Source organism: Spinacia oleracea, chromosome 3, assembly GCF_020520425.1.
Source record: "Spinacia oleracea cultivar Varoflay chromosome 3, BTI_SOV_V1, whole genome shotgun sequence".
NCBI lineage: Eukaryota > Viridiplantae > Streptophyta > Magnoliopsida > Caryophyllales > Amaranthaceae > Spinacia > Spinacia oleracea.
Genome location: NC_079489.1, coordinates 132,966,169 through 133,038,257, shown reverse-complemented (window position 1 = coordinate 133,038,257; position 72,089 = coordinate 132,966,169). Strand labels below are relative to the sequence as shown.

At 38.4% G+C, this 72,089-nt stretch overlaps 1 protein-coding gene across 1 annotated transcript; it reads left to right on the top strand.

The window, feature by feature from the left end:
• Positions 1-46,881: 46,881 nt before the first annotated feature.
• On the top strand, positions 46,882-54,760 carry LOC130470086 (uncharacterized). Its single transcript, XM_056839665.1, has 11 exons — positions 46,882-47,068; positions 47,486-47,612; positions 47,721-47,912; positions 53,149-53,317; positions 53,416-53,484; positions 53,581-53,759; positions 53,835-53,967; positions 54,147-54,208; positions 54,301-54,370; positions 54,471-54,569; positions 54,656-54,760. The coding sequence occupies exons 1-11, from the start codon at positions 46,882-46,884 to the stop codon at positions 54,758-54,760; spliced, it is 1,392 nt and encodes a 463-aa protein (XP_056695643.1).
• The last annotated feature ends 17,329 nt before the right edge of the window (positions 54,761-72,089 follow it).

Sequence of the window (72,089 nt, the reverse complement as noted above, 5' to 3'; positions counted from 1 at the left end):
TAAACAAGAGATACTAATTGTGCTTAAAATCCCAAGAAATTCCTCAAGGCCAACTTGTTACTTGAATTAACGTTAGGATAGCAGCAACATCATATATGGGACTCCATTGGTTTTATAGAATGTCAAGACAGATCTTCCATCTGCATAAACTAATAAATTCCCACCCAAAAAAAACACACATATAGATAAGGTTAGAACAGGAAATTGGCAGGTTGATTCACTTATTTAAACCACAGGTAAAGACAACCAAGTACATGCAGAACAAAGTCAAAAGCAGCTAAAGAACCAAGTTACAGATGGATTTACTCCTTTCGGATCAAGAAATCAGCTTCTGTATCATGGTGATTTTTTAAGACACGTGAGCATCAGCAAGTTGTTTATTTGGATAAGAAGAATAGGAAAATTGCAGCAAAAACCTTAAAATACATAAATTTTAGTAAGCTGAAGCCAACAAACTAAAATAAGAAATAAGTATGAAGTTCTCAATCATCACATACTCCATGCAAGATCATCTTGAAACAATCATCATAAAACAAGCTAGTCGAAGTACAATGAAGCAACACAATGCAGGTATTTTTATAGGTATTAGGTTACTTCCATGAATTATGATATAATCACATAAGGGGGTCAATTGCTAGCTAATACACAACGGGAATGCACCAATATCTCACAGATCCACTAGTAGAAAAAACTATTGATTTGCACTTACTGTACTATTGATTTCAACTTTCAAAAGAGGAAAAGAGAAATTTTATGAAGATAATTAGATATATCAATACCTTATGCAATTGTTGAAATTCGAACAAGCACGATGATAGATTATGCTGGCAGTACGATCATCGCCCCTCTCTTCAACCATATGCGTATCTACCCATCTTCACAATTAACTGCAAATTAAAGAAATAATTGAAAAACAGCCAAAAAAATCAAAATAAAAACGAAAATCAAAACGAAAATCAAAACGAAAATCAAAAACGAAAATCAAAACGAAAATCAAAAACGAAAATCAAAAACAATAATCAAAACGAAAATCAAAAACTAAAATTGAACCCTAATCTGAAAACGAAAATAAAAAACGAAAATAAAAATTGAACACACCATACCGAAACCACCGGAACCACGACGCCGAGCAACCACCGGAACCACGACGCGACGGGGAGATGCTGAACCCCCGGCCGACCAAGAATATATCTTTCAGTGACAGGCCGCGCGAGAATTGAACGGGATGGGGGAGATGAGGCGAGAACACCACACACCGGCGAAGACAGCGACGCAGGGCTGAGCAACGTTTGGGTTCGACGGCGACGCAGGGATGAGTTCGACGGCGACGCAGGGCTGAGTTCGACGGCTGAGTTCGACGGCTTGCTTGGATATTTGTTTAAGGGAAAAAGCTTGGAGCTAGCAGAGAAGGAACAACGTACGTTTGAGCCCGCTCGTTTGAGCACGGTTTGTTGCAACCTAGGAAAGTAAAAAATTTTGAAACGCGGACTTGTTGCAGCGGGCAATAACATGTACGCTGCAATAAAGTCGGGTTGTTGCTGCGGGCTTTTATTTTGTACGCTGCAACAAACACATTTGCTGCGAACAACTAAAATGTACGCTGCGATAACCCTTTAAAGGTTTTGACCCGCGTTGACCGACTGGTTGTTGAAGCGTATTTATACATGTACGCTGCAACAAGGGGGCTGCAACAGGGGTTTTTTCTACTAGTGTAATGACGTAAAAAGAGCGCTTCTCGGGAGGCAACCCGTGGGTTTTAGCCATTTGGCCCATGTATACTAATATTTCTTGATTTTTGAGTTTTTGTGCCTCAAGCTTTCTTGATGTGGAAATCTTTGCATCCATATTTTCCATGCCCGGCTATTCTTATTGGTGAGTTTGTTCGTTATTACGATTCTTTGCGGGACTTGATCCTACGACATTTCCGGTAATATCCTTCTAACTAACATGCATTCTTTGGGGTCGGGCATTATTCTTGTGGGGCATTGGTTGGATGGGTAGCTGTGCCCCTCCTAGTTTCTTTTTAGGCCTTGAGGACATGGCCTAATTCAAGATTGGAGGGAGATTATATTGTTTGGTTGCCACTTTGATCTCCATGTGATGGATTGCTTGATTTTGTGAATATTTTGCGATTTTGTGCATATTTCTTGATTAGTTTCATTGATTTACTTTATTTTCTTTATTTTATTTTTATTTCCTTTTCTTTTCCTTATTTTCTTTTTCTTTCCCTTTTCTTTGTTTTCCTTTCCTTTTACCAAGCCAAGTTTTTCTAGCTTTTTAGGCATTATTCTTGATTTGGGCATAATAAAAATGGAACTTGTAGGTTAGAATGCTTTTATTCCTAATTGGTATATGTGTGCACGGTTTTCAATGTCTTGGTTCGAGTCTAGGATTTAGGTGTTAAGAAAGTCTGTTAGAACTTTGGGTAGCATGAGTCTTGAACCCTTGGTTTGTGGTAAGACGGTGTCGATCTCTCTAGTGACTTGAAACCGGAGAGGGTAGTATTTGCTCCCATTTGTGAGGATCATGTTCATTTTAGCCCAAACACATGTATACATATATTGAGTGGCATGGATCCTTGGCTTGACTTTCTTACATCCCGAATTTGACTTTTTCCTTCCCTAGACCACGATCGAACTACTTTAGGGAACGATAGAGGCATTTATTTCGGTGACTATTTTTCTTTTTAGTTTAGGACATTATTTTCTATTTTTCTCATATATTTTTGTTTGCATTTGCCCCCTTTCTAGCTATTTGAGCCTTGCCCCTTCATTTCTTATGAGCTCATTACAAGCCTATTAGGCTTTGTTTTATTTTCACCCTTAGAAGTGATAGTGAAGCTTTGTGTTATTATGCTTGATGGTTTTGAATGATTATGCAATGATGAGGAATGATTGATGTTGGTTAGAATGACAAGTTTGTGGAAATATGTTGTATATAGTGAATAAATAAGCAAAGGCAAAAAGAGAAAGGAAAGTTTTGAAAAAGCCAAAAATAGAGAAAAACAAGGCAATGAGAAAAGTTTCAATTGAAACACAAAAAAAAAGAGAAAATCAAATCAAGAAAAGTTCAAAAAAAGAGTTTTGGTTTAGTTTTGTTGTTGAATAAGCTTGGTGGTGCCCCAAATAAGTGGTATGAGTTTGTTTTGGTTCTATTTGCTTGAGTAAAGTTAATTTTGCGCTTCACTTTAGGATTGAGCACCAATTTCCAAATTTGTTCCACGCCCTTACCCCTAGCCTATGCATTACACCATAAAAGCCCTCTTGACCCTTTTGAGTTGAGTCATTGTCGGTGGAGGGAGGATTTGGTCAAATTTATGGAATGGGATTGTCATGCTAAGATGTCGAGTAACCTTCTCTCCTCTCTTGCAATTCTTGTTTTTTCTGGCGCCTTCGCGGCGTCACGAGAAGCTATCCTTGAGGGTGGATGGGATCTAGAGAGTTGACACGGTAAGATCGGTTGAAGGGGGATAGATAAGTGCAAATCCTTAGTTCTCTTTGCTTCACACTTGAATCCTTCACTCGACTTAGGACATTGGTTAGCGTGCATTCGTTTATTGGTTAGTAATATTAGCATTCTTTTGTGCTCGTTCCATAATAAATGCCATTTTCTTGAATTTTGTAGTTTTATTTTACTTTCTTTTCCTTTCTTTTCTTTCCTTTTCTTTTATTTTTCTTTTCTTCCCTTTTTCTTGGTTTTTTTTCCTTTTGGGTCTTGCCTTGATTGTGTTTTTGGAAGAGTTATGGGTGGTTCTCTTAGGAAACCCTTGCGAGATCCCACTCGCCCTCATGAGCGATTGTGGGGTTTAAAGAGCTTGTTGCATGCGCTTAAATGCTACCGTGATTCCTACGAAAGTGAGTTAGTGTGCATTCTTGTAGCTCTTATTTTCGTAATTTTGTTTTTGAATAATTAAGCTCATTCTCCTCCCCGTTTCTCATTCTAGCTTTGCTTGAGGACAAGGAAAGGTTTATCTTGGGGGACATTTATGTCGCTCTTAGCTTAGGATTTTAGTTTATTTTATTAGCATTTTATTATTATTTTTGCTTAGTTTTGTCGTTTTTAGTTCGTTTATCGCATTTTTGCATTAATCGTAATATTTTCTCGTCTTGCGTAGATTTTAGTCATTTTTGCTTTAAATGTGCATTTTGTGCGCATTCTCATTGCGTAAGGGTCGTTTTGAGTATTAACGTTTTAAATATTGTGTCATCATGCTTGACGATGTTTTATATGATTTTACGATTTGCAAAAGTGCGATACGAATTAATAATATGCTATGCGATTTAATAAGTGTGCTAGGAGATTTCGATAACATTGGCTATTCGTTATTTGTTGAATGCATCAATGATGTTTCTTTGTGCAGCGACGAAGCGAGCCATGAGCATTTGAGTGGCCAGCAGCGCGCAAACAGCCCAGCTAAGCAACTCAACTACAGCAGCTCAGAACAACAGTAACAAGGCATCACATCAGCCTTGTACACGAACCTTTGCAGCACCCTCGTGGAATCATTTTCACGAGCTTTGAAGTATCTTGACAGCAACAACAAAGGCAGCTAGCAAGGTAGAACAGCAGCACTTGAGCAACCAAACACGAGAAGAACAACAACATCACAGAACAACTAAAACACGAACAGAACAGCAGCAAAGCAAGCAGATGCACCGCTGTTCGGTCGCATAGGCAGACTGTGCGGTCGAACAGTCCCTGCTGTGCGATCGTGGTACACAACACGTGCGCACAAGTCAGCCATTTGAGATCAATAGCCATTGTTTATGTTTGTGCGACCGAACAGAAGTTGGGCAACCGAACAAGAAGTTGTGCGACAGAACGTACCCTCTATTCGATCGCACGGCTACGTGGGATTGCTAATATAAAAGTGAATCGCAACATTGTTCGAGTACGTAATTTTCAGATTTAGAATATCATAATTAGAATTAGCTTAGATTCTAGAGAGAGAATTAGATTAGGGCTTAGATTAGAGGTTAGGATAAGGATTCTTAGCTTCAAATTCTTCAATTCTTAGTTGATTCAAACTCTAAAATTTCAGATTTCCTTTTCTCTTTCATTTGAGTTTTGTTCTTCAATTTTGTTCTTCAATTTTGATGCAATTTCAACAATTCAAGGTATAATTCTTACTTTTCTCTTTAATTTGTTCTTTCATTCTTTAAATGCTTCATTAATTTTGTTTAAGCTTTGATTTCATTGTTGAATTCTAGAATTAGTTTCATATTTTGAGTTTTCTTGATTTTCCCCCCAATTTTGATATTTGAATTTTCTGATTTTTGTTGATTCAATTAGTTTCATTAATTCAATTAGTTTCATGATTAGGGTTAATTTTAGTTTAATCTTGATATTAATCATGCTTATTGAGTAGTCATAGTTTTGAGATTTGGGTTGAAGCCTTGGGAATGAATTTGGGGAAATTGTTGGGAAATTCATGTTGATGTTGGGATTAAATTTGATTTGATGCTAGGAATTCCATGACTAGTGAATTAGTAGTTGCAAATGCTAGTTCAATTAGGATAGATTGGAGTGCTTCATTTTGATTTGGCAAGAGATTGTCAATATCTATGTTGCATGTGAAAAGTTGGTTTCAATTGCTAGTTGTTTAGTCTTAGGATTATGCGAGAGCTCTTCCTAGATTAGAGAGCTAGCGCGTTCTATCCGAGAGGTGGTGAGTGCGTCATTCGTTGCTTTTCCCCTATGTGTAAAGTCGTTGCATAATCAATGTGTGTTGACCTTGGTCCTTCTCCTAATTCAACTTCCATTGTCGATTCCTGAAACCTCTAGAATTTATTTACTTGTTCATATTTGATATTTTTCTTGCTTGCATTAGATTCTTACACAAACTCATTTTCCATTCGAATTAGCTTTTGAACACATTAGATTGAAAAGTCAAACATATTCATTCTCTTGGGACGATCCCTATGCTTGCCGCTATAGCTCATATAGCCGGTTAGTTAGGAGTTTATAAATTTTGTTTGATAAAGGTGTATTCGTCAACGACCGAAAATACCTATGTCATGAGTGCGGTCCTTCTTCGGGAAGAAGAGGAAAAGCAACATCCGATCTACTTCACCAGGAAAACTTTAACGGTGGCCGAGACTCGGTACCCCCTCATCGAGAAAGTAGCTTATGTAGTGGTGGTAGCCGCAAGGAAGCTAAGACCCTATTTCGACTCTCATCAGATCGTGGTGCTAACCGACCAGCCACTGGAAAAGATGCTGGATAAAATCGAGAAGTCGGGGAGATTGGTCATTTGAGACTTTGAATTTTTAGAGTTCGACATCAAGTATCAGCTGAGGACAACCATCAAGGCATAGGCACTTGCTGATTTCATGGCCGAATGCTCATACCAGGAGGTGTTGGATGACACAAAAAGAGCTTGGGAAGTCTACACTGATGGATCTTCCACAATCAACGGCTCGGTAGCCGGGTTCGTCTTAATACCTCCAGCAGGAAAAAGCATCAAGTATGCCTTGAAGTTCAGATTCAAGGAAACCAACAATAAGGCCAAGTATGAGGATGCAATCGTAGGGATAGAACTGTGCCTATCTCTGGAAGCCGAACATGTTTACCTCAAAACCGATTCACAGTTTGTGGCCAAACAGATCCGAGGGGAATATGAGGCCAATGGCCAAGTATGACAACTTACCTAGCAAAAATCAAATCCCTAACATCAAAGTTTAGATCCTTCAAAGTCATCCTCATTCCTCGAGGACAGAACACACAGGCCGATGCCTTGTCCAAACTAGCACGTTCAACATCCATCGATTTGAATAGGTCCGTACATGTGGAAGTTTACCAAGAGAGAAGCATTGACCTGCTACCCCCTATAGTGTGCAACCTACGTCCCGAGCCAAGTTGGATGGACGCAGTCATAGCATACAAGGAGAGGGGAGAACTTCCCGAAGACAAGCTACTAGCCAGAAAGTTGAGAAGGTTCATCATATGGTTCATCATCGACGCCAACGGAGAGCTCATGAGGAAGTCATTCACAACCCCGCTGCTGAAATGCGTCGGGCCAATCGACGCAGACTATATCCTGAGAGAGATCCACTTGGGGATCTGCGGAAACCACAACGGAGGAAGATCCTTAGCACACAAGGCACTCCGGGCCAGATACTCATGGCCCACCATGGTTTCCGAGGCAAAAGCGATGACAAGGAAATGTGAGAAGTTCCAGAAGTTCGCCTCGGCTATCCAATAACCAGCGCAAACCCTACAATCAACACTTTACCCCTTACCATTTACACAATGGGGGTTGGACATCATTGGTCCATTTCCCTCAGCGGTGAACCAGAAAAAGTAGCTGATTGTAGGAGTCGATTACTTTAGTAAGTGGATAGAAGCGGAGGCATTTCCGCAATCACGGAAGCTCAAGTCTGAAAATTTATCTGGAAAAACATAATTACGAGGTTCGGCAATCCGAGGCTGATGGTCTTCGACCACGGGAAATAGTTTGAAAACACCCCGCTGCAAAGCTGATGCAAACAATCCTGCATACACCTAGTTTATTCAGCAGTATGTCACCCTCAAAGTAACGGGCAAGCCGAAGCAGAAAACAAGCTAATCCTCAACGCACTCAAGAAAATAGTGGAGGATGAGAAGAGCAACTGGCTGGAGGATTTACCAGGAACACTTTGGTCCCTTCAGACCACCGAGAAAGAAGCCATCGGGCATACACCCTTCCACTTGGTGTACGTATCCGAGGCTATCATCTCTGTAGAGATCGGCACAGAAAGCTTAAGAATCCAGTCATACAACAATTATGATGGACTTCACGGGGGAAGCAATAATTTACTTCTGTCTGAATCCTTAGATTTGCTGGATGAAGCTCGGGACAACGCTAGAACCTTGAATGCAACATACCAAAAAAGAGTTAGCAAGCACTACAATCAAAGGGCCAACGCCAGACCTCTAAAGGTCGGTGACCTAGTGCTCAGAAATGCCGCAACGGTTCAGAAGGGAAGGATCCATGGAAAGCTCTCGGTAACTTGGGAAGGACTTTATGTCATCCACGCTGAAAAAAAACCTGGCACCGATATGTTCAGGCAACTAGATGGACAAGTCTTGAAGAACCATCGGAATGCCGATGTTCTCAAGAAATACTTTGTGTAAACACCACTCTTTGTAATACAAGTAAGTTGTTTAATAAGAAGAAAAAGGTCGTTGGCCCCGCGTGTTTCATTAAACCTATCTTTTGCAATTTCATTTTATCACACTTTAACTTATATGCATGTTATCTCGGAAATGACCTTCGGATCACCGAGTACAAAATAAATATGGGATAACTTTATCTTGGACGAAACTCCAAAAAATAGTTCACCCCCAAAATCAAGCCGAATCCCGTCCAAAATCCTCGGATTTGCGGTATTCTTAGCAAACGGTGTTCGAAACCAAAGGCGCTCAAAATAAAGTTAACAAGTTATGGACAGATCTTCGGATCACAGAAATTAGACTAAAATCGGAGGTCACCTCCGGGTAGCCAAAGTCAACTAACTAAAAGAATGACTAGCAGTTTCTTTCCCAGATATGCGGATCACAAGAAACTAGAAGAACGAGCAAGTTCTAGGACAGATCTTCGGATCACTCGAACTTGGAGCAAGTTTTGGAAAGATCTTTGGATCACCAGAATTTGGATTAAACAAGCAAGTTCTAGGACAGATCCTCAGATCAATGGAACCTGAAGAAAGTTTTGGAAAGATCTTCAGATCACCAGAACTTGGATTAGCAAGCAAGTTCTAGGACAGATCTTCGGATCACTGGAACTTGGAGCAAGTTGTGGGAAGATCTTCGGATCCCCAGAATTTGGATTAACAAGCAAGTTCTAGGACAGATCTTCGGATCACTAGAACTAAGAGCAAGTTCGCATACTCTGTTGTAAATTTCCAAGACGCAAAAAGAAAAAAGCAGGAAATCCCGCAATAGTTGTAAATTTCCAAGATGCAAAAAGAAAAACAAGCACTTAGCAGAATAAAGCCATTTTATATTCAATATCTGGGGGGCATACATGGATACAACAACAAGCTCGGAACCTACCGAGGAGTCCTAAAAAATTGAAAAGAAAATAGAATAAAGATAAAATCGGCAGCCATCAACAGATGATATCAGCCTACCGAAGTACAAGAAAGCAAAAATAAGTTAAATTATTGAAGTGCATCGTAGAGCTGAAGCCAAAAAAGAAGAAGTGTAAGCACAAGTTCGGAAGTACTCAACTGGAACCAACCGACTCTAAATAAGATGATTGCCTGAATCCCTAAGCATTGGGAACATCAGGTTCAGGGCCAAGAAGTGTGGGCTTCGAGGAATTTCCCTTGTTGAAATCACCTTCAGTGGAAATCTTCCTCACCCGAGCCTCCTCGGCAGCCTCCTCCTCAACGCTCTTAGCATCATCTCGGTCCACCTAACACTCGACTTCATGGTCCTTGGAAGCAAGCCAAGCACTTTCATTTGTTTCCCAGTCGAACTCGGGCATGTTCTTCGCGAAGATACGACGAGCATCGCAGATACCAGCCCAATACTGATCCTGACATTGTCCAGGAGTAATAAACCCAACTTTCTCCTTAAGCAGCCCGTCGCATTCCTCCGACTTCTTCTTCAGCTCCGCTTTCAAAACGGGCACCTTCTTAGCCTCGGCCTCGATCTTCAGCTTAATGTCGTAAAGCTTAGATTAGCGAAGAGACTGATCTTCCGACTTCTTCTGAAGGGCCTCCAAGTCCTTTAGAAGGACACAAACCTCTTCAGCTTCAGTCACACGCTAAGCCAGAACAAGTCCAACGCCAGCCTCAGCTTCCGCCTTCATCTCCGTGGAAGAAGTCTCTAACTCAACCATCTTCGATCGAACATCCCGCATCTTGGAACTGAGGAAAGCAATGTCGGGAAAGAAAAATACCTCGTTGTACTTCCTGATGTATTCCTCTCCCAGTAGCTACACTTAAAAGCGATGGAAGACCAGATGTTGGCCTAGAAGAAGGAAAACACTTAGAAAAGCGGAGTGAAAATAAAGGCCAAGGCAAGGAGAAACAATAACCAAATCCAACCTAATTCTGATGGAACTGAGCCATCATAGCACGGTGAGGCTCCGTTGGACCCAGTGCCCTGAAGCCAGGAACACCGCAAAGTATGTGCTCCCGGACAACCCTTGGATACATCACTGAGTCCAAGTCAGTCACAGGAACCTTCCTGTTCCCCTCCGAGGCAAACCTAGCCACTTTCTCCAGAACACCGCGAGGAATTCTCATAAGAGGAACATGATCAAGCGGGTCATAATTAATCAACCTCTCCAGAGCGGAGGTCGAAGTCGACCCCAAGGACAACCGAGGTCTATTGAAGGTGCGCCGTTCAGATTGAGTTGGCAGAACAGTAGAAGCAACTCCGACACCAACCTCTCCAATCGGCGTATCCTTCTCAGTATTCGGCTCAGTCATAGGTTGCTCCAAATCAGGAGTAGGCTGCTCAGCAGAGACTGGAGGCGGGAGATCGCCCAAAGGAGGAGAAGGAGGATCCTTAGGAGGCGCATCTTCAACGACCACCTTAGGTTCAGCATCGGTGGATTGCAAAGGCACACGAACGATAATCTCGTCCCCCTAAGGCTGATCAACCGACTCCCGAGGCGCAATCTCCACAACACTTTGGAGCGGGGATCCAGGCAAAGGAATCAAACCCTGAAGGTTCAAAATCATTAGGTGATAAGGCTATTTTCCGTCGTTGAAAAGAAAACCACCCGACAAAACAAAATTTATAAACCCCATAACTAACCGGCTATATTGCTATAGGGGCAAGTATAGGGATCGTTCCATAGAAACGGTGTGCATTGAGTCAAGACGTTAGGCTAGTTTGGACAAGAGTTTGTTTGAATTAGATTCTAGGAAAACTATGCTAACAATTAAACGAATTAACCAATATAGGGGAATGCTAGGGAGTCGGGGATAGGCTAGGGAAATCGGGGGAAACGATCTAAACAATCAAGCAATCATGATTATGTAACAACTTAGTGCATAGGGGAATAGAATCGAATGACATGCCCGCCACCTCTCAGATGGGGCACGCGAAGCGTCTAATCTATGGAAGAGCTTTCGCCTAATCCTAGACTAAACAACTTGCATATAATAGGAACCACTATTCACTTGCACAAATTAGGCTCACAATGTCTTGCCAAACCTAGCCTATGCAATCCAATCAAATCCAATCAAATAGTATTTGCAACTACCACTCAATTAGGCATGGATATCCTATCACCAAATCAAATTTAATTACATCAATCAATCAACATTCAACCATCAATTTCCCCTAATTAAGCCCCTAGATTCTCCCCTTTCCCTAACCTAAGTCTACTCACTACACATGTTAGAAATTAGGAAATTCATGAATTCTAGGCAAGTGATCATGTAATTGAAGGAGTAGAAAGAAGGAATCAAAGAGTAGAACATTCAATTGCAAAATCAATTAAAGAATTGAGAATCAATGAAACTAAAATCAAAGCAAAGAGGAATTCAAGAATCAAAGAAGAATTAAAGAACAATAGAAAAATAGCAAGAACAAGGGACTAAGGAATTGAATTAAAATTGCAAGAAATTGAAAGAGAGTTGAAGAAATTACAACTTGAAGCTTCAAAGCAAGGAGTTTCTCTCTCTAGAAAATGCTGAAAATGTATTTTGGAATTCTAAAAATTTAAATTTAAAATTGAATATTCTAAAATTAAAATGAAAATTCTATTTATAAGTTTCCCCAAATAGAAGCTTAAATTCGAAATTCTGCAGCCCGCGCAACGGTTCGGTCGCACATACCCTCTGTGCGATGGAACATAGAAAGCTTATTCGAGCAACCTTTAAATCCTGTGCGAGCAAACGAAGAGAAGACGAACTCCTTCGTCATGTACGACCGAACAGGAAATCTTGTTCGGTCGAATGAGCTTTTCTTGGCCCATGTCTTCTTCGAAGTTTAGTTGGTCGAACAACTAATCATGTGTGGGCGCACAAATTCTTGTGCGATCGAACAGAATCATGTGCGGTCGTTTACCAAAATTGAGGCATTCTGTCTCCAAAATCCAATTTGTGCGACCGAACAAAAAGGGTTGCTCGGTCGCACAAAACTGCATCTTCCTTAGTGCCAACAGCTCCCCTGTGTTCGGGCGCATGAACTTCTGTTCGGTCGCACAAACCCTATTTTGGCTCAATTTTACTTGTTTTCCATCATATTTCACCATAATCACCTATAAAGCACAAGATGGAAAGAAACTTATAAAAATCATACGAAAAGCTATAAAAACTATGAAAAAGCATAATAAACTAACATGAAATCCTAAGCTAAGAGCGACATCAATGTAGCTCATCAAACTCCCCCAAGCTAGGCGTTTGCTAGTCTCTAGCAAACCAAGCACGAAATAGGGAAGAATGAGCAATTATTCAAATTCTAAAACCTACAAAAACAAGAACTACAAGAATATACATCCTAACTCACTTTCGTAGGAATCACGGTTGCATTTAAGCGCATGCAACAAGCTCTTTAAACCCCACAATCGCTCATGAGGGCGAGTGGGATCTCGCAAGGGTTTCCAAAGAGAATCACCCATAACTCTTCCAAAATTCGAATCAAGGCAAGACCTAAAATGAAAAACAAACCAAGACAAACAAAGAAAGAAAAGAAAAAGAAAAGAAAATGAAATAAAGAAAGGAAAAGAAAATAGAAAAGAAAGAAAAATGAAAAATGAAACTACATTCAAGAAAAGGGCCTTTATTATGGAACGAGCACAAAAGAATGCTAATATTACTAACTAAATAAACGAATGCACGCTAACCAATGTCCTAAGTCGAGTGAAAGATTCAAATGCCAAGCAAAGAGAACTAAGGGAAAGCACTTATCAATTCCCCTTCAACCGAGCATACCACGTCAAATCTCTAGATCCCATCCACCTTGAAGAATAGTTTCTCAAGACGCCGCGAAGGCGTCGGAAAACAAGAATTGCAAGGGAGAAGATAAGGTTACTCGACATCTTAGCACGACAATCCCATTCCATAAACTTGACCAAATCCTCCCTCCACCGACAATGACTCAACTCAAAAGGGTCAAGAGGACTTTTTAGGGTGTAACGTAGGCTAGGGGTAAGGTGTGGAACAAATTTGGTAATTGGTGCTCATACCTAAAGTGAATAGTAATGAATGAAATCAACTCAAGCAAATCGAACCAAAACAAACTCATACCACTTATTTGGGGTACCCCCAAGCTTATTCAACAACAAAACTAAACTAAAACTCTTTTTGAACTTTTCTTGATTTGATTTCCTCTTTTTTTGTGTTTCAATTGAAACTTTTCTCATTGCCTTGTGTTTTCTCTATTTTTGGCTTTTTCACAACTTTCCTTTCTCTTTTTGCATATGCATCATTTATTCACTATATACAACATAATTCCCAAACTTTGCCATTCAATACCACTATCAATCATTCCTCAACTTTGCATAATCATTCAAAACCATCAAGCATCATAACTCAAAGCTTCACTATCACTTCTAAGGGTGAAAATAAAATAAAGGCTATTAGGCTTGTAATGTGCTTATAAGAAATGAAGGGGAAAGGCTCAAATGGCTAGCAAGGGGACAAATACAAACAAAAATATATGAGAAAAATAGAAAATAAAGTCCTAAACTAAAAAGAAAAATAGTCACCGAAAGAAATGCCTCTATCGTCCCCTAAAGTAGTTCGGTCGCGGTCTCGGGAAGGAAATAGTCAAATTCGGGATATAAGAAAGTCAATGGTAAGGATCCATGCCACTCAATATATGTATATGTATTTGGGCTAATTTGAACATGAACCTCACATGGGAGCAAATACCACTCTCTCCGGTTTCAAGTCACTAGAGAGATCGACACCATCTTACCACAAGCCAAGGGTTCAAGACGCATGCTACCCAAAGTTCAACCAACTTTCTTGACACCTAAATCCTAGATTCCACCCAAGACATTGAAAACCGTGCGACCATCTACCAATTAGGAATAAAAGCATTCTAACCTACAAGTTCCAATTTTATTTGCCCAAATCAAGAATAATGCCTTAAAATCTAGAAAAGCTTGGCTTGGCAAAAGGAAAGGAAAACAAAGAAAAAGGAAAGAAAAGAAGAAATCACACAAAAGGAAAACAAAAAGAAACAAAAGAAAACAAACGAAACTAAAAGAAACTAAAATCAAACTAAAATAAAACTAAAAACAAAGAAACTAATATATACAAGTGCACACAAGGTATGATTTCAAAGACATGAGCATCACAAATAGGCAACAACACAACAAAACTCCCCGCAAGCTTGAATTAGGCCATGTCCTCAAGGCCTAAAACAAAACTAGAAGGGGCACAGCTACCCATCCAACCAAATGCCCCATATGAAATATGCCTATCCCAAAGAATGCATGTGAGATAGAAGGATAGTACCGGATATGTCATGGGAGCAAGTCCCGCAAAAAAACGGTAAAAACCGAACAAACTCACCGAAAAATCTACGAACAAGGAAATGGTGGAAAGCGTGAACCCACCTCAAAGAAACCATACCAAAAGTAACACTAAAAAACAACCAAGAAAAGATGTTAGTAGACAAGGCCAAATGGCCAAAACAAACTCAAAACCATTATAAACTCATCATATATATACAACCACACAAAGTGGCAAGAAGATCAACAACACCAACAATCATCAAAAACTCCCCTTAGAAAACCCCACGTCACACTTCTCCCCCCAAGCTAAATATAAGCATATCATCACAATATAAGATGGGGGAGAAGTGGAGGGAACCCTAAGAGGTGCTTGGGCCCTTCCCTTGACGCTCTAGATCATAAAGCCTCCAATATTCATCCTTTTAAGACGATGAGCATGAGCCTCTTCGTCCGTAAAAGGGGTGAAATTGAAGGTGGGGTCCACATCGGGACCCGAAGCATCGGTATAGGGAGGCAAAGCATACTCGGGATTAAGGGGGTAGTTTCAATGGAGAGGCTTGATATGTTCATATTTTATAGTGTTTTTACCCCAGTCCCTTAGTACGTTTTGATCTCAAATGAGCTATTCGGAGCGATTTTTAGTACTAATGTGCTTGTTGTAGTGTGTTTGTAGTTTCAGGTTCATCATTATAGGAATTAGCCTATTTTTGTGCATTTCTTACTCATTTGAATCAATGCAAGATATTATGTACTTTCGAGAGCACACACACTGAGTTGGAAGAGTTTTCGAGCCGTGCGAACGGGCATACCCAACTGCGATCGCATCAGTGCGAGCGGGCTATGATTCCATGTGAGCGTGCTCAGCGACGAATTTCTCTCTTTGATCCGTGCGATCGAGCTGCAAATCCGTGCGTTCGCACCAAACTGCTGGCAGTTCCTGGTCCAATTTCGGCAATTCGTGTGCTCGCACGGAACTACTGCTGCGCTCGCACAGAGATGATGCTGCGCTCGCACTGCTGGGCTGTGCGCTCGTACTGGGATGATGCTGCGCTCGCACTGCTGGGCTGTGCGCTCGCACAGGGTGCCTTGGCTGTGCTCGAGTGCTGCGCGCTGCTTGATGCTTGCTGTGCTGCGATTGTTGCTGCGTGTGTTGTTGTTCCATGCTTCGTCGCTGCACATTGAGCACAATCGTATAGCATATCAATAAAATCGTAAAACATATTCCAAAATCGTCTACCACGCTAGAAAATCGTATAGCACATTATTAAAATCGGAAAACGCATTATTGAATCGGAAAATCACATATTTAATTCGTTTAACATTTTCGCAAATCGTAAAGCCATTTAAATCATCGTCTAAGCCAAAAGTCGTATTATTTAGCACGTTAACACTCCAAATGACCCCCACGCTACAAGATTGAGCATAAAAGACATATTTAGAGCGAAAACGGCTAGAATACACGCAAGACGAGAGAATGATACGATTAATGCAAAAATGTAACAAACGAACTAAAAACGATAAAACTAAGAGAAAATAAGAATAAAAGGCTAATAAAATGAACTAAAAACCTAAGCTAAGAGCGACATAAATGTCGCTCATCAAACTCCCCCAAGCTAACCCTTTGCTTGTCCTCAAGCAAAGCTAGAATGAGAAACGGGGAGGAGAATGAGCTTATTTATTAAAAATCAGAATTACGAAAATAAGATCTACAAGAATGCATACTAACTCACTTTCGTAGAAATCACGGTTGCATTTAAGCACATGCAACAAGCTCTTTGAACCCCACAATCGCTCATGAGGGCGAGTGGGATCTCGCAAGGGTTTCCAAAGAGAGACACCCATAACTCTTCCAAAAATTTGAATCAAGGCAAGAACTAAAAATGAAAAACAAACAAGAAAAAGAAAGAAATGAAAAGAAAAAGAAAGGAAAAGAAAAGAAAAGAAAGAAAAAGAAAAAAGAAAAATGAAACTACAAAACTCAAGATAAGGGCCTTTATTATGGAACGAGCACAAAAAGAATGCTAATATTACTAACTAAATAGACGCAAGCACGCTAAACAATGTCCTAGATCGAGTGAAAGATTCAAATGCCAAGCAAAGTGAACTAAGGGTAAGCAATTATCAATTCCCCTACAACCGAGCATACCACGTCAAATCTCTAGATCCAATCCCCCATTGAGAATAGCGTCTCGAGACACCGCGAAGGCGACGGAAAACAAGATTAGGCTACCCGACATCTTAGCATGACAATTCCATTCCATAAACTTGACCAAATCCTCCCTCCACCGACAATGACTCAACTCAAAAGGGTCAAGAGGACTTTTTTTTAGGGTGAAACGTAGGCTAGGGGTAAGGTGTGGAACAAATTTGGGATGAGGTGCTCATACCTAAAGTGAAGCGCAATGAATGAACTCAACTCAAGCAATCGAACCATAACAAACTCATACCACTTATTTGGGGTACCCCCAAGCTTATTTAACGATTACACTAAACTAAAAACTCTTTTTGCACTTTTCTTGATTTGATTTTCTCTCTTTTTTTGTGTTTCAAATGAAACTTTTCTTATTGCCTTGTTTTTCTCTATTTTTGGCTTTTTCAAAACTTTTTCTTTTGCTTATTTATTCACTATATACAACATTCTTCCAAAACTTTGCCATTCATAACAAACAACATTCATTCCTCAACTTTGCATAATCAATCCAAACAACAAGCATCATAACTCTAAGCTTCACTATCACTTCTAAGGGTGAAAACAAAACAAAGGCTATTAGGCTTGTAATGTGCTCATAAGAAATGAAGGGTCAAGGCTCAAATTGCTAGCAAAGGGGGCAAATGCAAACAAAAGCATATGAGAAAAATAGAAAATAAAGTCCTAAACTAAAAAGAAAAATAGTCACCGAAAGAAATGCCTCTATCGTCCCCTAAAGTAGTTCGGTCGCGGTCTCGGGAAGGAAATAGTCAAATTCGGGAGATAAGAAAGTCAATGCTAAGGATCCATGCCACTCAATATATGTATATAATGTGTTTTGGCTAATATGAACATGAACCTCATAAGGGAGCAAATACCACTCTCTCCGGTTTCAAGTCACTAGAGAGATCGACACCATCTAACCACAAGACAAGGGTTCATGACGCATGCTACCCAAAGTCCAACCAACTTTCTTAACACCTAAATCCTAGATTCGACCCAAGACATTGAAGACCGTGCAAACATCTACCAATTAGGAATAAAAGCATTCTAGTCTACAAGTTCCAATTTTATTTGCCCAAATCAAGAATGATGCCTAAAAATCTAGAAAAGCTTGCCTTGACAAATATCGAAAAGGAAAAAGAAAGAAAAATAATGAAAAAGGAAAAAAAGAAAAAGAAAGAAAGAAAAATAAAGAAAATATTCACAAAATCAATGAAACTAATCAAGAAATATGCACAAAATCCAAAATATTCACAAAATCAAGCAATCCATCACATGAAGATCAAAGTAGCAACAATAGAATCTCCCCCCAAGCTCGAATTAGGCCATGTCCTCAAGGCCTAAAACGAAACTAGGAGGGGCGCAGCTACCCATCCAACCAATGCCCCGCAATAAAGATGCCCAACCCTAAGAATGCATGTGAGTTAGAAGGATATTACCGGTGATGACGTGGGAGCAAGTCCCGCAAAGAACCGTAATAACGAACGAACTCACAAAGAAGAATAGCCGAACATGGAAAAGATGGATGCAAAGATTTCCTCATCAAGAAAGCTTGAGCCACAAAAAACTTCAAAAATCAAGAAAAAATTAGTATACAAGGGCCAAATGGCCAACACCCACGGGTTGCCTCCCGAGAAGCGCTCTTTTTACGTCATTAGCTTGACGCCTCTTACCTCTAGTAAATACCCCAACAACGATCGCAATAGTTTGTCATATGCAATGGCAAACATATCCAAGTGTAACAAGTAGGCAAGAGTCAAATGAGATGCAAGCACAAATTAAAGCGCAACTCTATGACTACAAGGGGTAGGGAACCAAAAATAAGAAAAATCAAAATGAAAAATAAAAGAAATACTCCCTTCTTCATGCTCCTTTGAGTAAGGAGAATCATTAGGATCAATAGAGGAAAAAGAATCCTCAAGCGGTGGGAGTCTTGACAAAAAGGGAAAAGAAATGGGAAATGAAGGATAAATGTTGAGTTTTCTCTTTCGGAATGGGGAATGAGGGAAGGGAGTGGGAACAAGAGATTCACAAACAACTTCACTCACATCACATAAAGCACAAGAAATCTCAACATAAGATCCTTCATTAACTTTTAAAAGTTTTTGGTTAGCACATTCACTCTTTTCCTCAATTTGAATCGACTTAAGCACTTCAAGGCAAAATGGAGTAAATAGATTTTCATCACCATCATCGATGCACTCACTCAAAAAGGAACGAGTAGGAACAAACTCTCCAATACTCAAATCCTCAATGTCATGCATCATAGGTGGCAATGTAGCCTCAAACTCATCTCTTCTCCATGAAACTTCCTTAATAGACTCTTGCAATAGGTAAGAAATGCCCAAAAAACCTTTGACAATTTGTTGGGACATGCCTTCAAATGAATGCAAACAAGAGTCTATTCTTTGCTCTTCTTGAATTTAAAGATATTTTATGAAAAGGAGCCTCTCAAACAATGATTTTGGAGACTCAAAATTCAAAGAGCTTAGGAAATTATCATGGAGAAAAAGAAGATCATCAAGCGTAATCGATTCATCATCTTGAGAAACAAAGGAATTTGCCATTTTTTTTGGTTTTCAAAGAAAAAGAAAATGAAAAATGAACTAGACTAGCGAACTACAATGAATAATCAAACAATGATGCCATTCCCCGGCAATGGCGCCATTTTGATAAGCGTGTTTTTCCGTCGTTGAATAGAAATACACCTCACCAAACAAAATTTATAAAACACCTAAACTACCGGCTATATTGACTATAGCGGCAAGCATAGGGATCGTCCCATAGGAATGGATATGTTTGACTATTCAATCTATGCGTTCACAAGCTAGTTCGGATGGAATTTGAGTTTTTTTTTTAATTCTAATCTAATGAAAGCTAGAAGTGCAAACAAATAAAGAAACTCTAGAGGATTCGGGAATCGGCTATGGACATCGAATCAAAGGAAACACAAGGTCCAAAAAATCATGAATATGCAAAGACATAGCAAGTAGGGGAATGAAAACTAATGACGAACCCGCCACCTCTCGGATAGGGAACGCTAAGCGTCTAATCCACGGAAGAGCTTTCGCCTAATCCTAGATTAAACTAACTAGCATATAATAGGAACTATTATTCACTTGCACAATTAGGCTCACAATGTCTTGCCAAACCTAATCATACATTCCAATCTAATCCAATCGAATAGCATTCGCGACTACTACTCAACTAGTCATGGAAATCCTATCACTAAATCACATTTAATCACAACATCAATCATGAATTTCCCCAAAACTTCTCCAAATTCAATCCCAAAGCTTCATCCCTAACCTCTAGACTAAACTACTCAACTAGCATGATTAACATCAACATTAAACTAATATTAATCCTAATCATGAAACTAATTGAATTAATGAAGCTAATTGAAACAAAGAAAATTCAGAAAATTCAAACCACAAAAATTGGGAAAAAATCAAGCAAATTCAAAATATCAAACTTATTCTAGAATTCAAGCATAAAATCAAAGCATAAACGAAATTAACAAAGCAATTAAAGAATTGGAGAACAAAATCAAAAGAAGAATTAGAATTATACCTTGGAATGAAGAAATTGCATCAAACTTGAAGCACAAAATTGAAGAACAAAACTCAAAGCAAAGAGAAGAAGAAATATAGAAATGATGATTGAATTGAATTTAGAATCAAGAATTTGAGGCTAAGATTCCTTAATCCTAATCTCTAATCTAATCCCTAAACTAATTCTAGAGAGAGAATTCTAAGCTAAGCCTAAGAGAAAATGAAAATTACGTAAATGAAAGCCTAATTAAGCCTAAATGAAACAATGCTACGAAATTCTATTTATACAATCCCCAAAAAAAATGAGAAGTTTAAACTCGAAAAGGGGATCCCGCGCAGCCGTGCGAACGGGCATACCTAGCTGCGATCGCATCAGTGCGAGCGGGCTATGATTCCATGCGAGCGTGCTCAACGACGAATTTCTCTCTTCAATCCGTGCGATCGAGCTGCAAATCCGTGCGTTCGCACCAAACTGCTGGCAGTTCCTGGTCCAATTTCGGCAATTCGTGTGCTCGCACGGAACTATTGCTGCGCTCGCACAGAGATGATGCTGCGCTCGCACTGCTGGGCTGTGCGCTCGTACTGGGATGATGTTGCGCTCGCACTGCTGGGCTGTGCGCTCGCACAGGGTGCCTTGGCTGTGCTCGAGTGCTGCGTGCTGCTTGATGCTTGCTGTACTGCGATTGTTGCTGCGTGTGTTGTTGTTCCATGCTTCGTCGCTGCACATTGAGCACAATCGTATAGTATATCAATAAAATCGTAAAACATATTCCAAAATCGTCTAGCACGCTAGAAAATCGTATAGCACATTATTAAAATCGGAAAACGCATTATTGAATCGGAAAATCACATATTTAATTCGTTTAACATTTTCGCAAATCGTAAAGCCATGTAAATCATCGTCTAAGCCAAAAGTCGTATTACTTAGCACGTTAACACTCCAAATGACCCCCACGCTACAAGATTGAGCATAAAAGACATATTTAGAGCGAAAACGGCTAGAATACACGCAAGACGAGAGAATGATACGATTAATGCAAAAATGTAAAAAACGAACTAAAAACGATAAAACTAAGAGAAAATAAAAATAAAAAGCTAATAAAATGAACTAAAAACCTAAGCTAAGAGCAACATAAATGTCGCTCATCAAAGGGATATTGAATAATCATGATTGTTGGCATTGCAATTGATTCCTATTGATTGGTTTATTTCACTATACAATTAGATTTGCGCAGGTTTAATTGTGGTAGTTATGCAATATCAAATTAAGATTCGAAAGATGCAATTTGATGTTTAGGCTTGTGTCAATAGGTGGAATTAGAGTTAATACGTAGCGAGAGCCCGTTAATTCTATGTCTATGACTAGTATCGATTCGAGAGAGCATGCTAGTCTAATTAATTGTTTTATTGATTATCGTGATTGTTCATTGTCCTGGATTGTTATTTGTTGGTGAACCTATGCCCTAGACTCCTTAATATATTGATTTTTACTCGTTTAATTATCGTTCGTAGTCTTAGAATATAAACCACCAACCAATTCCGGTTCCCAATAGTCTAGATTATTTAATTAATAGTAGAAAGAACACTGTTTCCCTGTTGATTCGATCCTGACTTCCCTTGCTACCTAGCTAGTGAACTTAGGTTTATTTTTGATAAGGTGATACGACTTTAGCCTGTCAAATTTTGGCGCCGTTGCCGGGGAAACGGTTTTATTTTCTGTTATTAATTGTTATTTCTAGATTATTGTTTGTTACTTTACTTCTCAAGGAACCCCCGTTCCTTGAGATCGGATCTCACGACTGTTTTCTAGTTTTTGCTTGTTTATGCCCAGGACTGTCCATACCAGCGATTTGACTTCGTTCGATCCTGAACCAGAACGGACCTTTCGTAGACGGCGTAGATTCGTTGAATTGTTGAGAGACTATTCTGACTCTGAATCCGACTATCTGATTAGCAATCTATTCCATACAGATTCAGAGATGGGTGACCAAGCACCACCACCACCACCCCCACCTGTGCCAAGGCTTACAGACTATTCTAAGCCAAGTCTGTCTGTGCTTCCCAAGGCGATCACGCCTTCTATTGCCGTCGAGAATTTCAAGATCGAACCCCAACTGATAAATATGATTGAGAGACACCAGTTCGGTGGGGAAAAGGGTGAAGATAGTAATCTCCATATTCAGTCTTTCATTCAGTATTGTGCCACCATTAAGCAGAAGAATTTAACACAAGAGCAGACTATGGAGATACTCTTTCCATTTTCATTGAGTGGGAAGGCAAAGCTATGGATTAATAGTCTCAACCGCGCAGCTATGAAAATCACCGATTGGGATTCTTTGGCTCTTGCTTTCTATGTGAAATACTTCCCACCTGAGAAGACGGCTCGTCTAAGGGGAGAGATAATTTCCATTACCAAACGAGTAGACGAGAGTTTGTTTGAAGTCTGGGAAAGGTTTAAGGATCTGCAGAGAGAGTGCCCACACCATAGTATGGATGACTGGTTCTTGATCCAACAATTTTACAACGGTCTGGGTAACGAGTCTAGAACCATTCTAGATTCTACTGCTAGTGGGAGATTTATGCAACTAGAGGTGCCTAGAGCTTTAGAGGGGACTGAGGAGATGGCTATCCATAGTGCCCAATATGGGAATCCTAGAGGTTTTGCCGACCGGGGTGTTAAGCACGAGATGAACTCTATTGAACAACTTACTGCTCAGCTAACTACCCTACATCACAAGCTGGATAATATACTGATCGCATCTTCCCAATCCACCCAACATGCTAGTGTCGCTGCAATGAGTGCCCAATCTGTAAATGTCTGTAATAGTTGTGGGATGTAAGGTCATTATGCACAAGAATGCAGGAGCTCCATCGAACAATGCAATGCATTCCAGTCCTACAAGCAGAACAATCCGTACTCCAACTCTTACAATGAGGGGTATAAAAACAACCCCCTGCTATCATATAGGAGTACTAATGTGCAGAACCCCCATCAGATTCAACACCCTCCACCACCACATCAGTCATACCAACCGCGGAGTAACTACAACCCGCAATCTAGTGGACCACCTGGTTTTCCTCCACAACCTCAACCTACACAGCCTGATCCCATGCTTGTAGAGATGAGGAATATGATGTTGGAATTGCAGAGGTCTCTGAGCGAAAAGGATGCCAAAATTGATGCCCTCACTGCTCATAACAAGATCATGGATAAACAGTTGGCACAAATGGCTACTACTCTTGCTGAGAGACCCCAAGGTCCACTTTCTTCACAGCCCGTGCACAGAGAGTCTGTAAATGCTGTCACTTTGCGGAGTGGATATGAGTATGATGGGCCGCCTATGACTATTGAAGGAGAGGTTGAAGTACCTATCAGTGATGGTGTGACAGAAGAAAGTGGGAAAGTGCTCAAGGAGAAGGAAGCTAGCACAAGGGTTGAGGTGAAAGTTGAAATACAAGTTCCGCCTATCAAACTTCCTTTCCCTCACCGTCAACTAAAGAACAAGCTAGACAAACAGTTTGGTAAGTTCTTAGAAGTGGTAAAGAATCTGCAGGTAACAGTCCCTTTCACTGAATTAATTACTCAAGTACCTGAATATGCTAAATACATGAAAGACATCTTGACTAGCAAGAGAGCATTTAGTGAGGTGGAGACTGTTGCATTTACTGAAGAGTGCAGTGGTTTATTACAAAATAAGTCTCCACCCAAGTTGAAGGACCCCGGGAGTTTCTCTATCCCGTGTAACATTGGCAATCTTTTTATTGACAAAGCCTTATGTGATTTAGGTGCCAGTGTTAGTGTCATGCCCCTGTCTGTCTGCACTAAGTTGAACATGGGTGATTTAAAAGTTACCAACATAACTCTGCAAATGGCTGATCGATCTGTGAAGTACCCCCTAGGTGTTCTAGAAGATGTGCCTGTTAGAGTAGGTAAATTTTTTATTCCTGTTGATTTTGTTGTGTTGGATATGGAAGAGGACAGACAGATTCCTATTATTTTAGGTCGACCTTTCCTACACACTGCGGGGGCAATCGTAGATGTCAAGAATGGCAAGCTGACTTTAAATGTGGGGGATGACAAGGTTACTTTCAATTTAACCCATGTTGCTAAGAGTCCTATGGTAGAGGAGTCATGTTGTGGAGTCAATGTTTCTAATGATTATTTCAATAATGAATTTACTCATACTAACTCTAACAATCCTCTAGAGAAAGCACGTGTTTCAAATTGTTTTGCAGGTGGAGGTGACCGGAATATCAACTCTTTGTCATGGTTTCGAAAGGAGGCACAATTTGATAATGCTGCGACCCAAAAGGCCAAAAGTTCTGTAAACGGTGGGCACCGTATTCATGATCGGGGTCGTGATCTGTCACTTCCCGCACCACATAGCTCATCCAAGGAATTTAAATTGACACCAGATGACAACATCTTTGGTGCCCCCATTCGATGAGTTATCGTGGCTCTCATCCCTTTCTTTTCGTTGTCTGCGCATAAACCGAGATTGTGTAATGGGGACATTGCATCAATCTAATCGGGGGATGAGTACTTCACTATCCATTTATTGCTTTCCGTAGTATACTTTTTGCTTTCGATAGTATAGTTTAGTTTGTGTTTTTATAGTTTATTCTTTACTTTAGAGAAGTGAGGAGAGGGTATTTTCACTGTTTTGGGTGTTTGATGATGTACAGGTGTTAGCTCCTAGTGAGAAAAGCCAGAAAACATCGTAAGGAGCAAGTTCGCAAATGGCCCGACGGGCGAGAGCCACCCGATCGGGCGCGTGCTGAAGAATTTGATTTGTCGCCCTCCGCCCGGCGGGCAGACGTGCGCCCGTCGGGCGAGTTTCGAGCTACAGGCCCGTCGGGCGGGCGCCGGCCCGACGGGCGAAAGGAGAAAATGCCCCTTAAAACACAGGACTCCCATCCCTCTCATTCACTTTTCCCCTCAATCATCTTCTTCATTCTCTCACACACTCCATTAAACCTCAAACCCTAAGAACTTCAAACCTTCATATCTCCCTTGAGCCAATGAGGACATTGTCTGATTTAGCTTGGGGGGGTGTTTCACTCACTTGTACATTTTAGGTATGTTTTCTTTTTATTTTTAATTTTACTTATTTTTGTGTGTTGATCTTGGTGTGTTTATTGCTTTCTAGAGTAGCTTATTGCTTTGAAAAAAAAAATACAAAACCATGCTTCCTTGTTCCCCTTGATCGAAAGTTATTTTGATTCTTGGTATTTGATGATGAGCAATGTAAATGTGTTAGCCATGATTTGATATCCGATTGCTTTGATGCCTTAACATGAGTCAACGCTGACTAACTATTTGTGGACTTGGTGCTCGGCTAGTTGATTTGGTTATGAATGTGTGATAGCTTCCTGGTGTGTCATTGATTTTGAGTATTGATTTGATGCTATTATTAGTGTTTTATGACTCATATACATGCACATTGTGGAGGAAGAAAGCATTTTTCTATTCAGGTAGCCTTCAGATGAAATTAGATACATTTGTTCCCTCATTTTCTACCCATGTTGTTGCTTGTGCCCTTTATTCGGTGACTAGCCACATTACAAGCCCGCGAAAATCCCATTGGTTACTAGTCCCAAGCCTAACTTGGGGGAGCTAATAGTAGTGAGGTGAGGGATTTGTAGTATTGTTGAAAAAGGAGTTCGTCTTATCATGTTTGTTGTTGAAAAATGAGTTGAAAATGAAAGAGATGAAAGAACAAAACAAATGTGAAGGTTTCTAAAAAGAAAGAAAAAAAAAAGATTGAAAAAGAAAAGAAAGAGAAAAATCTATTACTCTCAGAAAAAGTTCAAAGCATTGTTTCAATCAAGTTTTGCAAATTCATATCCTTATAAGTGATTGGTAATAATTGTGAAAAGGGCAAGAAAGTATGGTGTTGGTTATTTGTTGTTTTGTCATGTGTTGAGTGGGAGAGTTATGGTCGTTATATTGGTTGATCATGGTTGCATTTAGGATTTATGCTCCCCAAATCCAAGGCTTTAAAGCTCACATTATACCCAAATTTACCGCACCCTTACCTAAGCCTAACATTACAAGCTTTGAAGACCTTCCGACCTTTGTGCATAGAGTCGTACTTATGTGAAAATAGTTGTTTATCAATGCAAGTTATGAAATGACACATTCCGAGTCGACTGCTAGGTTGAGTGTATGTTTTTCTAGACACACGAGTGTTGTGAGTTTGGGAGGGCATTGTTCACTTATATGTTGGGAGGAGAGCGAACGGGTACATCTTTTATCCGCCACATAAATGAGTGACGAGTGTGTGAGCACTAGTCTTGAATTCCATTGTGCATTTGTGGTTCGCTTTGCGTGACGATTGTTAAGGTGGATTAGCGGTTGGATGGTTTTGATTGGTTGACATTGATGCATGCTCGTCGGATTTTGCCTTGAATTATGTTTTTCATTTTTGAAATATGTTGGGGTGAAGTTGGTCTTGTATTTATCGATAATTTCTTTGCTTAGGGATAAGCAAAGATCTATCTTGGGGGAGTTTGATATGTTCATATTTTATAGTATTTTTACCCCCGTCCCTTAGTACTTTTTGATCTCAAATGAGCTCTTCGGAGCGATTTTTAGTACTAATGTGCTCCTTGTAGTGTGTTTGTAGTTTCAGGTTCATCATTGTAGGAATTAGCATATTTGTGTGCATTTCTTACTCATTTGAATCAATGCAAGAGATTATGTACTTTCGAGAGCACACACACTGAGTTGGAAGAGTTTTCGAGCAAAGCGGATAGTGAAAGAACTAGAAAACCGACACTCGTCTACTCTTTTGATCATAACTTACTTTCTACAACTTCAAATGTAGTGATTACAATTGGGTTGGATTCTAGACTTCAATAGCTTTCCAACGAGTGGTCACTCTCCTGATTCCGACGAATAACGTAGGAGATATGACGTTTTAAAGATAGAGGATCGTGCAGTTTGTAAGCGCGCCCGGCGGGCGAATGGCTGCCCGACGGGCCAACGTCTGCCCGACGGGCGGGAGCTGCCCGACCGGGCGCGTGCTGATGATTTCCAGAATGTCTCCCTCCGTCGGGCCTTGTTTCTCGCGGTTTTCTTCCGATTTTTCCTTATGTTTATGGGCAAACTATAAATACTAGGCTTAGTTATTTTAGTTGGACACCTTATTCTAGTATTGAAACCCTTAGTTTTATTTTCCTTAGTTAATTTCTCTCTAAATTTATGCAAACACTTAGTTTTCAAATTCAATAAAAATTCAAGCTTTCTATTTCCATTATTCTTCAATTAAGGTATTGTTCACTATTTCAATTCTTTGTTTAGCTCTAATTATGTTTACAATCATGCTAATTGCTTTGTTTATTGTTAATATGCTTGAGTAGTCTAATTTCTAGGGTTTGGGGATCCATGAATGATATGAAGGGATATTGAATAATCATGATTGTTGGCATTGCAATTGATTCCTATTGATTGGTTTATTTCACTATACAATTAGTTTTGCGCAGGTTTAATTGTGGTAGTTATGCAATATCAAATTAAGATTCGAGAGATGCAATTTGATGTTTAGGCTTGTGTCAATAGGTGGAATTAGAGTTAATACGTAGCGAGAGCCCGTTAATTCTAAGTCTATGACTAGTATCGATTCGAGAGAGCATGCTAGTTTAATTAATTGCTTTGTTGATTATCGTGATTGTTCATTGTCCTGGATTGTTATTTGTTGGTGAACCTATGCCCTAGACTCCTTAATATATTGATTCTTACTCGTTTAATTATCGTTCGTAGTCTTAGAATACAAACCACCAACAAATTCCTGTGGATTATTTAATTAATAGTAGAAAGAACACTGTTTCCCTGTGGATTCGATCCTGACTTCCCTTGCTACCTAGCTAGTGAACTTAGGTTTATTTTTGATAAGGTGATACGACTTTAGCCTGTCAAGGCTCTCCTCGGGGCCCATACCAACCTCCAATATAATCCTTGGGCCACCCGGTGAAGTCCTCGGGCCAACCATCAGGCCGATCAACCGGTGGGAGTGTGGGATACATCGGATCACCACGGTAGTCACTCCCTCCCATCATAGTATAATCATAGGGCGGGAAGGAGGGGGGAGTGACACCGGGTTGGGAGGGGCCCTTCCAATACGGGTAAGTGGGTGTACGCTCCTCATTACAACTAGGGACGAGCCCTTGTTGAGGAGGGTGATAAGGATAGTTGACATAGGGGGCAAAGTCCCCTTTGTCAACGGGGTCCGCTTACCGTAGTAGGACAAGTCAAAATCGGGATAAGAATCCACCGCGCGGCTCCCTTGAGGAGCAAGAGAAGCCAAGGTACGAGCTTGGTCCTCTTGCCCTTGCAAGATAGCCGCAAGGGTGGATTGCAAGCCAGTCAAATCAAAAGGAGAGGAAGAAGACATACCACCCGCATTCGGGGAAGGATTAGGAGGTGGACTAGGAGATCGAGGAGGAGCTTGAGTGGAAGGCCCGGCGGTGGCGGCGGCGGTGGTGGTGGTGGTGAAATTGTGATGACGAGGAAGCAAGTAACGGACACCAGTGGACCATGAAGTAATGGACGGGTGTGGAAGATAGCACCAATCGGCTTTCTTCACAAGCCAAATATATTGCTCCTCGTTGACCGTGTAATGGAGCCACGTGGCATTATACATCGCACGGAACGTCAAGAATTCCCCACCGAGAACGGGCGTCAAAGCATGAAGCTCCTTGGCATGAGGGTTGTTCGGTAGTGCCCGAACAAGAAGGGTAAGCATGCCACCAAGGAGGACGTCGGCCTTGTTCAAGTGGCAATTCCAAGCCTCACTGATCCGGGAGATGAGCAATTGGCCAAAATCAAGGACTCCTTGCTCCTCTTGTGTCGCCAACCACAAACCACCAAGCTCCGTGCCCGACAAGGCACCGGTAGCACCCTTGGAGAAAAGGGCGTAGATGAGGAGGCGGCTCATGTAGCGAATGGCCGGATGCTGAAATGAAGAAGACTTGGCCGATGCGGAGTAGAAGTTCCCGCTCTCTCCGGTGAGCGATTGCCACCAACGATGCTCATCATAGTCGTTCACACAATCGGTCCTTGGGTTCGTGATGATCCCGTACTCCGAATCAATGGAGAAGATGGCATTGATTTCATTGTTGGTCAATTTGTGTTGTAGGCCGAAGACTTGAAAGCTCAATTCTATCACACTATCCCCGTCCTCATCTTGCACAATATTCTTTCGGGCCGAGGAGAGGAACTCCAAGGTCAACCTTGTGTAAGTCGGGGAACTGAATTTCACGAACTCTTCCCACCCTAGCCCCTTGATCAACTTATCAACTTCTGCTTCGACCCCCAAGGCACGAACACTCTCCCTATGGAAGAACTTGGTGGGCTTTATGGCCCTCTTAGATAGCGGCTCAAAGAATTCCGAAGATCTTTGTTCAAGGAACTCTATGCCATAGGTCTCGATGCCCGGTGGAGCCGGTGCCTCTCTCTTTGATGTAGAGGCGGTAGGGTTTGATGTAGAGGCGGTAGGGTTCTTCTTGGAGCGCTTGGGTGCCATTGAATGATGAGTTTAAGCAAAGCAAAATCTACAAAATCAAACGAAAAACAAACCAACCCACACAAAGAAAGAGAAACTAAGTTAGTTCACACACTATAACAAGCAAACAACTACAATAGCTAAAGTTAAACTATCTCTATCAAACTAGCTAGAATTATCACAATCAAACTCCAAACACTACACTAACTCCTCAACAAGTGTAAACCAACAACATTACTCCACACAATTATCCACAATCAAATAACCATCACTCCCACAAACAAGCATAATCAAATTAGCCAAAACTTCACTTAATCATTTTAAAAAGTCCAGAGCTCAAGTAGAATAAGGAATTAAACATGCATAGCTCATATAGACAATTAAAGATCATTCACATAATCAAACATACATCAACAATCACCCAAAAATCACAAATTTCATAAAATCAAAAATAACATGAACATGGTAAAAATTGGAATGAAATGTAAGAATCAAAGGAAAGAAATCATCACCACAAGTAGAGGAAGTGGTCAAGGGTCAATCCCAAGTAGCCTCTAGAGTTCCAAATTCACCAAGCACACAATTTGACAATTTTCTCCAAAAACCCTAGAAATGGGGGTTTTGCAAAAAAATTCTGAAATTTTGGGGATTTAGGGGTTGGCATGAATGAGATTGTGTGAATTTGATGTGTGGGGAGTGAAATTAGTGATGGGAAATGAGTGAGTTTTATGAAGAGAATGAGTATGAAGGAGGAGAAAGAGAGTAATGGAGTTGAGAGTGAGAGAAAGAGTCGAGTGAAATGAAAAATTAGAAGGGGGGTTCGCGATTTTCGTGCCCGCCACAGTGTGCGACCGAGCATAAACAGGAGTTCGATCGCACAGACCTGTGCGATCGAACAGAAATTTATGTGCAGTCGTTTACAAAAAATGGGGCATTCTGACCTCAAAATCAGTTTTGTGCGACCGAACAAAAAGGGTTGTTCGGTCGCACAAAGCCTGATTTTGCAATATTAAATCAAGCTTCCTATTTAAAATGAAAATAAAGCTAACAAAAGGGAAATAATGCACCAAATCGAATAAAAACTAAAACTAAGAGTTAGACAACCGGGTTGTCTCCCGGGTAGCGCTCGTTTAACGTCATTAGCTTGACGAATCCCCCCAAACCCTCATGGCTGGTCAAAAACAACCAACTTTGGGTCACCACTAGTCAACAAGCTCTTCTTTGCCCCTTTGGGCACAAACAACTTACCAAAACCACCACTCATGGAATGGGGACCAAACCAATTCTTCTTAGGCGTAGGATCGCCTTGCTTAGACTTCTTTCTCATGCATGTCTTACCATCAATTACCGGAGTGTGTTCTCCCACATCATCAAGATCAACCCAGAATGTGTAGGGAATGGTGATGACATCATCAAAGGAGTCACCTAACACCAAAGAGCTCTCATGCACATTCTTCTTGACTTTCCTATCAATCTCAACATCACACTTAGAAACACAAGGATTGTTAGGAGAATTAGCACATGAATAATGGTGCTCAACACAACCAACAGTGTCAATTTTCATGCAACTTCTCATTTTAGAGCAACATTGATCATCAATAACAAGCTTGATACTAGCCTTGGCGTCTCCCGCTTTCAAAGTGATAAGGCCACCTTGAACATCGATGAGAGATCCCGCCGTAGCCAAGAATGGCCTCCCTAAGATGATAGGGGTATGCGAGTCCTCATCGATGTCCAAGACAATGAAGTCAACGAGGAAAGTCAACTTCCCTATCACTAGGGGAACATCGTTAACCCTACCCAAGGGGAACATAACCGAGCGATCGGCTAATTGCAAAGACATGGGGGTAGGGGTGAGGTCGCCTAGACTTAGTTTCTCATAAATTTTGTACGGAAAATACTTACGCTCGCCCCCAAATCACATAGAGCGTGATCAAATTTCAGCTCTTGGATGCTACAAGGAATCGAGAAGCTCCTGGGATCCTTGAGCTTTGGGGGGAAAGGGCTCGAAATCAAAGCACTACAATGCTCCGTTAGGTGCACGGTTTCATTGGTGCCACAAGTCCTTTTTCCGCTCAAAATGTCTCTCATGAACCGAGAACAATGTGGCATTTGCTGAAGCGCCTCGGTGAAAGACAATGACACATATAGCTTGCTAATTGTTTCCCAAAACTTATGGAATTGATCATCTAGCTTTTTTCAAGCAATTCTTTGAGGGTAGGGGGGAGGAGGAATAGGGAGAGGAGGAAGAGTAGTCTTCGTCGACTTAACACCATCAATCACGTCATCGACATGAGACTCCTCTTCCGCCACATCACAGTCCGGACACTCATTTCCCTTAGAATCCTCACCCCTAGAGCAAGGTGCATCAACAAGCTTAGCACCATCATCTAGAATCATCCCACTCCTAGTCACAACCGAATACATTTGTTTAGGTGCTTGACCTTAGGGTGGGAGACTAGTATGCACTTGTTGTTCTTTGATGGTGCTAGCTAGTTGTGCTAGTTGGGTCTCAATCATTTTCAAGTGAGTGTTGGATTGCTTGAATCCATCCTCAAACTCAACATTCTTCTTGGCTTGCGCCCCCACGAACGACTCCATGAGAGCCTAAAGGTTAGACTTGAGAGGCGGGAGCGGTGGAGGTGCATTACCATAACCACTAAGGTTTTGTTGGAATTGGTTGCCATAGGTCCTCGGTCCAATGAATCCGGAAGGTGGAAATTGAGAAGCACCATATGGACCTCCCGAGTTCAACGGATAACCCCCACTAGAGGCACCCCTAAATTTCCCATAAGAATAGTTGTAACCCCCTCCACCTTGATGGTTGGGATTATAACTACCTTGATTGTGTTGGGCTTGATTGCCAAGACCATGAGATTGACCATAGGGTGCCTGGCCTTGATATCCTTGCGCTCTATAGCCACCTCGGCCTTGACTATCATACCCACCTCCTTGGCCATTGCCTTGGTAGGATCCATACATAGGGGGCCCTCTAGGTGCTTGCCTAGCAAAGTTTTGATTATTGGGGTTATAATTTATAGACCCCTCATTCAAAGCATGGGCATATTCCATATCAAAATCGGGATAAAATTTATAAACCACTAACTAACCGGCTATACGGATTATAGCGGCAAGCATAGGGATCGTCCCAAGAGAATGAATATGTTTGACTTTTTAATCTTGATGAAGAGAATGAATATGAATACACATTCCGAGTCGACTACTAGGTTGAGTGTATGTTTTTCTAGACACACGAGTGTGTGAGTTTGGGAGGGCATTGTTCACTTATATGTTGGGAGGGGAGCGAACGGGTACATCTTTTATCCGCCACATAAATGAGTGACGAGTGTGTGAGCACTATTCTTGAATTCCAATGTGCATTTGTGGTTCGCTTTGCGTGACGATTGTTAAGAAGGATTAGCGATTGAATGGATTTGATTGGTTGACATTGATGCATGCTTGTTGAATTTTACCTTGGATTGTGTTTTCATTTTGAAATATGTTGGGGGTGAAGTTGGTCTTGTGTTCATCGATGATTCCCTTGCTTAGGGACAAACAAGGATCTAGCTTGGGGAGGTTTGATATGCATGTTTTATATAGTATTTTTACCCCCGTCCCTTAGACTTTTATGTGTCAAACGTGCTCTTAGGAGCCGTTTCTAGTACTAATGTGTGTTATTGAGTGTGCCTTGAGTTTCAGGTTTGATTATGAGAAATTGGTCTTTTTAGACCTGTTTCATGTTGATCTAGGCCACTATATGAGCCCGAGGAAGTTCGGGACCTTCATCGTCGACTTTCGGGAGCCTTGGATGCTTATGATTGAGCCCCGGGAGTTAGACTCAGTGATATTGGCGAGCTATACTGAAGATTGCAAATCGCCCTGGAAGCTGAGGGCGAAATGCAACCATCGGGCGGAATTGAAGCAGTTTGGATTCATCAACGCGCGCCCGATCGGGCGCAGCTCGCCCGATCCGGATCGGGCGGTCATCCAGAAGCCTATGTGGAGAGTTCACAAACCGCCCGATCGGGCCGATTTTGGCCCGATCGGGCTGACTATCGAGTGGATCGCCCGATCGGGCGAAGCGACGCCCGATCGGGCGACACCAACCTCCAGCAGTTTTTCGCGCATTTACTTTCCGTTTTTTAGGCTTTATTTTGGCAAACTATATAAACAAGCTTTAATTATTTTTAGAGGACACATTATTTTCTAGTATTGAACCTTAGTATTATTTCCCTTAGCCTAGTTTTCTCTCTAATTTATGCAAAAACACTTAGTTTAATTCTCAATAAAAATTCAAGCTTTCACTTCCCTTTGTTCTCCAAATAGGTATAGGTTCTTATTTTAATTCTTTGTCTTTCTTTAATAATGCTTTCAATTATGATTATTGCTTTGTTTTTTGTCAACATGCTTGAGTAGTTTAATCTCTAGGGTTGGGGATCCATGAATAATATGAAGGGATGATTGAATGATTATGATTGTTGGCATTGTAATTGATTCCTATTGATTGGTTTATTTCACTATACAATTAGATTTGCGCAGGTTTATTGTGGTAGTTATGCAATGTCAAATTAAGATTCGAGAGATGCAATTTGATGTTTAGGCTTGTGTCAATAGGTGGAATTAGAGTTAATACGTAGCGAGAGCCCGTTAATTATGAGTCTATGATTAGTATCGACTTGAGAGAGCATTCTAGTCTAATTAATTACTTTGTTGATTATCGTGATGGTTCAATGTGCTGGATTATTATTTGTTGGAGAACCTATGCCCTGGATTCCTTAATATATTGATTCATTCTTGTTTAATTATCGTTCGTAGTCTTAGCATACAAACCACCAACCAACTCTTGTTCACAATAGTCTAGATTAATTAATTAATAGTAGAAAGAACGCCTGTTTCCCTGTGGATTCGATCCTGACTTCCCTTGCTACCTAGCTAGTGGACGTTAGGTTATTTTTGATTAGGTGATACGACTTTAGCCTATCAATGATGTGGAAGACCATCATTTCGTTGAGCGTCCCCGTATGTATGAGAGTATAATCAAAGCTTCCGCAACACCGTTATTGTTAGGTTATGATACATATGACATTTACATAGATCATGCGGAAACAACCATTAACCCAGGAAACATATTATTTACACATAATCATATAGCATAATTAGATGCATACTCTTTGTTGCGTGCCTTCCCTAGCTGCGCCCGAACCGAACAAGAACAAGTCTTTCAGGACTCCAAGTGTCGTCCCTCCGTAGAAAGTCCACAGCACGTCCGGATCCGCCTTAAGATTGACCAACTAGAATCGCCCTTAAGGTACTCAGAAAATTCGGCACTTTTGGGGCAAGATGGGTGTTTGAATTTTCTCTCAAAAAACTCACTTTTGAATACTTTGAAACTTGTGTATAAATTATGACCCCTAGGCCTTTATTTATAGAGTTATGGAAAAGGAATCGTAATCCTAGTAGGATGCGATTTAATTGGAATTAGAATTCTACATGAATTCTACTTAATCAATTTATCCAATAGGAATAGTCATTTAATCATACACTGACTCTTGCAGATTCAGGAATCTCGCATGAGCTCAAACTCACACACACACGGCAGCCACAAGGGCTGCCCACGCATGCGAGCAGCAGCCCACGCAGCGCGGCCCACGCATGCGCGGCCTTGTGCGCGCTGGGCTGTGGCGTGCGTGCTTGCTGGGCGATGGCCTGGCTTCGTGCTGGGCCTTCGTCCGGCAGGCCTCGTCCGATGCTAATTCGTACGATACGCTTCCGATTAAATTTCCATTTCCGGAATCTATTTCCGATACGAACAATATTTAATATTTCCGATTCCGGAATTAATTTCCGTTTCGAACAAATATTTAATATTTCCGTTTCCGGAATTATTTTCCGATTCCGGTAATATTTCCGATTCTGACAATATTTCCGTTTCCGGCAATATTTCCGATTCTGGTAATATTTCCATTTCCAATAATATTTTCCGATACGTACCATGTTTCCGTTTCCGGCAACATCTACGACTTGGATAATATTCATATTTCCGATACGATCCATATTTCCGTTTCCGGCAATATCATCGTTTCCGGAGTATTCATTTCTTGCCTGTGACGATCTTAGCTCCCACTGAAACCAAGATCCGTCGGTTCCGAATATTCATAGATGGAGTATTTAATGCCATTAAATACTTGATCCGTTTACGTACTATTTGTGTGACCCTACGGGTTCAGTCAAGAGTAAGCTGTGGATTAATATCATTAATTCCACTTGAACTGAAGCGGCCTCTAGCTAGGCATTCAGCTCACTTGATCTCACTGAATTATTAACTTGTTAATTAATACTGAACCGCATTTATTAGACTTAACATAGAATGCATACTTGGACCAAGGGCATTATTTCCTTCAGTCTCCCACTTGTCCTTAGGGACAAGTGTGCATTTCCTAATTCCTTTGTCGCTCGATGCTTGCTCTTGAACATAAGGTAAGAGTTGTCATCCTTATTATGTCCAGAGGTGTTCCTCGGTTTCAGAGTTCAACTGATCAAATAAACAGATAATCATAGCCTATGATTCATCCGAGCACGGCCATGCATTTCACAGTTTCTAGCTCTCCGAGTGGCCTTGTACAACTTTTAAGCATCTCATCCCGATTTATGGGAGGACAATCCCAATCTTGCGATCTTGAGATTAGACTTCGTTTGATAGGTGATTACCTGAGCGTTGCCTTTATAGCCTCCTTTTACGGTGCGACGGTTGGTCAACGTCAAAGCAACCAGTTCTCAAACAAGTAATCTCAAATCACTCAGGTATTAAGGATTTAGTGTCTAATAATTTAATGAAATTTACTTATGACAGACTTTCATCTCTTACAGTAAAGTTTCATAGGTCTTGTCCGATACTAGTCTTCCCAAAGTAAGTATCTATGCAAATGATTATGACATTGCCATGTCCACATAGTTCAAGAAACAGAACTACTAGTCATCTTGCATTCTAATCGTCTAACGTTTTCTATGCGTCCAATTTTATAGAAAACTCCGATTAGGGACCATTTTCAACCTTTGACATTCAAGTTCACTTGATAGACATTTCTTAGTCACAGGACTGGTCCTGACAGTCTATCTTGAATATATCGTCAAATTTGAAGGGACTCATCATTTAATACTAAACCAAGATTAAATGGAATATGAAAATACATTTCATATATGATAAATGTTCAACCCCAATGTTTTACAAGCATGGGCCTCAAACCCATCTTCTAAAACAGTTCATGGAATTCAAAGCTATGCTTGATTTCCAGTGCTACAATGTGAGTGTTGCTTCTCACTTGTTGCATAGGTTTAGTTATCATGCTTTGCCAATCTTAATATCCTTTTCATCGAATGTTCTTCGAGATATGATGATAAGATCTTTTCGAGTTTGTTTATTATGTGATCTAGTCTTTCTCGCTACAATGGTGGTTCTACGCATTTCTCAATGAAGAACCATCAAGTTAGCAGACGTTTTTCTTGCTTCAAGAGTGGTTCTACGCATTTTTCAATGAAGAACCATCAAGCTAGCAGATAGGTGATCTACCCAAGTTCAGTGAAGAACTTTAAACAACCCTGTTTTATTGCTTCTTAGGCAATAATTACTTTTACTTCAACTGTATAGGTTGCTAGTGATGCTTTGTTTGGATTTACCTATCCAAGCAGTTCATAGATATGTGGAAGACTCTCCAACTATATCTTAGAACATAGAAATTATTATTTTAATTTCCCACGCAACAACTCATGGTCTCCAATCCATGTTGCCATTTCAAAACACGATGCTCTATAGCTCGTCCTTATCAATGGTTAACTCCAAAGGGTCTTGCTTGATCCTTTGCCAGTGTTTATGCGTGTAGCATCAATATTTAGCGTATCTTTATTTCCTTGAATCAAGAACTATTCCTATGTACCTTTTCAAGTACCATAAGTATTCTTGGTCTCAATCTAGTTGATCTTCACTTAGATCAATAGAGATTGGTATATGTTCGTCATGCCTTAAAGTCATACGATACGTTTTTGGCGATCCTCATATTATATCATACATGATAAATTCTTTTGCAGAATAATTCCCAATTGAATTCTATTCATGTAACTTTAGCTCATTCAATTTTAGTAGATACTGAATCCAGCTAAATTCTTTGACATATAATATAGGTTAAGAATCTCATTTAGACTCTTTGATGTTTAACTTAGTAAATGCTTATACATAGTTCAAACATTCTTTACTTAGATTTATTCACATGGGTCGAATATCTCCAATGGAGACTTTCGTGTTTGATTTAGTAAATGCCATTACTTAATCCAAAACAATATCATAAGATTTTTTGTAAATAGATCTTAATACCCAGTATGTACTAAGTTTTGCCATGGTCCATCATTGATGAATTATTTCAAATCTAAGTCATTAGCATTTGAATGTTATTTCACAATAGAGAGATATGTGTGTAATACACATAGGACCAATTAAGTTTTAAGTACTCCCACTAAACTTCTTATATATCTATAAGAATAATGTACATTTTATGAAACTAAAATACTTATTAGCTTCACTAAAATACATTTCTAATTCCCAATTGCTTGCTTAAATCTGTACTTAGATTTCATAAGCTAGCTTTCCTTGTCAAGCATTTATTTGGATCCACAAATCCTATGACATACCATGTACATAGTTTATTCCATCATTTGATTGAGGAATACGTTTTGTCATCCAATTGCCATATGTACCAATATGCAATCATTGCTTGAATTATAGACTTAAGCATTACGATTTTGCATGAGGTTTCAACACAATCCATGCCATGAATTTGCTTGTAACCTTTAGCAACTAATCTAGCTTTGTGTGTGAACACAATTCCATGTTTGATGGTTTTTATCCTTAAAACAAACTTGCAACCAATAGGTGTGAAACTATTCTTGCAAATCAACAAAATTTCAATTTTGTCATCAAAACATTGAGTATGTTTTATGGCCTCTAACCATTTAAAACATTTGAGTCTATATATGGCCTCTAACCATTTTAGGGAATCTAGGTTTCGTCATAGCTTTCTTACAAGTCACAAACTCATTAATCTACAGGATAATAGTTTGACTGCAAGTTGTAGGTTTCTTCACTATTTAATAGAAGAATCTCATAGTTTCATTGACCTGATCTCTATGTTTCTTCACTATCTAATAGAAGAATCTCATAGTTTTAGTGACTTGAACTCTATGCCTACTTGGGTATAGAACATCAAACAATAGAATATCAATAGCCACTTGAAAGTCCTTTGAATATTCTGTTCTCTTTGAAGCATTTGTAAAGTCTTCTAAGAGATGTCTATTCTTTAAAGCCACTTCTAAAGTCTTTAAAGAATAAGTTCGGATTTTCTGAAGCACTTCGAAAAGCCTCCGGAATGTCCGTTTATGTTTGTTGTTCGCCTCGAAAACTTTCGAGGTCTATTTTCTCGTTTATGTTTGTTGTTCGCCTCGAAAACTTTCGAGGTCTATTTTCTCCCACTTGTCATTTTGGAAACGAATCTCCAAAAGGACATTATTTCGAGCAAACAAACATTATGTTCTCAAAAATTCGTGGTAGAAACAATACCCTTGTGTCTTATTTGAATAAATCACAATGAAACATATATCTAGACTTGGGCCTTAGTTTGTTGAATAACAAACACTAAGCTCCCACTGAGTTTAGCAACTCTTTAGATATATATAATTGAAAAGATATCCTGAAATTACTTTTCAATAGCTTTGACGAATTTGGTTTAGTTTGGTGGTAGTTGAGCATTTTGTTTTAGAAATTATAGGAAAAGTTTTTATGATTCATCATTAATCGAATCAAGTACCAATTGACTTCGATTATTCCAACTAAGATATGCCATATCTTATGGAGCTAGATTGTGAAATTACAACACACAATCATTGATGATCATATTTGGTCTCAAGTAATCATCAACATGATCTAACCTAGATCTTTATGATTTCTTGCCAAGTGGATTTTATACTTCTGAATCTTTGAACTAGCCAAACAGATTCAACTTATATCACATTTGAGTAAATAAACCTATATTCACTCAAATCCATGTGAAATAATAAAGTCATAAAACCTTTCTTTAGCTTTGAACTCTATCGTCTAGGCGTTCTAACAATAGTTCATATTCTTTGTTACTTTCAACAAGTAAGACTAGCTTGTCTTAAGTTGATCTAGAAATCAACCAACTTTCAAAAAGTCCATCAAAATAGAGCTTATGAATGTTAACTTGTTGATATGGTCTAAGCAACAATGCCAAAGATTAGTGGAACTCAAATCAAGGGGTTGATTTGAACCTAGTAAAGTTCTTTAAAGAGTTGTTTGTTTTAATCAAGCATATTGACTCAACCTGTAATTGACCATTTCATTCAAATAAACAAACAAACTGTTTTTGTTTTTCTTGAATGTGAGTCTTTCTGTGTTTGAAGCAGAAATTTAGGTATGCTGATTATAGAACAAAATAGCCATTAAGTTCCAGCCTTTTGAAAAGACTTAAAACAAACTAGATGACCCTACAACTAATGTAGCATTGCCATGCTTCATTTCCCACTTGTAGGTCATTAGTGTATCCTAGCTTCCATTGTTTGAGTTATTACCGAAGTAAGAACCTCAAGCGGTATATGATACCAAGGAAGTTTGATTGCTAGGTCACTTCTCTTTAAACATAAACTTATAGGTAGAAACGGAATCGTAAATTCCTTTCATTTGTTCCTCGTTTTCCTATTTCTTGTACCCTTTCTTATAGTCTTAAGAATTGAATTCTTTAGTGTTGACTTTTATACTTTGTTAGACATGTCCAATGTCACCAACAAGGTTCTTTACCATTTTAATTTATGTTGAATATTTTGTTTCAACTAGATGATCTTACCAGAAGCTTCTAAAGTTCTCTAAGCATCGATCTATTCGAATGTCTAGGGACTAGACTCATTCGAGAATTAAATGGACAAAGATATTAGGTTGTTAACCATTGGTAAAGCTGAGCGTATTAAACTCAATGCTTTATGATCTCAAAACTACATTGTATTTTGAATTCACAAGCACCAATTGGTTTGCCATTCGAATTTGATATTCGAAAACAACCATAAAAGTCGATATAAGAAACGTACATTTTAAATTGCTCACTTTCTCTCATTTCCGTGAATCGTTCTTGGATTCACTACCAATCGAGGAAATTTACTGTTACCTTTCTAAAAGGATTTATTGCAGTGTAAGATATTTAATTATAAACAATAATTAAAATATACATTGAAGCATGCAAAGTCTAAACATTTATCATGAATAATAACTTGAAATTAAAGCAACCATGCAATTCAAACAAGTTATTAGCATTTTATTCGATTTTATTGTTCCGGCAGGTGTGAATAAAATGATTCCAAGATCCTAAAACCATTGAAGAATTAAGCACAGTTTGTCGACTTAATTCTAAAACATTTTAGGTAAGCAAAAGCCTTTTGCTAATAGTCTAGAAACTACTCTCGGTTGATAGGTACGTCTAAGAACTTATTAGGTAAACCTATCGAATTTGCCACGACATAAAAGGACTCCTTACTTATATCGTTGAGTTTCACCAAAACTAACATGTACTCACAATTATTTGTGTACCTTGCCCCTTTAGGACCAATAAGTAACACCTCGCTGAGCGAAAACTATTACTAGATTGATGTAAAGGATATCCAAGCAAGTGTATATTTTGGCATGGCACCTTTTAACTCAATTTTTAAGTTTGGAACTTAAGGCTCTTACTATGTTGGTTAGATTTTAAGTGAACTAAAATCCTTAATCATGCAACATAATCAAGCTTTTGATCTCATGCATTTTAAGACATATTTAAAAGCAATAAATAACTTAAAACATGCATAAGATATTTGTGATCTAGTATGGCCCGACTTCATCTTGAAGCTTTGACTTCAAAGTCCGTCTTGAAAATCTCCGTGGGAGGCACCATTTTCTTCAAATAGGATAAGTTATAACTAATTACAACTATTTGATGGTACGCAGACCATATTTGAATTGAAAAATAACTTTGGTGCTTTAGACCAATTACATTCAAATTAATGGTACGCAGACCATATTTTCTATCCTATTTGGGCCATACTAGTCACTTCATAACCTGCAAAACAGTACATATACAATATATACCATTCACCCATTCATTATCATGAATGGCCCACATAGCTGGTTAGTAAAACACATTATGCATCACGTAAACATTTGCAGCAATTAATCAAGGTCACCAATAATCTACCAATTATTCAGTCCTTATTAATTCTAATCGAGTTGTTTTAACCTTAAGGATTTGTAGACCTAATCAAGAGTTTATGACTAAAAAGTGCTCCCACTCAAACCAATAAATTCATATGCTTTACTAATTTTAAACATAAAATTGTATTTCTAGTCTAACCGGAAACATACAATTTTAATTAAAATTTAAAGCTCATATAAATTTATAATTGAATCCAAAATTTAATTTAATTTCAGTCGCATTTAAATTAATTCATGATTTTAAATTTAGTAAAATAATTAGAATAAATTCCATTTATTATAATTATAATATTCAAAATTAAAATCCAAGAAATTAATTCAAATTATTAATTTTAAAATTAATTAAAATTACGTGAACTGAAATTTTCAAATTAAACATTCAAAACGATCTAATCGAAACGCAAACACCCTACGCGTTGCACGCCCATGGGCTGTACGCACACAGCCATTGCTGGCCATGTGCGCGCAGCCCATGCGCTCGTTGCATAGCTGCTGCTGTCCCATACGCAAGCCTCCGCACAGCGCCCACCGCACGCGAGCTATCGCTCGCAGCGCGCGCGCGTTACCGCGCTCGCTGGTGCGCGAGATCGCTCGCTGGTGCGCGCGAGCCATCGCTCGCTGGGGCGCTGCATCGCTCGCTGGTGCGCGCGAGCCATCGCTCGCTGGCGCGCCAGATCGCTCGCTGCGCGCGCGCGAGCCATCGCTCGCTGGTGCGCGACATCGCTCGCTGGGCGGGCGACGTCGCGCGCTGTGCGCGCGAGTGATGCTGTGCACAGCGCTCGTGGCACGCGAGCTTGCGCTCGCTGCGCACGAGGCTGCGCGCTGTTGTGCGAGGCAGCGCGCGCTGTGGCGCAGCTCGCTTGCTGCCCACACGCGACTGCCTTGGCTCGCCCCTCGCCCATGCCCATCCGTTCATTGCTCGTGGCACACGACACAAGGCAGGGCTGCTGCCTTGTGCTCGTGCACTACGCCCTTGCTCATTGCATTCGTGCCGCACGGGCGACGAGCTCCCTTGCTCGTCGTCGCATGCCCGCATTATACAACACCCCTTAAGGGTAACACGAAGCGTCCATTGCTTCGTGCGTGCAAGTTATTTGAACGAATCGCATAAAAATTTAAAATTTATATTTAAAATTAATGACAAATTAATAAATATTATTAATTTCATAATTTTAGGGCGAAAAAATCGAAAATTTATTATCCAATTGATTTCCGATTGATATGGATTCAAGTCTAGGTCATAAAAATTTAAAATTTATCGTAAATTTACAATTTTTATGGTGGTTTTTAATCATAGGTTTCTAATTAAATTACAATTAATTATGAAAATCAAATTAATTCTAAATTATTCTAATTTTCAACAAATTAATCATAATTACAAATTAGATTGCATAATTAACAAGACTAGGCATTCAAACTTGTTAAACATATGCAGTAGGTCAATCAAAAATTCAAGATTTATCAACAGGAATCGCAAATATTTAATTTAACATCTTAAATTTACGAAATTTTGCATCCGAAAAACTAAAACCTTCGAAAAGTCATAGTTAGGCTTCGAATTTGAGAATTCTGGGTTCGGCAGAAAAATATTATTTTTGTCAAAATTTTAGAATGCCTTTTACATACGGAATTGACACAAAAATCACTCAATTCGGATGAGTAATGAAGAAACTGCCGAAAAACTGCGTACATATATTTAAATAAACGCAATTTGCAATTAATTAACAATTACGAAAATTAATCACCCCTTTTAATTCTTGCAAATTTGTAATATTTAACCATGTTCATGCAATTTAGATTATGAAAATAATAAGGGGCTCGTGATACCACTGTTAGGTTATGATACATATGACATTTACATAGATCATGCGGAAACAACCATTAACCCAGGAAACATATTATTTACACATAATCATATAGCATAATTAGATGCATACTCTTTGTTGCGTGCCTTCCCTAGCTGCGCCCGAACCGAACAAGAACAAGTCTTTCAGGACTCCAAGTGTCGTCCCTCCGTAGAAAGTCCACAGCACGTCCGGATCCGCCTTAAGATTGACCAACTAGAATCGCCCTTAAGGTACTCAGAAAATTCGGCACTTTTGGGGCAAGATGGGTGTTTGAATTTTCTCTCAAAAAACTCACTTTTGAATACTTTGAAACTTGTGTATAAATTATGACCCCTAGGCCTTTATTTATAGAGTTATGGAAAAGGAATCGTAATCCTAGTAGGATGCGATTTAATTGGAATTAGAATTCTACATGAATTCTACTTAATCAATTTATCCAATAGGAATAGTCATTTAATCATACACTGACTCTTGCAGATTCAGGAATCTCGCATGAGCTCAAACTCACACACACACGGCAGCCACAAGGGCTGCCCACGCATGCGAGCAGCAGCCCACGCAGCGCGGCCCACGCATGCGCGGCCTTGTGCGCGCTGGGCTGTGGCGTGCGTGCTTGCTGGGCGATGGCCTGGCTTCGTGCTGGGCCTTCGTCCGGCAGGCCTCGTCCGATGCTAATTCGTACGATACGCTTCCGATTAAATTTCCATTTCCGGAATCTATTTCCGATACGAACAATATTTAATATTTCCGATTCCGGAATTAATTTCCGTTTCGAACAAATATTTAATATTTCCGTTTCCGGAATTATTTTCCGATTCCGGTAATATTTCCGATTCTGACAATATTTCCGTTTCCGGCAATATTTCCGATTCTGGTAATATTTCCATTTCCAATAATATTTTCCGATACGTACCATGTTTCCGTTTCCGGCAACATCTACGACTTGGATAATATTCATATTTCCGATACGATCCATATTTCCGTTTCCGGCAATATCATCGTTTCCGGAGTATTCATTTCTTGCCTGTGACGATCTTAGCTCCCACTGAAACCAAGATCCGTCGGTTCCGAATATTCATAGATGGAGTATTTAATGCCATTAAATACTTGATCCGTTTACGTACTATTTGTGTGACCCTACGGGTTCAGTCAAGAGTAAGCTGTGGATTAATATCATTAATTCCACTTGAACTGAAGCGGCCTCTAGCTAGGCATTCAGCTCACTTGATCTCACTGAATTATTAACTTGTTAATTAATACTGAACCGCATTTATTAGACTTAACATAGAATGCATACTTGGACCAAGGGCATTATTTCCTTCAGTTATATCGTGGTTCTACTCAAAATGTACTTGGTGCCGTCGTCAAATATTTCAACTTAAAGGTGGAAAACGGTTAGACCAACAAGAGTTTTTCACAGTTTTTGGAGGCCACGTCCGATACTCTTCCTGAAGGAAACAAACTTCCAAGGTCTAACTATGAGGCCAAGAAGCTTATGTGTCCTTTGGGTATGGATTATGAGAATATACACGCATGTCCAAATGATTGCGTGTTGTATCGAAAGCAGTATGCAAAACTGCATGAGTGTCCAAGATACGGATCGTCCCGTTACAAGATCATGGATAATGATGCAACATCAACTACGAAGAAACCTTCTCTGACTAAGGTGCTTTGGTATCTTCCAATTATACCAAGATTTAAGCGCCTTTTCTCAGAAGCGAAAACTGCAAAACTCTTGAAGTGGCATGCCGAAGGGAGGAAGAAAGATGGGTTAATGAGGCATCCTGCTGATTCTCCACAATGGAGGAACATTGATCGAAAGTACACGGTCTTTAGGGAAGAAGTTCGGAATCTTAGGCTTGGTCTTTGCACGAATTGAATGAACCCATTTGGGACACTTAGTACCCAATATAGCACTTGGGTGGTTCTTCTCACCATATACAATTTGCCTCATTGGTTATGCATGAAGCGTAGATACATCATGTTGTCTCTCTTAATCTCTGGGCCTAAATAACCCGGAAATGACATAGATGTGTATCTAGAGCCACTCATTGAAGATTTGAAATTGTTGTGGGATGAAGGGGTGTTGATGTTTTATGCATACACCAAAACTAATTTCACTTTGCGTGCCATGATTTTTTGTACGATAAATGACTTTCCGGCTTATGGAAGATTTTCAGGGTATTTTGTAAAGGGAAAGAAGGCATGTCCAGTTTGTCATGATGATTTGGGAAAGATGTATACATGGATTACCAGATGTATCTTCCTGAAGATCACCCCTTTCGAAAAGAGAAGAAAGATTTTAATGGAGAAGTGGAGAAGAGAGAAGCTCCTGCCCCCTTATGTGCATGTGAGGTTTATGAACGGGTTAAAGACATTGAGACAGAGTTTGGTAAGCCTTATAAAGGTCAGCCAAGTGGTGGTTACAAGAAGAGGTCTACGTTTTGGGATCTCCCATATTGGAGACATTTGGAAGTTAGGCATTATTTGGATGTAATGCATATTGAGAAGAATGTTTGTGATGCCATTGTTAGGACATTGTTGAATATGTAAGGGAAAACGAAGGATGGGCCTAAAGTTAGAAATATATGGCTTCTATGGGTCGCTCCGAGTTGGCACCTCAAGAGAGGGGAAAACGCTGGTACCTTCCCCAGCTTGCTTCACCTTGTCTAAAAATGAGAAAGTTAGCTTTTGTGAGTCTTTGCATGGCTTAAAGGTCCCTACTGGATACTCTTCAAACTTTCGTAGACTTGTGTCCATGTCTGGCTTGAAATTAGTTGGAATGAAATCTCATGATTGTCACGTGTTGATGCAACAATTGCTGCCGGTTGCAATTCGAGGAATATTGCTGCCACCAATGAGGTATAACATTACAAGATTGTGTTTCTTTTTTAACACGATTTGTAGCACGGTGATCAATCCAACAATACTGGATGATTTGCAGGTGCATGTACTTGAGACCATGTGTCTGTTTGAAAAGTATTTTCCGCCATCATTCTTTAACATGTGTCTCATTTGGTTATTCATCTTGTTCGTGAAATTAAACTTTGTGGGCCATTTTGTATGAGGTACATGTATCCCTTTGAGCGAGAGATGGGTACCTTGAAAAATAGAGTGATGAATCCGGCCAAACCTGAAGCTAGTATTGTCCAACGAATCGTTGCTGAGGAAGTTGCTGCATGGGTTGATCAATATTTGGAAAGTTTGAAAGAAGTTGGAGTACCAAAGTCTCGACATGAAGGGAGACTTGGGGGTCAAGGTACAATCGGCAGGAAAAGGATATCAATCGGTTCATAAATGATGAGTAAGGTTGAGTTGTTTGTGGTGCAAACTGTTAGTGAATTCCATCCATATGTGGCTGAGCACATGGAGTTTCTTAGAGAGCAATATCCTTCAAAAAATGGTCATCAACTGATAAAAGAGCATAATCGTTCGTTCCTCACACAGTTCAAGAGTCGAGTGATGGATCAAATTACCAACACGCCTGAGGATGTATCTGACACGTTGAGATGGTTGGCATATGGTCCTAAATGTCGAGTCATCTATCAGGGGTACGACATCAATGGCTATTCTTTTTACACTAAGCGACAAGATGGAAAAACGACGTAAAATAGTGGTGTTACGGAAATAGGCTTGTCTTCAGAATATGCTAGTGCGAGAGGTATAACACTTGTAGATAAGAAGTATTGTTACTACGGAGTCGTTGAAGAAATATTAGAGTTGCAATATAAGGAATTTAAGATGCCTCTATTCCGGAGCAAGTGGGTTGATAATAATCGCGGTGTTAGAGAAGATGAACATGGGTACCTGACACTTGAAAACTTTAGTCGAGTCGGGCATCTTGAAGATCTGTTCATATTAGCATCACAGGAAAAATAAGTCTTTTACGTGGTTGACCCTGCCGATCATAGTTGGTCAGTTATTCTTGAAGGCAAAACAAGAATACTTGGCGTCAAGGATGTAGATGATGAAGAAGAATATGATGAGAAGTTTAATGAGACTCCACCTTCCTCATGGCACATTCCTAAAACAATTGATGATGTTAACATAAGTTTTATTCGTCGAGATCACGGTGAAGGATTTTATGTTGCAAAAGAGAAAGAGTGAGATAGGTTGTCAAGATCACGGTGATGGTAAGTCTATTCCATGAACTTGATTTTGTAATTTGTATTGGTTTTTGAGTTTTGATAAAGGGAAATTTTGATGGAGTTCCAAGGATTATGAGATTGTCATGCTTTTAGCTCAAATTATGTTCGTTTTGGGAAAGTCGGGAGCGAAAATGTCATTTTAGGCTATTTATGACCTATAACGACCTGACGATCTTTAGATGTGCAAAAATGGATTGGAATGAGTCTTATAACCCTTTACTATTCATATTAAACTTATAAATTGTTTAAAATGAGTCCTTAGGTTCATTTTGGGTAAGTTGGGAACGAAAATGCCATTTTAGGCTACATATGACCTATAACGACCCAACGATCTATAGATGTGCAAAAATGGATGGGAAGGACTCTTATAACCTTTTAATAATTATATCATACTTATAAATGGTTTAGAATGAGTACTTAGGTTCATTTTGGGAAAGTTGGGAGCGAAAATGTCATTTTAGGCTACATATGACCTATAACGACCCGACGATCTATAGATGTTCATAAATCGATTGGAATGCGTCTTATAAAATTTTACTAATCACATTAAATTTATAAATGGTTTAGAATGATTCTTTAGGCTCATTTTGGGAAAGTTGGGAGCGGAAATGCCATTTTAGGCTAGATATGACCTATAACAACCCGACGATTTATAGATGTGCATAAATGGATTGGAAGGAATCTTATAACCTTTTACTAATCATATTAAACTTATAAATAGTTTAGAATGAGTCCTTAGGTTCATTTTGGGAAAGTTGGGATCAAAAATGCCAGTTTAGGCTACATATGACCTATACCAACCCAAACGATCTTTAGATGTGCATAAATGGATTGGAATGAGTCTTATAACCTTTTACTAATCATATTAAACTTATAAATGGTTTAGAATGAGTACTTAGGTTCATTTTGGGAAAGTTGGGAGCGAAAATGCCATTTTAGACTACATATGACCTATAACGACGCGAACGATCTTTAAATGTGCATAAATGGATTGGAATGAGTCTTTTAACCTCTTACTAATAACATTAAACTTATAAATGGTTTATAATGAGTCCTTAGGTTCATTTGCGGAAAGTTGGGAGCGAAAATGCCATTTTAGGCTATATATGACCTATAACGATCCGAACGATCTTTAAATGTGCATAAATGGATTGGAATGAGTCTTATAATATTTTCCTAATCATATTAAAATTATAAATGGTTTAAAATGAGTCCTTAGGTTCATTTTGGGAAAGTTGGGAGCAAAATTGCCATTTTAGGCTACATATGATCTATAACGACCCAAACGATCTTTAAATGTGCATAAATGAATTGGAATGAGTCTTATAACCTTTTACTAATCATATTAAACTTATAAATGGGTTAAAATGAGGGAAAAAATTAACATTATTAATCTGAACTATGGGTGGTCTTCCAATATTAATCCCAATTATCGATTATTCCAGAATAATCCTAAATATATGATTTCTCTTCCATAAACAGTCTAGGTTAACAGGTTACCTTTAAAATCGGTCACCTATGATTTTTCCCTCCTTCCTTCATCCCCCTCTCTCTCCTCTGTCATTTTCGTTTTTACGTTCTCTGTAATTTTTCCTTCAATAACTCCATGGTCCTCCCATGAAAATAATCTGTTTATTTTGCTGATCGAGCTTAAACCTTCCCAAACTACACTTAATGTCAGGATATTATCTTACCTATTATTAATTTATATATGCTTATAATACGAATGCTACCTGATACCAAATGGCTGCTGTTTAATTTAGTAACCAAGTAAGATGCTGCCACCACTTTCCGGCTATATCATCTTTACAAGTTAAAGAGTTGAACATAAACCTGCATATGAATTTGGAGTAATACAAGGTATAAACAACTTTACGAAAGACAATATAGTCTTTTGTTTCTGGGTGATAAAAATGCAGAACATATGATACAACAACAATACGACGACTCTTATCTGTTCAAATTGATACGACAAAAGATATTTTGATTTTAATTCATTTCTAAATTGTTCAATCAATCAGATACGACTCGTACGAGTTAAGATTACAACTGCACAAACAAGCTTAAATTACAACTGCGAAGGAGCCCAAGAAATTAACAATCAGGGCAAAAACAACTTTTCCCGTTAACTTTTCTCTGGGGTAACATCGTATATTATAGTATTCAAGATGGATATATAAATGCCAAAGAACTTTATATACATTGAAAATCAATACTTTCTTGAAAGTTCTTATGCTTGGAAACCTGTGGAAGATATTGATGCCTTGCATATCATACCGAAAGAGTTGTCACTGAAGATCATCAACAAGATTGAAGCCAGAGAGAGATTTATGTGTATGTTGTAAGCCCCTTGTGGCCTGAAGGAGAACCTGAAAAATCTGGAATGGAAGAAGAAAAAAAAAATCGGCGATTTCACAGTAAGACACTAAGGATGAAGAAGAAGACCAAAGGGATGGGATCCACAATCAATGAGGTTTACCGGTAACAAGAGGTTTTAAAATTTTAAAGACGGTTTATGGAAGAGAAAGCATATATTTAGAATTATTCTGGAATAATTGAAAATTGAGATTAATATTGGAAGACCAACAATAGTTGGGATTAATAATGTTAATATTCCCTAAAATGAGTCTTTATGTTCATTTTGGGAAAGTTGGGAGCGAAAATGTCATTTTACGCTACATATGACCTATAACGACCCAAACCATCTTTAAATGTGCATAAGTGGATTGGAATGAGTGTTATAACCTTTTACTAATCATATTAATCATATAAATGGTTTAAAATGAGTCCTTAGGTTCATTTTGGGAAAGCCGGGAGCGAAAATGTCATTTTAGGCTACATATAACCTATAACGACCCAAACGATCTTTAAATGTGCATAAATGGATTGGAATGAGTCTTATAACCTTTTACTAATCATATTAAACTTATAAATGGTTTTAAATGATTCCTTGGGTTCATTTTGGGAAAGTTGCGAGCCAAAATGCGATTTTAGGCTACATATGACCTATAACAACCTAAACGATCTTTAAATGTGCATAAATGGATTGGAATGAGTCTTATAACCTTTTAATACTCATATTAAACTTATAAATGGTTTAAAATGAGTCCTTAGGTTCATTTTGGGAAAGTCGTGAACGAAAATGTCATTTTAGGCTACATATGACCTATAACGACCCAAACAATCTTTAGATGTGCATAAATGGATTGGACTGAGGCTTATAACCTTTTACTAATCAATTAAACTTATAAATGGTTTAACTTGAGTCCTTAGGTTCATTTTGGGAAAGTTGGAAGCGAAAATGCCATTTTAGGCTTCATATGACTTGTAACGACCCAAACGATCTTTAAATGTGCATAAATGGATTGGAATGAGTCTTATAACCTTTTACAAATCATATTAAACTTATAAATGGTTTAAAATGAGTCCTTAAATTCATTTTGAAAAAGTCGGGAGCGAAAATGCCATTTTAAGCTACATATGACCTATAACGATCCAAACGATCTTTAGATGTGCATAAATGGATTGGAATGAGTCTTATAACCTTTTACTAATCAATTAAACTTATAAATGGTTTAACTTGAGTCCTTAGGTTCATTTGGGAAAGTCGGAGCGAAAATTCCATTTTAGGGTACGTATGACCTATAACGACCCAAACAATCTTTAAATGTGTATATATGGATTGGAATGAGTCTTAGAACCTTTTAATAATCATATTAAACTTATAAATTGTTTTAATTGAGTCCTTGGGTTATTTTTGGCAAAGTTGGGAGCCAAAATGCCATTTTAGGCTACATATGACCTATAACGACCTAAACGACCTTTAAATGTGCATAAATGGATTGGAATGAGTCTTATAACCTTTTACTAATCATATTAAACTTATAAATGGTTTAAAATGAGTCCTTAGGTTTATTTTGGGAAAGTCAGGAACGAAAATTCCATTTTAGGCTACATATGACCTATAACGACCCAAACGATCTTTAGATGTGCATAAATGGATTGGAATGGGTCTTATAACCTTTTTTTAATCAATTAAACTTATAAGTGGTTTAAAATGATTCCTTAGGTTCATTTTGGGAAAGTTGGGAGCGAAAATGCCATTTTAGGCTTTATATGACCTATAACTACCCAACCGTTCTTTAAATGTGCATAAATGGATTGGAATGAGTCTTATAACCTTTCACTTATCATATTAAACTTATAAATGGTTTAAAATGAGTCCTTAAATTCATTTTGGGAAAGTCGGGAGCGAAAATGCCATTTTAGGCTACATATGACCTATAACGATACAAACGATCTTTAAATGTGCATAAAATTGAATTGAATGGGTCTTATTACCTTTTACTAATCATATTAAACTTATAAATGGTTTAAAATGAGTTCTTAGGTTCATTTTGGGAAAGTTGGGAGCGAAAATGCCATTTTAGGCTACATATGACCTATAACGACCCGACGATCTATAGATGTGCATAAATGGATTGGAATGAGTCTTATAAACTTTTACTAATCATATTAAACTCATAAATGGTTTAGAATGAGTCCTTAGGTTCATTTTGGGAAAGTTGAGAGCGAAAATGCCATTTTAGGCTACATATGACCTATAACGACCCGACGATCTATAGATGTGCATAAATGGATTGGAATGAGTCTTATAAACTTTTACTAATCATATTAAACTTATAAATGGTTTAGAATGAGAACTTAGGTTCATTTTGGGAAAGTTGGGAGCGAAAATGCCATTTTAGGCTACATATGACCTATAACGACCCAAACGATCTTTAAATGTGCATAAATGGAGTGGAATGAGTCTTATTACCTGTTACTAATCATATTAAACTTACAAATGTTTTAGAAGAGTCCTTAGTTTAATTTTGGGAAAGTTGGGAGCAAAAATGCCATTTCAGGCTACATATAACCTATCGACCAGAACGATCTTTAAATGTGCATAAATGGATTGGAATGAGTCTTATAACCTTTTTCTAATCATATTAAACTTATAAATGGTTTAGAATGAGTCCTTAGGTTCATTTTGGGAAAGTTAAGAGCGAAAATCCCACTTTTCTAACATGTTGTTTTTTTTTCAAACGAGGAACCTACCTCATGCTGGCTATACTTGTTGATAAACTTCGAGAAAGTCTTTTTTGCCTTTAGTACTATACATCCGGAGTTGACTCTTGATCACCATAAGAACCTCGATCCCGCGCGATAACGTGAAGGTGAGCGTTGGTGAATTTGAGCCAGCGTATAAAGAACCTTCAGTCCCCGTGCCTTCTCAATATATAAAGAAACTTGGACAAGCTCATGGTACTTTCACTCAGTGGCCAAAGAATTTGGTTTCGCTTGTGATGAGTGCTAAGGTAACTTATCATTATGCATTCAAATCTGACTCGAAAATATTATATCATATACGTATGTTCACTAATATGTATATGGTTATTTGGAATTCATAACTCAGGTAAACAAGCCTGCAAGCAAAGAGCCTAATGAGAAAAGGGCTACAAGCAAATGGCCTAAAGGGAAAGAGGTAATGGTTGGAAGTCGACGCGAGACAAAAAGGGTCCAACACTAAACAAACAAATATTTTCTTCCTAAATTTAGCTTGCAAAATTTGGGAGTTAAGTGCAATCGTATGAAAAGTGTGATTTCTAAATTAAAAGAAGGGGAGGATGTTAAGTTGCAAGGTAGTCAAAGGGAATTCAATTTTGACAACGACCGTGAAATTACTATCGTCGTTGAAGACATCAATCAACTTCTCTCGAGAGCATGGCTCAATATATCGATATTGCAAGTTCTTATATTGTGAGTTTCCTAATTTAATTTTTCTCTCCTTAATTTTTATATTTTCAATTGTCTTAACGTTATTAAGCTATGTAGGGCTTTATATGAGTCGTGTGATGATGATGATAATCCCGCCAATGCTTTGGGATTCATGTGCTCGGAGATGATCTCGGAAACCATGTTGTATGGTGATATAAATCGTGTTCTATTATACATGTCGAAATCCATGGCAACAATCAGTTCTAAGCCATTCATCTTATGTCCATACTACGAAAACTAAGAACATTTGAAATTTATTTTTAATTATATTGTTGATTGTTAATATATTTTTTTTCTAACAACATAATTTTATTGTTTGTACATAGGAGTCACTGGATTCTTTTAGTTCTTTGCTTGGCTAAATCTCAGGTCTACATATTTGATTCTATGCAGAAGAGGAGAAATTTGATGATTAAGAACAAATTGAACATGTAATTAAAGTATTTTATGAATTCTTTGCATTTACATGATACAAAAATATAATAAAATATATAATATAAGTCCCCTTTTGTCAAACGTGTAGGGATTTTCGGAGTTACAAGGCACAAACTGGAAAATCTAAAGGAACTAAATTGAATTGGATTGCGGCACATGTATAATTAGTTTAATACTTCCTAAAGATCAAGTTTTTCAAATTTAATACATATAATTTCATACAAATTTAACTTGTGTTGTTTATTTTAATGCATGTAGTGTCCTCAACAACCGGGATCACTAGAGTATGGCTACTACGTCATGTGTTTTATGTACGATATATTTACAAAGCATCATGATAGTCAAGATCTTACTACGGTATGTGATATACTTTATAAAATAAATTGAAGTAGGCAAAACTATTGATTGTCAACCTAATTACTTATATACTTGTGTGTTTTTAGGATTATTCAAGAACAGAGTCTTTTTCATTGGAGGAGATTAATGAGGTTAAAGAATTTTGGGCTGATTACTTTATGACCAATTCCGATTTAGATCTAGCTAGCTAGTTTGTTGTAATATTTGTTTGTTAGGTTCGTTATCAACCTGTTGGTTGAACTATATGATGGATTGCCTTTTAATGGGGTTGTAAAACTATATTTGACAGGTTTATGTGTGTATTATAATTCTCGGTTATTTGGAAGGGTCATATTACAAAGGAGACTGCCGAAATTTTCAACTATATATTCCACTATTTTTTTATGCCTGTATATATAGTACTGTGATCCAGATACATGAAATATGAAGCTGCTCAATAAAAAATACGAAAAAAGGTCTTTTGCGTCGCTGTTTAGTTAACCTGCGACGTAAATGAGCTTTATTTTTACATACGGAAAAGTCATTTGCCTCGCAGATTAACTAATCTGCGACGCAAATTAACTAATCTGCGACGCAAATGACTTTTCAGTATGTAAAAAAAAGGTCATTTGTGTCGCTGTTTAGTTCACCTGCGACGCAAATGACCTTTTTTGTACATACTAAAAAGTCCTTTGCGTCGCTGTTTAACGCAAATGACTTTTCAGTATGTAAATTAAAAAAGGTCATTTACGTCGCAGTTTAGTTAAACTGCGACGCAAATGACTTTTACAGGATGATAAAAAAGGTCATTTGTGTCGCAGTTTAGTTAAACTGCGACGTAAATGACTCTTATTTGCGTAAAGTGCGATGCAAATTACTTTTTTCATTTGCGTAGCGGCCAGTTGCATCGCCCCAATGTGCGAAGCAAATGGGATTAAATGACCGACACAAATGACTGTTTTTCCACTAGTGGAATTAGCATAATCCCAAGGATCGGCACGAACATCGTTAATTCGAGCGAGCGAATCCTCGAAAAGACGATGAGATTCCAACTTCAGCTTACGAGGGTTATTCTTGTTGAAATCGTACCTCGGCAAGCGACTGAGAATCTTGTTGGTCACCTTGTCGTAAGCCAACACCTTAGGCTTAATAGCATCCTTTCCGGTCTCTGAACAAAGAAAAAAAATGAAAGTGAGTTAGATTTTAAACACTAAGAAAAGGAGGCAAATACCTCGGCTAAAGCACGATCTCAGAATAAGAAACCTCACCCCTGTCAAAAATCCTACTGAGACCGGCAGGAGCGAGGATAGCCTCCCGAGTGATGTAATGCATGTTCGGCAACCAGAACTCATGCTCATTATGCTTCATCCCGGCGGTCCTAACTCGGAAACACTTCAGCAAGGCAGTATGATCTGAGTTCTTAGGATTGATAGAGCCTACCCTAGACATCTCCTGATCAACCTTCACAAACCACTTCGGCGCCCGATAGTAGTTGGTATGCTTTGGATTGACGGGGACGCGAACCAAGAGCCACTACCCCTTCCACTCGTGAACTGTTGAGACGTAAGAGTAAATTGTCAAATAGGTGGGCTCGTTCCTCCGAGTTCTCTTATTTACTATGGTCCACCAACCATTCTCAGCATTCGCGTTCCTCTGAATCTCATGCATCTCCTTAAAGACGCGTAGAGAAGGTGGATATCCGAGGTAATCACACACCCAGCGGTACCCGATGATGTGGTGCATCGACTTCGGCGTTAGCTGAACCAGCGAAATGTTGTACTCCATCAACACTCTAGATATGAAAGTATACATGGGGAACTGAAGACCATAGTCACAATAGTGGGTATAAACAACAATGAAGCCAGGAGTGTTAGGTTATGATACATATGACAAAACATAAATCATGCGGAAAACCTTAATGCCAGGAAACATATTATTTACACATAATCAGTTAGCATAATTTAGGTGCATACACTTTGTAGCGTGCCCTCCCTAGCTGCGCCCGAACCGAACAAGAACAAGTCTTTAGGACTCCAAGTGTCGTCCCTCTGTAGATAGTCCACAGCACGTTCGGATCCGCCTTAAGATTGACCAACTAGAATCGCCCTTAAGGTACTATAATTTTCGGCTAATATGGGCAAGTAATATGACTGATTTTTCTGCTCAAAAAATCACTGCTTTAATTGTATGAATACTTGTTAAAAAACTCGTGTATAAATTTATGACCCTAGGCATATATTTATAGAACCATGGAAAGGATTTCGAATCCTATTAGAATACTAACTAATTAATTAGAATCCTTTTAGAACTCTAAATAATTAATTTAATCTTTTAGGATTAGGATTTAATCAATGCACGAATTCTGATAGCTTTAGGATTCGTATAGCACGCATAGGAGCACCCCACGAGCACCACACAGCTCGCGCGCATGCCTCTCGGCCCACACGAGCTGCACGGCGCCGAGGCCCAAGCTCGCAGCCCATTCGCTGATCCGTGCTCGCGCGCCAAGCCTTGGCTGGGCCTGGCCTTGCGCTGGGCTTAGTCTAGCCCTTGGCGTGTTTGTTTGATGCGTGTGGCTTGCTGGGCGACGGTCTGGCTTCGTGCTGGGCCTTCGTCTAGCAAGCCTCGTCCGATGCTAATTCGTACGATACGCTTCCGATTAAATTCCCGATTCCGGAATTCATTTCCGATACGAACAATATTTAACATTTCCGATTCCGGAATTAATTTCCGTTTCGAACAAATATTTAATATTTCCGTTTCCGGAATTATTTTCCGATTCCGATAATATTTCCGATTATGACAATATTTCCGTTTCCGGCAATATTTCCGATTCCGATAATATTTTCCGATACGTACCATGTTTCTGTTTCCGGCAACATCTACGACTTGGATAATATTTATATTTCCAATACGATCCATATTTCCGTTTCCGGCAATATCATCGTTTCCGGAGTATTAATTTACTTGCCTTTGACGATCTCAGCTCCCACTGAAACCAAGATCCGTCGATTCCGAATATCCATAGATGGAGTATTTAATGCCATTAAATACTTGATCCGTTTACGTACTATTTCTAGGACCCTACGGGTTCAGTCAAGAGTAAGCTGTGGATTAATATCATTAATCCACTTGAACTGAAGCGGCCTCTAGCTAGTTATTCAGATCACTTGATCTCACTGAATTATTAACTTGTTAATTAATACTTAACCGCATTTATTAGACTTAACATTAAATGCATACTTGGACCAAGGGCATTATTTCCTTCAGTCTCCCACTTGTCCTTAGGGATAAGTGTGCATTTCCTAATTCCTTTGTCGCTCGATGCTTGCTCTTGAACATAAGATAAGAGTTGTCATCCGTATTATGTCCATAGGTGTTTCTCGGTTTCAGAGTTCAACTGATCAAATAAACAAATAATCATAGCCTATGATTCATCTGAGCACGGCCATGCATTTTACAGTTTCTAGCTCTCCGAGTGGCCTTGTACAACTTTCAGCATCTCATCCCGATTTATGGGAGGCAATCCCAATCTTGCGATCTTGAGATTAGACTTCGTTTGATAGGTGATTACCTAAGCGTTGCCTTTATAGCCTCCTTTTACGGTGCGACGGTTGACAACGTCATAGTAAGCAGTTCTCAAACAAGTAATCTCAAATCACTCAGGTATTGAGGATTAGTGTCTAATAATTTTAATGAAATTTACTTATGACAGATTCTCATCTCTTACAGTAAAGTTTCATAGGTCTGTCCGATACTAGTCTTCCCAAAGTAAGTATCTATGCAAATGATTATGACATTGCCATGTCCGCATAGTTCAAGAAACAGAACTACAGTCATCTTGCATTCTAGCCGTCTAACGTTTTCTATGCGTCCATCTTTATAGAAAACTCCGACCAGGGACCATTTTCAATATTTTGACATTTAAGTTCACTTGATAGACATTTCTTAGTCACAGGACTGGTCCTGACAGTCTATCTTGAATATATCGTCAAATTGAAGGGACTCATCATTTAATACTAAACCAAGATTAAATGGAATATGAAAATACATTTCATATATGATAAATATTCAACCCTAATGTTTTACAACCATGGGCCAAAAACCCATCTTTAAAAGAGTTCATGGAATTCAAAGCTATGCTTGATTTCCAGTGCTACAATGTGAGTGTTGCTTCTCACTTGTTGCATAGGTTTAGTTATCATGCTTTGCCAATCTTAATATCCTTTTCATCGAATATTCTTCGAGATATGATGATAAAATCTTTTGAGTATGTTTATTTTGTGATCTAGTCTTTCTTGATACAATAGTGGTTCTACGCATTTTGCAATGAAGAACCATTAAGTCAACAGACATGTGATCTACCCAAGTTCAGTGAAGAACTTTTTAACATAAACAACCCTGTTTCATTTCTTCTTATGCAATAATTACTTTTACTTCAACTGTTTAGGTTGCTAGTGATGCGTTGTTTGGATTTACTTATCCAAGCAGTTCACATATATGCGGAAGACTTTCCAACTATATCTTAGAACATAGAAATTATTATTTTAATTTCCCACGCAACAACTCATGGTCTCCAATCCATGTTGCCTTTTCAAAACACGATGCTCTATAGCTCGTCCTTGCCAATAGTTAACTCCAAAGGGATCTTTCCTGATCATTTGCCAGTGTTTATGCGTGTAGCATCAATATTTAGCATATCTTTATTTCCTTGAATCAAGAACTATTCCTATGTACCTTTTCAAGTACCATAAGTTTTTCTTGATCTCAATCTAGTTGATCTTCACTTAGATCAATAGAGATTGGTATATGTTCGTTATGCCTAAAGCCATACGATACGTTTTTGGCGATCCTCATATTATATCATACATGATAAATTCTTTTGCAGAATTATTCTCAATTGAATTCTATTCATGTAACTTTAGCTCATTCAATTTCATTTGATACTGAATCCAGCTAAATTCTTTGACATATAATACAGGTTTAAGAATCTCACTTAGATCCTTTGATGTTTAACTTAGTAAATACTTATACATAGTTCAAACATCCTTTACTTAAATTTATTCATATGGGTCGAATATCTCCAATGGAGTCTTTCGTGTTTGATTTAGTAAATGCCATTACTTAATCTAGAACAATATTATAAGATCTTTGTGAATGAATCTTAATACCCAGTATGCACTAAGTTTCGCCTTGGTCCGTCATTGATGAATAATTTTCAAATCTAAGTCATTAGCATTTGAATGTTATTTCACAATAGAGAGATATGTGTATGACACACATAGGACCAATTAAGTTTTATGTACTCCCACTAAACTTCTTATATATCTATAAGAATCATGTACATTTTATGAAACTAAAATACTTATTAGCTTCACTAAAATACAATTCCAATTCCCAATTGCTTGCTTAAATCTGTACTTAGATTTCATAAGCTAGATTTCCTTTTCAAGCATTATTTGGATCCACAAATCCTATGACATGCCATGTACATAGTTTCTTCAAACATTTGATTGAGGAATACGTTTTGTCATCCAATTTCCATATGTACCAATATGCTATCACTGCTTGATTTATAGACTTGAGCATTACGATTATGCATGAGGTTTCAACACAATGCATGCCATGAATTTGCTTGTAACCTTTAGCAACTAATCTAGCTTTGTGTGTTAACACAATTCAATGTTTGATGGTTTTTATCCTTAAAACCAATTTGCAACCAATAGGTGTTTAATCTATTCTTGCAAATCAACAAAATTCCAATTTTGTCATTAAAACATTGAGTATGTTTTATGGCCTCTAACCATTTAAAACATTGAGTCTATATATAGCCTCTAACCATTTTAGGGAATCTATATTTCGTCAAAGCTTTCTTACAAGTCACAAACTCATTAATCTACATGATAATAGTTTGACTGCAAGTTGTAGGTTTCTTCACTATCTAATAGAAGAATCGCATAGCTTCAGTGACATGAACTCCATGTTTCTTCACTATCTAATAGAAGAATCTCATAGTTTTAGTGACTTGAACTCTATGCCTACATGGGTATAGAACATCAAACAATAGAATATTAACAGACACTTTGAAAGTCCTTTGAATATTCTTTTCTCCTTGAAGCACTTGTAAATTCTTCTAAGAGATGTCTTTTCTTTAAAGCCACTTCTAAAGTCCTTAAAGAATACGTGTTCGGATTTTCTGAAGCACTTCGCAAAGCCTCCGGAATATCCGTTTATGTTTGTTGTTCGCCTCGAAGACTTTCGAGGTCTATTTTCTCCCACTTGTCATTTTGGAAACGAATCTCCAAAAGGACATTATTTCGAGCAAACAAACATTATGTTCTCAAAATTCGTGGTAGAAACAATACCCTTATGTCTCATTTGAATAAATCACAATGAAACATATATCTATACTTGGGCCTTAGTTTGTTGAATAACAAACACTAAGCTCCCACTGAGTTTAGGAACTCTTTGGATATATTATGAAAAGATATTATGAAATTACTTTTCAATAGCTTTGACGAATTTGGTTTAGTTTGGTGGTAGTTGAGCATTTTGTTTTAGAAATTATAAGATAAGTCTTTATGATTCATCATTGATCGAATCAAGTACTAATTGACTCCGATCATTCCAACGTAGATATGCCATATCTTATGGAGCTAGATCGGGAAATTACAACAAACAATCATTGATGATCATTCTTGACTTAAGTAATCATCAACATGATCTAACCTAGATCTTTATGATTTCTTGCCAACTGGATTTTATACTTCTGAATCTTTGAACTAGCCAAACAGATTCAAACTTATATCACATTGAGTAAATAAATCCATTTTAACTCAAATCCAGGTGAAATAATAAAGTCATGAAATCTTTTTTTAGCTTTGAACTCTATTGTCTAGGTGTTCTAACAATAGTTCATATCTTTTGTTACTTTCAACAAGTAAGACTAGCTTGTCTTGAATGATCTAGAAATCAATCAACTTTCAAAAGTCCATCAAAATAGAGCTTTTGAATGTTAACTTGTTGATATGGTCTAAGCAATAATGCCAAAGATTAGTGAAACTCAAATCAAGAGATTGATTTGAACCTTGTAAAGTTCTTATTGTTAAAGATTTGTTTGTTTTAATCAGGTATATTGACTCAACCCGTAAATGACCATTTCATTCAAATAAACAAACAAACATTGTTTTTGTTTTTCTTGAATGTGAGTCTTTCTGTGTTTGAAGCAGAAATTTAAGTATGCTGATTATGGAACAAAATATCCATTAAGTTCCAGCCTTTGAAGGGACTTAAAACAAACTAGATGACCCTACAACTAATGTAGCATTGCCATGCTTCATTTCCCACTTGTAGGTCATTAGTGTAGCCTAGCTTCTATTGTTTGAGTTATTACCGAAGTAAGAACCTCAAGCGGTATATGATACCAAGGAAGTTTGATTGCTAGGTCACTTCTCTTTAAACATAAACTTATAGGTAGAAACGGAATCGTAAATTCCTTTCATTTGTTCCTTGTTTCCTTATTACTTGTACCATTTCTTATAGTCTTAAGAATCAACTTCTCTAGTGTTTGACTTTTATACTTTGTTAGACATGTTCGATGTCATTCCAACAGAGTTCTTACCATTTTATTTATGTTGAATATTCTGTTTCAAGTAGATGATCTTACCAGAAGCTTCTAAAGTTCTCTAAGCATCGATCTATTCGAATGTCTAGGGACTAGACTCATTCGAGAAATAAATGGACAAAGACATTAGGTTGTTAACCATTTGTAAAGCTGAGCGTTTAAACTCAATGCTTTATGATCTCAAAACTACATTGTATTTTGAATTCACAAGCACCAATCGGTTTGCCATTCGACATTGATACTCGAAAACAACCATAAAAGTCTATATAAGAAACGTACATTTTAAATTTCTCACTTTCACTCATTTCCGTGAATCGTTCTTGGATTCACTACCAATCGAGGAAATTTAATGTTACCTTTCTAAAAGGATTTACTGCAGTGCAAGATATTTAATTATAAACAATAATTAAAACATACATTGAAGCATGCAAAGTCTAAACATTTATCATGAGTAATAACTTGAAAATTAAAGCAATCATGCAATTTGAACAAGTTATTGGCATTTTATTCGAATTTATTGTTCCAGCAGGTGTGAATAAAATGATTCCAAGACCCTAAAACCATTGAAGAATTAAGCACATTATGTATTTTGACCAATTCTAAAATATTTTAGGTAAGAAAAAGCATTTTGCTAATAGTCTAGAAACTATTCTTGGTTGATAGGTACGTCTAAGAACTTATTAGGTAAACCTATCAATTTTGCCACGACATAAAAGGACTCCTTACTTATATCGTTGAGTTTTACCAAAACTACCATGTACTCACAATTATTTGTGTACCTTACCCCTTTAGGATCAATAAGTAACACCTCGCTGAGCGTAAAACTATTACTAGATTGATGTAAAGTTTATCAAAGTAAGTGTTATTTTGGCATGGCACCTTTTAACTCAATTTTTAAGGTTTGGAACATAAGGCTCTTACTATGTTTAGATTTTAAGTGAACTAAAATCCTTAATCATGCAACATAATCAAGCCATAATCTCATGCATAATTAAGACATATTTAACAGCAATAAATAACTTAAAACATGCATAAGATAAATGTGATCTAGTATGGCCTGACTTCATCTTGAAGCTTCAACTTCAAAGTCTGTCTTGAAAATGGATTGGAAACTCCGTCTTGAATTTCACCGTGGGAGGCGCCATTTTCTTCAAATAGGATAAGCTATAATTAAACTAATTACAACTATTTGATGGTACGCAGACCATATTTGAATTGAAAAACAAATTTGGTGCATTAGACCAATTACATTCAAATTAATGGTACGCATACCATATTTTCTATCCTATTTGGGCCATACTAGTCACTTCATAACCTGCAAAACAGTACATATACAATATATACCATTCACCCATTTATTTTCATGAATGGCCCATATAGCTGGTTAGTAAAACACATTGTATGCATCACATAAATATTTGCAGCAATTAATCAAGGGCACCAATAATCTACCAATTATTCAGTCCTTATTAATTCTAATCAAGTTGTTTAACCTTAAAGGATTTGTAGACCTAATCAAGAGTTTATGACTAAAGGCTCCAACTTAAACCAATAACTTTATATGCTTTACTAATTTTAAACATAAAAATGTATTTCTAGTCTAACCGGAAACATACAAGTTTAATTAAAAGTTAAAGCTCATATAAAATTATAATTGAATCCATTTATTTAATTTATTTTTCAGTTGAATTAAATGAATTTAAATTAATTCAAGGTTTAATTTTATTAAAATAATTAGTATAAATTAAAATTTATAATAATTATAATATTCAAAACTAAAATCCGAGAAAACAATTTAAATTATTAATTTTAAAATTAATTAAAATAATTTCCGAACTGAAAATTCAAATTAAAATTCAAAACGACTCAATCGTAACACGACGAGGCACTTGGGCTTGCGCCCAAGCCCCATCAAGTGCACGACTGATCGCACGGCCATGGCACAATGCAGCAGCAGCTACATGCAAGGGATGTACCGCTCGGTAGGCGCGAGCAATCTCTCGTGGCGAGGTAGCGCTCGTTGGTGCGCGGAGCAGTGCTCGCTGCGCGACCCAGCTTGCGCTCTCCCACGCGCGCCCCTCGACTTGTGCCACACCCCATCGCCCACCGCCCATGTACACAGCACACACGCCCAAGCAGCCTCGCCTCGCGCGCGCGCCATGCTTGGTTGCTCGTTGCATTCATACCGCACGGGCGACGAGCTCCCTTGCTCGTCGTCGCGTGCCCGCACTATACAACACCCCTTAAGGGTAACACATAGCGTCCTTTGCTTTGTGCGTGCAACATTCATGAGCGTTTTTCATAAAAATTTAAAATTTTTAATTTAAAATTTATGACGAATTAATAAAACATATTAATTTCATAATTTTAGGGCGAAAAATCGAAAATTTATTAATTAATTAATTTCCGATTAACATGGATTCAAATCTAGGTCATAAAAATTTAAAATTTAACATAAATTAACAATTTTTATGGTGGTTTTTAATTATGGATACCTAATTAAATCATTAATTAATTATGAAAATCAAATCAATTCTAAATTATTCGAATTTCAACAAATTAATCATAATTACAAATCAGGTTGTATAATTAACAAGTCTAGGCATTCAAAATTGTTAAACATATACAGTAGGTCAATCAAAAAATCAAGATTTATCAACAAGAATCGCAAATATTCAATTTAACATCTTAAATTTACAAACTTTTGCGTTCGAAAAACTAAAACCTCCGAAAAGTCATAGTTAGGCTTCGAATTTGGGAATTCTGGGTTCGGCCGAAAACAAGTATTTTTGTCAAAATTTTAGAATGCCTTTTACATGCGGAATTGACACAAAAATCACTCTATTTGGTTGAGTAACGAATAAACTGCCGAAAAACTGCGTACACATAATTAAATAAACGCAATTTGCAATTAATTAACAATTACGAAAATTAATCACCCCTTTTAATTCTTTGCAAATTTGTAAAACTTAACCATGTCATGCAATTTATATTATGTAAATAATAAGAGGCTCATGATACCACTGTTAGGTTATGATACATATGACAAAACATAAATCATGCGGAAAACCTTAATGCCAGGAAACATATTATTTACACATAATCAGTTAGCATAATTTAGGTGCATACACTTTGTAGCGTGCCCTCCCTAGCGGCGCCCGAACCGAACAAGAACAAGTCTTTAGGATTCCAAGTGTCGTCCCTCCGTAGATAGTCCACAGCACGTCCGGATCCGCCTTAAGATTGACTAACAAGAATCACCCTTAAGGTACTATAATTTTCGGCTAATATGGGAAAGTAATATGACTGATTTTTCTGCTCAAAAATCACTGCTTTAATTGTATGAATACTTGTTAAAAAACTCGTATATTATGACCGTAGGCATATATTTATAGAACCATGGAATGGATTTCGAATCCTGTTAGAATACTAATTAATTAATTAGAATCCTTTTAGAACTCTAAATAATTAATTTAATCTTTTAGGATTAGGATTTAATCAATGCACGAATTCCGATAGCTTTAGGATTCGTATAGCACGCATACGAGCACCGCACGAGCACCGCACAGCCCGCGCGCATGCCACGCGGCCCACGCGAGCTGCACGGCGCCGAGGCCCATGCTCGCAGCCCATTCGCTGATCCGTGCTTGCGCGCCAAGCCTTGGCTGGGCCTGGCCTTGCGCTGGGCTTGGTCGAGGCCTTGGCGTGTTTGTTTGATGCGTGTGGCTTGCTGGGCGACGGTCTGGCTTCGTGCTGGGCCTTCGTCTAGCAAGCCTCGTCCGATGCAAATTCGTACGATACGCTTCCGATTAAATTCCCGATTCCGGAATTCATTTCCGATACGAATAATATTTAACATTTCCGATTCCGGAATTAATTTCCGTTTCGAACAAATATTTAATATTTTCGTTTCCGGAATTATTTTCCGATTCCAATAATATTTCCGATTCTGAAAATATTTCCGTTTCCGGCAATATTTCCGATTCCGATAATATTTTCCGATTCGTACCATGTTTATGTTTCCGGCAACATCTACGACTTGGATAATATTTATATTTCCGATACGATCCATATTTCCGTTTCCGGCAATATCATCGTTTCCGGAGTATTCATTTACTTGCCTTTGACGATCTCAGCTCCCACTGAAACCAAGATCCGTCGATTCCGAATATCGATAGATGGAGTATTTAATGCATTAAATACTTGATCCGTTTACGTACTATTTGTGTGACCCTACGGGTTCAGTCAAGAGTAAGTTGTGGATTAATATCATTAATTCCACTTGAACTGAAGCGGCCTCTAGCTAGGCATTCAGATCACTTGAACTCACTGAATTATTAACTTGTTAATTAATACTGAACCGCATTTATTAGACTTAACATTAAATGCATACTTGGACCATGGGCATTATTTCCTTCAAGGAGGAGGGCGAGTCACCCTCGCATTTTCCTGAGTTTTACACCAGTACCCCTGAGAGTACTGGATTTCATATAAATCTTCGGCCAATTGATGATAAGACCCTCTACCCGCTTCTACTAGCCAAGTGCCATCGACTGCTCGGCCCACCGGACCAGTGATCCCAGAAACGTCATAAAAAATAGGAGCAAGCCGTCGTTAGGGTCCGCCTCCTCGAAGCGACGAGGATAGAGGGAACGGATGGGAAAACGACCAGTGACATCGGTTCCTCGACCTGACTCAACACGAGCCTCGTCTTCAGACCTGCCTGTAACATCAAAACCCCACGGAGTCCCGAGGTCCTGAGAAACCTCCCACGGCCTAACCAAAGGAGCCTCTTCCTCATCCCTCTCGCTAGAAGAGGAAACTACAGTTAACTTCTTCTTCCTCCTCTCGTCGGCCATAGGGTTCAGAAGGTAGAGAAGAAAAGAAGAGTACAGAAAAGACAAGAAAACCACAAAAGGTTATCTTCGTTCAAAGCGGAATTCGCCGACAAAACAAATGATGCTAAGTTCCGAAGCCAATTCCCAGTAGGTGAGCAGAGATCTGAATAAATCAAGAACAAAAAGCGCCGGAATTCAGTAAGATTTGAGAAAGCGGCGTGAATAAATAAAGGTTGAAAAGAGGAGTTGGATCGTGTATTTATAAGGAATTCTCCCAGAAAAACCGCCCAACTTTCACACAACTCTGCACCGTACTTTCAAACAAACTGAAAAGGCAGTCGACACTTGTCAAAAATGCATGGATTCAAAAATCCCATTCTTCGAATTAAAATGGCGGGACTTTTGGACTTCAAAATCGTTAAGAGAATACCCACCCATTTATCCCTAAATTATATGGGTCTGGGGGGCATGTTGTTTGGGTGCCCAATTGCTCTCAATTGGGCCTATAGCCCAAAAGCCCAATAGGCTGCCATCAACAACAAAGCCAACCAATCTACAATGGCCCAAAGGCCCACTAAGTAATAAATGCCCTACGTAACATTTACTACACAAACACTATAAATAAGCCGCCAGGGCACACAAGTCAAGGTACGTCCAAATTATCGCCTTAACACTTATTCGCTAGAGAACTCTCTCTAAATTCGAACCTAGTACTTATTTAGGCATCATAGGGGCTTCCCTTGGAATACCCCCGATGCTAGTTACTTTGTTCATTGTGCATGAACATTTGGATTCTACACAATCATTCAAGCTAGATCTTCCACATCGACAAAAGGGCCTTCAATCCGAAGCCCATTGTTTCAACACCAGAACAAAATGTATTGCCTGATTTTTGTAATATAAGGTCTATGATGTTTGTATTTTGAGTTTTGGTTGATTGATCTATGGTTTATGACAGATTTATGTTTGTTTTAGAGGTTGATTTAAAGATGTGTAGTGATGCATTTAATTCTGTTCTTCAATTTGATTCATGTGGGAATTATCAATTATATAATGCCCATTATCTATATGTTTAAAATATGCGTGTTTATATGATAATTTTTTTGTATGGATTTGATGATAATGCTTTAAGGATCTTAATTTAGTCGATTTTCAGGCAACAATGGTCATTGACCCTCCGTGTTTTTAGTAAGTTTCATATGCAGGCATACATTTGCATGTTTTCTTACTAAAGTGGCTTGTGTATAGGAGTACTTTGTCTAATTGATGTATGTATTATATATGCTTAATTGTTTCTATTGATTTCATGGCTGTTATTTGGTTAATGTTGTCTTTCCATAATTATTAACATGTCACTGTCTTCACTAATTTGAAATGTTTTGATTTTGATTTTGATTTTAATTTTAATTTTGCAAGGACGTTTGTTGAAGACATTGAGCCGTGTGATTTATGACGAGCAATCAAATTGTCAATGGTAAACCAACGTAAACCTTGACGAGCAATCAAGGTTTACATTTTTAATTATGCTTTTTGATAATGTGGATGAAATTCGCAAATCATATTTCATATAAAATCGACCCTTTGCCCTCCTCCCTTATTCATGTCTTATTGGTTTACTTAAATCAGTCATAAACTTAAGTATGAGTGTATACCTTGATAAATTGAGGGATTGTGTTCAACAGAAAAATACTCTGTAAATTTCTATTGGCTTAGAATTTTTCAGAACACCGTTTATAACAACTTTGATGGATTTGGATCAAATTATCATTGTATTTCTTTTCTTTGCTCGACATGATCGTATACTGATTGTTTTATAAGGTGGAATGAGTAAGACTTTGAACCGAAGCTTGTAAATTGAGTCTTATTTTAGGCTCTCTTTGTTTCAACCATGTAAAACAAATTTCAATGGAAAACATCAAGGAGAGGTATTTTTCATTTATACACCCGGATGCACAATGCTCACTATGCACCCTGTTTTACAAATAACATATTGTTCATACCCAAAGAACATATAGCCAATGAACATATAGTTCAAATCCATAAAACATATGGTTTAAATATTTCACTAGTACATGTACATTGAAATCATTCTCAATGTTCATTAGATTTTCAATAAATGTTCAACAGGGTGCACAATGAGCACTGTGCACCCGGGTGTATAATCCAAATTGCGGTTTGTTTCCTTGCAAGAAAAGTTATAGAGAAAAAAGAAATAAAAGTGGAAAAGAGAGATAGATAAGAGGAGAAAATTGTTCAAATGATTAAAAAAAATTATTAGTAAAATATGAAGTACTTTTTTATGAAGTTTGATAGCTACTCCCTCCGTCTCTTTTTGTTCTTTACGTTTAGATTTTTGCACGTTTATTAATGACTAATTAATGTGCATTGAGATTCCTCTATTTCTTTTTATTTAAACAAGGAAAATTACGTTTATTTTTAATGTTTTCACTCTTATCAAAATTCTGATATTGGAAGAATGAGAAAAATTTATGGATTTTTCATGAAATACCCCTGAATTTTTGCGTAATTCACCAAATGCCCCTCGACTTTCAAAAAATTTCACCAAATGGCTCTAACAAATGACTTAATACGCAAACTACCCTTACCAAGGACGCGTCGTTAGTCCTCCGTTAGTCTAGTTTCAAATTCACCAAATATCCCTATGTTAATACTCATTTCACCAATTACCCCTATTCTGAAACATAATTCACCAAATACCCATAACTTAAAATCGCCCATTTTGATGCTCAACGGCTAGTTTTTGTATTGGAAAATTAGTCGTTGCTTATTGTTTGCTTATAAATACATTTTTTGGCTGTTTATTGTAGTTTTCCTATTGTTTTGTTAATTTCATGTCATTTATGTCATGAGTTTTCTTTCAAAATGAAGAAGTATCAAATGGGAAGAATCTAAAACAATAACAACAAAATAGTTTTTGTATTTGGGAATTGAAGCAAATGAAGAAGAAACTTAAAAAACAACAAAAATAGTTAAAGTTGTATTACAAAGGGGAATATTGAGAACTAAAGGTAGAAACCAGTTGAAACCAAACAAAGAAACAACAACCTATAGAAAAGGGTGCACATACCGCAACCCAAACCAAAAAAACACAACTAGCAACTACAAGGGGGGGCAACCAGTAGCATAAAAACAACAACACAGGTCACATCAAAAACAAACAACCAGCAAGAAACACAGCAGCAAGCAGTGTACTTGAAGCAGCCCGTAGAGATACATAACAACTGCGACAACTAACCACACACTGCACAAACCAACAGAAACAGAAGCTGCAATAAACAACCAAAAACAACACCACAGCAACAGACTGCAATAAACAACCAGTAGCAACAACACAACAACAACATCAACGCCAGAAATCAAGCCGAACCAGTTGTAAAGTACTGCAGAAAACTGCAGCTTAAAATCATGAGGATCAATCTAACAATGCGGAAAAGATGTCTTAGGGCAAAAGGGCAATTAAATCGAAGACAGAACATCAAAATCGGCGGGAAATGGGGAAACTTGATGATCCAATTCAACATGCAGAACAAATAATCCGCGTGATACAAATCAATGAGTTTCTTGTTGTCAATACTGATCAATGGGTTAGCAAAGAAGTAATACACCTGCATAATCAACAAAATCGAGGAATTGAGACAAATGAGAGGGGTATCTACTCCAACGGAGTATATGACAACAAAAATAAACCGAATTTCCCTCAAATATTCTCCACAACAACTTCCCCATTATGACGTCTTCTTAGTTGTTACTAATTCATCGAACCATACAATATCGCAGCTCCTTTCCTCTAGGAAAGAGAACTTATGAATTACAAATATTATTTTGGAGTGTGCTTGATCTTATACAAGCTGATAATGAAACTACTGGTGTATTTACAGATAAAAAGATCAGCACCTTTCATAACTCTGTCAATATTTAGAATCAAAGCAACTGACACGGGCCGAGAGAGCCTAACTTTGATTACTAAAATAAATCTCAGTGATGATTGTGTTAGGTTATGATACATATAACTGAATATAAATCATGCGAAAAAACCATTAAACCAGGAATCCAAATTAATTGCCACATAACAATTAGCATAATTAGGATGCATACTCTTTGTAGCGTGCCCTCCCTTGCTGCGCCCGAATCGAACAAGAACAAGTCTTTAGGACTCCAAGTTTCGTCCCTCCGTAGAAAGTCCACAGCACGTCCGGATTCCGCCTTAAGATTGACTAACTAGAATCGCCCTTAAGGTACTATTATTTTCGGCAATATGGGCAAAGTATATGACTGAATTTTTGCTCAAAAGTCTCACCTTTAGAATACTTAAAACTCGTTATAAATTATGAGCATTAATCACATATTTATAGGTTATGGAGAAGCTATTGGAATCCTACTAGGAAACGAATTAATTAACTAGAATCTAATTAAAACTCTAATAATTAATTTATCCATTAGGAATTGGAATTTAATCATTAAACGAATCCTACACGATTTAGGTTTCGTACGGAAGCACAAACACTCACACGAGCATGACCCGCATGCGCAGGCCATGCCCGCGCAAAGCCCACGGAGCACGAAGCCCACGCGAGCGCGCTGCAGCCTAGGCGCGCGCTGGGCCTGCCTTGCGGTGGGCCTGGCGCAGCCTTGGGTTGTTTGTGTGGCGTGCCTTGCTTACTGAACGTGGGCTGGCTTCGCGTTGGGCCTTCGTCTAGCAAGCTCGTCCGATGCTAATTCGTACGACGCGCTTCCGATTAAATTCCCGATTCCGGAATTCATTTCTAATACGAACAATATTTAATATTTCCGATTCCGGAATTAATTTCCGTTTTGAACGAATATTTAATATTTCCGTTTCTGGAATTATTTTCCGATTCCGATAATATTTCCGATTCCGACAATATTTCCGTTTCCGACAATATTTCAGATTCCGGCAATATTTCCATTTTCGACAATATTTTCCGACACCTACCATGTTTCCGTTTCCGGAAACATCTACGACTTGGATAATATTTATATTTCCGTTATGATTCATATTTCTGTTTCCGGCAATATCATCATTTCCGGAGTATTCAT

What these genes read in the sequence shown, in the direction of transcription:
- LOC130470086 (XM_056839665.1), top strand. Translation starts at nt 46,882, where the DNA reads ATGTATCCCTTTGAGCGAGAGATGGGTACCTTGAAAAATAGAGTGATG. An exon ending in GTTAGAGAAGATGAACATGG is followed by an intron (nt 47,613 to 47,720) that starts GTACCTGACACT and finishes TGCCGATCATAG; the next exon opens with TTGGTCAGTTATTCTTGAAG. An exon ending in TATACATGTCGAAATCCATG is followed by an intron (nt 53,968 to 54,146) that starts GCAACAATCAGT and finishes GCTAAATCTCAG; the next exon opens with GTCTACATATTTGATTCTAT.